The sequence below is a fragment of the Bufo gargarizans genome, chromosome 1 (assembly GCF_014858855.1).
Source record: "Bufo gargarizans isolate SCDJY-AF-19 chromosome 1, ASM1485885v1, whole genome shotgun sequence".
Lineage (NCBI taxonomy): Eukaryota > Metazoa > Chordata > Amphibia > Anura > Bufonidae > Bufo > Bufo gargarizans.
The window spans coordinates 523,840,634-523,912,722 of NC_058080.1; positions in this window are offsets into that span (position 1 = coordinate 523,840,634).

Sequence of the window (72,089 nt, forward strand, 5' to 3'; positions counted from 1 at the left end):
CCATCAGTGCCCCCAGTTAGATCCACAGCATCTGTGACTATTCAGGAGTCAGTACAGGCTTCACATAGAAGTCTGTACGATACAGAGAGCGGCCGGCGGTCCTGGAGATGTGCACTAGCATTCAGCCTAGTGCGCTGTGAAGACTGCCTGCCGCGGCTTTCTCCAGCAGGAGGCGGTGACGTCACTAGTGACCTTCCGTCTCCTACTGGAGAAAGCAAGCAAAGACAGGAAGCCAAGAAAAGCCATCTAGAGGGACCACGTGACCGGGAGCAGATCTCAGGGACGGCTGCACTGTGGAAGGTAAGTATGTGATCATTAATCTTTCCTCCACAGGTTAGATTTTTAAAGGAAGAAAAAGGTTAAGCCCGAGAACCCCTTTATTTTAATTTTTTTACACCCAAAGAAAACCTTTAAGGATAGGGAATGTGAAAAGTTGAAACAGATATGACACGACAGGTGATAAGGGTCTGACTGCTGGGACCCCCATGATCAAGGGAACGTGGTCTTAAAGGGGTTGTCTCACTTCAGTAAGTCGGATTTATCATGTAGAGAAAGTTAATACATGCCGCTTACTAATATATTGTTATTATCCATATTGCTTCCTTTGCTGGCTGGATTCATTTTTTTCTATCACATTATACACTGCTTGTTTCCATGGTTATGACCACCATGCAATCCATCAGTGGTGGTTGTGCTTGCACACTATAGGATAAAGCACCAGCCTATTTGTGCTCCCATGGCCCCGGCCACTAGAGAGGCTGACACTTTTGCCTATAGTGTGCAAGCACATCCACCACTGCTGGATTGCAGAGTGGTCAAAACCATGGATATAAGCAGTGTATAATGTGATGAAAAAGAGCCAATATGAAGAATCAGAATACATTAGTAAGTGTCTTGTATTATCTTTCTCTACATAATAAATGCCGTTTGTTGAATTGAGGCAGCCCCTTTAAGTGTGCTACACTTAATATGGTTAGACAAAAAATGGCTTGGTGCGTGCATTGCATGTTTTCTATGTGTGATAGAAACCGCATGTGTCTTGTTTCTGACTGACTTAAGAGCAGGATATCCTTATATGTGCAAGGCTACTTTCACACTTGCGGCAGCAGGGTCCGTCAGGCTATTCCAGTGGGGGAGCAGCCTGCCAGATCAGTACTTACGCTAGCCCACCGTGTCCCCTTAGGTCCGCTCCAGCCCCAAACATGCCGACAGGTCGGCCGGACAAAAACTATAGTGGACTTCCTGCGACACGGTGGGCTAGCGTTAGCAGGGAGGTGGCAGGCTGTTCCCCCACCAAGACATCCTGCCGGACTCTGCTACTGCAAGTGTGAAAGTAGCCTAAATTCTGCCACATGTATGTTTGTGCAGTTTGCTGTGAGTGTCTGCCATCATACTACATCTTTAATATTTCTGTTATCATTGTAAGGGCTCATGAACACGATTGTTGGATGTTTTGCAGTCCGCAAATTGTGTATCTGCAAAACATTGATTCTGGGTGTGTGCATTCCACATTATGCGGAACAGAACAGCTGGCCTCTAATAGAACAGTCCTATCCTTGTCTGTAATGCTGACAATAATAAGACATGTTCTATAATTTTGCATAACGGCCATGAGGACATACAGACAGGGAATCCACATGAAGTCATTTCCGTTTTTTGCGGCCCCATTGAAGTGAATGGATTGACATACAGGCCACACAAAAAAAAAATATGGTACAGACACGGAAAAATAAGTTAGTGTGCAGGAGCCCTAGGGTGGGTCCCCAGAATCAGTTACACTGGTGTGCCCTATGGACCCCAGCCTGACACTGAACACATGTGTAATGATGGTTCATATCTTCTTGAAATAAAGTTGTCTGGTACCAAAGACTGGGTGTGGAATAACCAACAGAACCAAAATCCTCTTTTCTAGGGATGAGCGGACCCGTAGATATTCAGGTTTGATGGCTTCGGCCGAAGTTTAGTAAAAAGTTCTGTTCGGGTACCTGAACTTGACACAAACTTGACCCCGAACCCAAACCCCATAGAAGTCAATGTGCTGTAAAATGGCTGTAAAATAGTCGTAGTAAGGGATAGAGGGCTGCAAGAGTAAGCAAAATGGGGGTAAGAGCAGGACATTGCAAAAATATTCAGATAGGGAAATTACTTAAAATAATATAGGATAGGAAAAAAAAATGAAAAATAATAATCTTGAACCTGGAGGCAGAAGTCCAAGTGAAGTAGGAGGTTGCGGAGGCAGTGTAGGTGGAAGAGGTGGAGGAGTAAGACAACAGTTTTTGTGTTTATTTCTTTTATTCTTTATTTGGGGTGGCACCAATATATTGGTAAATGGCAAACAGAATAAACAAACTGTGCTGGAGTATAACAATTGCTGGGTGCAGCCGGTATACTTAGACAAAAAATTCACAGAAAAAACAAAGGTAAAAACATCTTGTACAGTATGATATCTAAATTTGGGAATGTCACTGGACATATTATTGAAGAAAATCACAGCAATAAGATAATAATAATGCACTTAGTAAAGTAGATGCAAGCATTATATATGGACAAAGTCCTCACTCTGATACAGTCCTGATCAAAAGTTTAAGACCACTTGAAAAATGGCAAAAAATCATATTTAGCATGGCTGGATCTTAACAAGGTTCCAAGTAGAGCTTCAACATGCAACAGGAAGAAATGGGAGTGAGACAAAACATTTTTTGAGCATTCAATTTAATGAAAACGAATAAACTGAAACAGGCTTGTTAACCTTGTTAAGATCCAACAATGTAAAATATGATTTTTTGCCATTTTTCAAGTGGTCTTAAACTTTTGATCAGGACTGTATGATAAAATCTGAGACACTTAGCCAATATAGTAGGAAATATAATATATAAAATATTGTGATGCACAGAGATCAAATGAGGTGCTCTCAGTAAAGTAGATTCACCCTATCTACTAAATAAAGTAGCAATACACTACGTGCAGAATTATTAGGCAAATGAGTATTTTGACCACATCATCCTCTTTATGCATGTTGTCTTACTCCAAGCTTTATAGGCTCGAAAGTCTACTACCAATTAAGCATATTAGGTGATGTGCATCTCTGTAATGAGAAGGGGTGTGGTCTAATGACATCAACACCCTATATCAGGTGTGCATAATTATTAGGCAACTTCCTTTCCTTTGGCAAAATGGGTCAAAAGAAGGACTTGACAGGCTCAGAAAAGTCAAAAATAGTGAGATATTTTGCAGAGGGATGCAGCACTCTTAAAATTGCAAAGCTTCTGAAGCGTGATCATCGAACAATCAAGCGTTTCATTCAAAATAGTCAACAGGGTCGCAAGAAGCGTGTGGAAAAACCAAGGCGCAAAATAACTGCCCATGAACTGAGAAAAGTCAAGCGTGCAGCTGCCAAGATGCCACTTGCCACCAATTTGGCCATATTTCAGAGCTGCAACATCACTGGAGTGCCCAAAAGCACAAGGTGTGCAATACTCAGAGACATGGCCAAGGTAAGAAAGGCTGAAAGACGACCACCACTAAACAAGACACACAAGCTGAAACGTCAAGACTGGGCCAAGAAATATCTCAAGACTGATTTTTCTAAGGTTTTATGGACTGATGAAATGAGAGTGAGTCTTGATGGGCCAGATGGCTGGATTGGTAAAGGGCAGAGAGCTCCAGTCCGACTCAGACGCCAGCAAGGTGGAGGTGGAGTACTGGTTTGGGCTGGTATCATCAAAGATGAGCTTGTGGGGCCTTTTTGGGTTGAGGATGGAGTCAAGCTCAACTCCCAGTCCTACTGCCAGTTTCTGGAAGACACCTTCTTCAAGCAGTGGTACAGGAAGAAGTCTGCAAGGTAAGAAAAACATGATTTTCATGCAGGACAATGCTCCATCACACGCGTCCAAGTACTCCACAGCGTGGCTGGCAAGAAAGGGTATAAAAGAAGAAAATCTAATGACATGGCCTCCTTGTTCACCTGATCTGAACCCCATTGAGAACCTGTGGTCCATCATCAAATGTGAGATTTACAAGGAGGGAAAACAGTACACCTCTCTGAACAGTGTCTGGGAGGCTGTGGTTGCTGCTGCACGCAATGTTGATGGTGAACAGATCAAAACACTGACAGAATCCATGGATGGCAGGCTTTTGAGTGTCCTTGCAAAGAAAGGTGGCTATATTGGTCACTGATTTGTTTTTGTTTTGTTTTTGAATGTCAGAAATGTATATTTGTGAATGTTGAGATGTTATATTGGTTTCACTGGTAAAAATAAATAATTGAAATGGGTATATATTAGTTTTTTGTTAAGTTGCCTAATAATTATGTACAGTAATAGTCACCTGCACACACAGATATCCCCCTAAAATAGCTAAAACTAAAAACAAACTAAAAACTACTTCCAAAAATATTCAGCTTTGATATTAATGAGTTTTTTGGGTTCATTGAGAACATGGTTATTGTTCAATAATAAAATTAATCCTCAAAAATACAACTTGCCTAATAATTCTGCATTCCCTGTATAAACAAAAAAGCACTGGGCACTCTCTGATATCTCGACCAATACTGAATTTATTAAATATACTAAGTGCTACCCTATAGTGAAGGGTTCTGGGCACAATAAAATATCGAATAGAACATAAAAATCGAGGACATCAACTATATAACATCATAATAAAATCGATAACATAATCGATATTAAAATTGCTGAATAAAACAAAATGCCTATGCTGATTTTCTAACCATAAATGCAACAGCATACATCATTGCCGCATCGGTACCACATGGGATCCGATGCGTTTTCTCAACCAATTGAAAGTACAACTAAGTTTGTGTAATTGCATGGTGGGATTTTGAACTACAACACTGCTAGGATATTATTTTTGATTGATTTTATTATTATTATTTTTTTTTCTTTTGATTTTACGATTAATTAGATGGTCAGATATATTTATATTTATAAACTGATGTTGAAAGTATTATTCACACATAGCAGCATTCACTATATTTGAATAAAGGATTAATATCTAATTATCATCTGGTTCCATGAACAAGAAGATCCAGACCTGATTTTGTATGACATCATAACCCCTATAAAAGAGGGGCATTCTGGGGGGATTAGTAACCACTGAGGAAGGGGGTTATTTAATACCCTGAAACGCATCTGGTTCAAACCCCCAAAGGATGAAGTAATATTATATGAAATTGCCCGTCTAATACCGTCTGCTGCGCAATAGGTGACTCAAAGCTTGTCGAATTAAAAACCATGCACAACTATCGAGGTTCACGTGCAAACAAGCCGCCAGCGTGGGGATTCAGACGGAAGAAATTCGTAAAACTTGTGAGACTACGGTCAATTTTACTGAAAGACCAACGTCAAGAGCAACTTATGGGCATTCGCTTCATCGAATGGTAAGACTTTTTTATGCCGGCTTATGTGTGTTGGGAACACACAGCTAATTGTTTCAGCGGGACGCCGCTGAGATTTTAACATAGCGGGACGCCGCTAGGACGTTTTGTTGGGGAATAGCTTACCACAAGCTGTATATGAAATTGAGTTCCCAGTGACTAACCTTGTTCTTCTAAAGCGATTCATATGGGATTAAGACTTTTATCTTTATGCTATAAATCTTGATCGAACAAACATCGATTCTTCAGATTCAAAGGTTTAACATTCCACACCTGTAAGTGCTGCTAATGTGTATGCTGTTGCATTTATGGTTCGAAAATCAGCACAGGCATTTTGTTTTATTCGGCAATTTTAATATCTTTTGCGCTGTGGCATTAGAAGAATTTTGGTATCTCAGACTTTTAGGCTCCATTCACATGTCCGCAATGTGTTTTGCGGATACACGGAGCCACGGATCCGCATAACACGGAAAGCGGCAATGTGCGTACTGCACATTGCTGGCACTAATAGAATATGCCTGTTCTTGTCCGCAATTGCGGACAAGAATAGGACATGTTCTATTTTTTTGCGGAAACGGAAGCACGGATGCGGAAGCGCGGATCCGCAAATGTGGATGCGGACAGCACATTCCGGCCCCATTGAAAATGAATGGGTCTGCACCCGTTCCGCAAAATTGCGGAACGGATGCGGATCCATTTTGCGGACGTGTGAATGGACCCTTAGTCTAACCAGACTGTCTATTACTCTGTAATTCCTCTAGTGCCGTTCTATGGAAACAGTAGTTTTAAAGAACACACCAAATGCTTCAAATAACTTCTTTATTAACTTTTCTTCATATATAACAATGCCGCCTCCGCAGCAGATAGTCCATGTGCAAAACACGTGTTAAAAAGATATCACAAAATGGTGGTATGCATAAAATGGTGGTTCAACTGTTCAATCTTGTCATTCAACATAAAATGGTGGATATATTTCTCTCTTGAGTATCTGTACTCTTACTTTAAGTTATTTAAGCACTTTATGATCTCTCTGAGAGGTATATCTAAGATAACCAATAGTCTTACTTGCTCAACTTGGTTTGCAGTTTGTATGCAATTTTTATGGAATCTGGTTTGTATGCTTGCAATTTGGTGGAACTATTTTGGCCTCTCCTGCTTCCATAAAAACACAGCTCCTGTCTCTGGTGAATAATGATTCTAGAAGCTCCTGCTAGGGGAATTCCAAGACAGGCTGTGTGTGAGGCTGGCTGTGATTGGTGAAAACTCTTGCTGTGTGAGAAGCTGGCTGTGATTGGTCTAGACTTATGCCCAGCAACAACAGATTGACACTGTGCTTTTTGTTGTTTCTGCTGTGTCACTAAGCTTACCTTACATTACAAAATGAATCTTAAAGGCATATTATCTTTTTCTGCTTCTGTGAACACAAAATATAACAGTTATATGAAATCCAAAACATGATGTCACAGTAAATAACTCTGCTTTTGTCTTTAACACATAAACATAAGAATTGCATTAAGGCTATTGGCAAATCTAGCTGTATACACACTAAAGCTATACTAGCAACCTAGGACAGGTCTTAGCTGGCCAGCTACACTCCCACCAAAATTACCAATAATTCTATGTTCTTAGTGGTAGGACTTGAACATGAATTTGAGGAATTTTCCATAAGGTTCTCAACTTCCAAGTGTCTTTTATCACTCTCAAGTAGAACAACTAACTTCTGTATAGGACGTTCCAACTTGAGTGGATTAGTGAGACGTCCTTTTTTGTCAAGTTTTGAATCTCCTATTTGTAACAACACTCTTCTTACTAGTCTGTCTTCATCCTTTTGAACTTCTAGAACTTTGGCCAATTTTCATTGACTTCTAGGTAAATCTTCTCCTTTCACTAACACTATGTCACCAACTTGGACATTTCTTCTGGGTGTTTGCCATTTACTTCTTAGCCTAAGATTGGCTAAGTACTCTTTCCTCCATCTATTCCAAAACTGATCTGATAGATATTGAACTGTTAGCATCTCCTTTTAGCATATAAATCTTCTTTGGTGAACTTGCCAGGTTGTGGCTGTATGTAATTAGATTTAAGGTGAAGTAGATGGTTGGTAGTTAAAGGGTCCAAACTTGTTGGGTCATTGATAGTGTTGATCACGAATATTCGAATTGCGAATTTAAATCGCGAATATCAGCACTTCGAGAATTCACGAATATTTAGAATATCGCAAAATATATTCGTAATCGCGAATATATATATATTTTTTTATTCCAGTTCATGCAAATTTTTATGCGAAAATGTTTATGCAAATGTTATGCGAATCCAGAAAATAATGTCTGGAGATCACAAATTCTCAAATTCTCAAATATATGGCGAATATTCGCCCAAATATTCGTGAAATATCGCAAATTCGAATATTGCCCCTGCTGCTCATCACTAGTCATTGATGTTATCAGCTGTAAGTGGACCACTGTTAACAATAGACATTACTTCATAAAATAGGGTCCTAAGTGAAGCATCATCTATTCTTCCGGCGTTCTTTTTCAACACTGAACTTAACACATTTCTCACAGTTCTGATTTGTCTTTCCCAAACTCCTCCTGTATGGGTTGCATGTGGAGCATTCCTATGAAAATCACACTGTTTCTCTAACAAATACTCAGTTACTTTTTCTTTATCTTTATCTCTTTTAGAGTTTTCTTCAATTGATTCTTTGCTCCGGCAAAATTAGATCCTTGGTCAGATCTCAGTTCTCTGACGGTACCTTTAATTGCTATGAAACATCTTAAGGCATTGATGAATGCGTCAGTTGACATATCCTCTAACATTTCCAGGTAAATTGCTCTGGAGCTCAGACAGGTAAATATTAGTCCATATATCTCTTGTACTCCTTGCGGTTCTGTTTGGTGATGAATGGGCCAAAACAATCCATTCCGCTATAAAGAAATGGTGGTGATGAGTTTACACGATCTGCCCGTAAATCTGCCATTATTCGTTCTTCTGTAGGTCTACGTGCATTTCTGCAGACTACACATTTACTTATATAGTTTGCTATAACTTTGCTTCCTTTCAGTATGTGTAGGCGTGTGCACACATACTTCTCCACCATGTTGCACATCCCCGTGATGTGCACGATCCAATTGAATATCTGCTCTATCAACTTTTGATATTCTTTTCTGCACCTATCATGTTGATCACGGTTAGTGGCAAATCAGGGTTCCACGCCGGAGAGGGATCGTGACAAAGGGATACCACATCCAAGGGAGGTCAATGGATGAAATTAAATGTGATCGAGCGGAAATGTGGGACAAATTATTGAAGCCAAAGCTTCCAAAGTAAAGGAGGGAGTGAGCGGCAATTACCCACTCCCGAATAGGGGAGGTAGTGATGATAAATACAGGACTCTTAAGATGCCCTGTTATTGGAATGATTAGTAAAAAATTATAGGGAATGTCACTGGGGTATTTTGGATTTGGAAACTTTAGGCAGGAGAGGCCCTGCTGCCACTTTGTTGACTCTAGATAACTTCTGCCTAATCAAACGTCACAGTGACGTCCACAATCTAATTGGATATCTTCTCTATCAACTTTCGATGTTATTTTCTGCGCCAACCATGTTGATCATGGTTAGTGGCGAATCAGGGTTCCACGCTGGAGAGGAAGCGTGAGAAAGGGATACCACATCCAAGGGAGGTCAATGGCTGCAATGTGATCAAACTGGAATGTGGGACAAGTTATTAAAGCGGAAGGATCAAATGAAAGGGCCAATTAAAGACAATTTTTATAAATTTAAGTCCCTGTCACCTATGCAGAGCAGGGGTCTTTCATCGGCAAAATTGGGTTAATGTCACCCACCAATGGAACCGACGATTTTACAAAAAATAAGGTCCCAGTCACCTATGCAGAGCAGGGGATTGTATATGGCAAAATTAGTAAAATGTCACCTGACAATGAAACAGATGATTTTTGGCAATTTGTGAAATGTATTAACCTGTCTACTAGGTAGAGCAGGGGTATATCACCGGCAAAAATTGGTGAATGTCACCCGACAATGTAACAGACAAATTAGTGAAATGTATTGACCTGTCCACTAGGTAGAGCAGGGGTATATCACAGCCCAAAATTTGGGATATGTAACCCAACAATGTATCAGACAAATGAGTGAAATGACTTAAAATAAAAATAAAATAAGTAAAAATTAACAAAAAATAATCTTGATGTATGAGGTGGAGGTCAATATGGAGTAGAAGGTTGAGGAGGCGGTGGACGTAGCTGTGTAGTTGGAAGCGGTGGTGGAGGAGGACGAGGTAGCCAGCACTGATTTTTGGTTTTAATTTTAAATTTTTATTAGGGTACACCCCAAAAGAGTGGGAAATATAAAAAATATAACAATGAGCAATTGCGCTGTAGTATAACAATGGCTGGGTAAGGCCATGTCTATTCTGCACAAGGTTCGGACAAGTCCTGTGGGATCCATGCCTGGTTCATTTTAATGAATGTGAGCTTGTCCACATTGGCTGTAAACAGGCGGCTGCGCTTGTCTGTGATAACGCCCCCTGCCATGCTAAAGACACGTTCAGGCAATACACTGGCTGCAGGGCAGACTTTTGGAGACCCAGAAGTTGAAGGGGGCAGACCCATCATCCAGTACGTTGCTGAAATGCTGCCTCCTGCTAAGACGTTCCATATCAGCTGGTGGTGCTGGTTGTTGTGGCGTGCTGACAAAGCTTTTCCACATTTCGGCCATACTAACCCTGCCTTCTGAGGTGCTGGTGGTGCCCCAGCTGTGTTGGCGACCTCTTCCTCCTCCTCTGCCTTCGCCTTGTGCTTCCACTGTGCCCCTGCTGTCAGGTGGGAATGTCACCAGCAGCACATCTACCAGCGTGCGTTTGTACTCGCGCATCTTACGATCACGCTCCAGTGATGGAATTAAGGATGGTACGTAGTCCTTGCAATGGGGATCCAGCAGCGTGGCCACCCAGTAATCAGCACAAGTTAGAATGTGGGCAACTCGGCGGTCGTTGCGGAGACACTGCAGCATGTAATCGCTCATGTGTGCCAGGCTGCCCAGAGGCAACGAAAAGCTGTCCTCTGTGGGAGGTGTATCGTCTGTGTCCTCTGTATCCCCCCACGCACCAGTGATGACCATGAGCTGGTTTGGGTGCCACCCTGCTGTGAAAATGGTCCCTCCTCCATCTCCAACTTCTTTATCCTCCACCTCGTCATCCTCCAGAACTGTGCCCTGGCTGGACAATTGTGTACCTGGCGTTTGTGGGTGCAGGAACCCACCCTCGGAGCCACTTGTGAATTACTGGCCTGAAACCCTATGAAATGATCCCTCTTCCTCCTCCTGTGCCACATCCTTTTCCATCATCGCCCAAAGCGTTTTTTTCAAGGAGACATAGAAGTGGGATAGTAAGGCTGAGAACGGCGTCATCGACACTAGCCTTGTTGGTGAACTACCCGAAACAGCACAACAAGGCACACAGGTCTCACATGGAGGCCCAGTTATTGGTGATGAAGTGGTGCTGTTCCGCAGAGCGACTCACCCGTGCGTGCTGCAGCTGAAACTCCACTATCGGCTGCTGCTGCTCGCACAGTCTGGCCAGCATGTGTAAGGTGGAGTTCCACATTGTTGGCACTTCACATATGAAGCGGTGAGCAGGAAGGCCGAAGTTACGCTGCAGCGCTCCTCTCTTTCAGCAGGAGACTGGGTGGGAGACAATGTGAAGGAACTGGAGGCACTGTCAGACACCCAATCTACTATCGCCTGTACTTTTTCTGGCCTCACCATTTGTAGAGCCGCATTCGGCCCTACCAAATAACGCTGAAGGTTCTGTCGCCTACTCACACCTGAGGAAGGTGTTTCACTTGTGAGTGTAGCTGGGACCACGTCCTCTCCCTGCAACAGGATACTGCAATTATTGCTCTATCTAACGCTTGTATTTCACAGTGACAAATGCAGCAAAGGCCCTGTAGGGTATTGCAAAAAAATTTGTGTTTTTTTTTATACCCAGAATATAATTGCAATATTTCAAGCTTGTATTTTACTGTGACAAATGCAGCAAAGGCACCAGATGTAGGGTATTGCAAAAAATGGGTGTTTTTTAAACCCAGAATATAATTGTAGTATTTCAAGCTTGTATTTCACGGTGACTAGAGTTGAGCGAACACCTGGATGTTCGGGTTCGAGAAGTTCGGCCGAACATCCCGGAAATGTTCGGGTTCGGGATCCGAACCCGATCCGAACTTCGTCCCGAACCCGAACCCCATTGAAGTCAATGGGGACCCGAACTTTTCGGCACTAAAAAGGCTGTAAAACAGCCCAGGAAAGAGCTAGAGGGCTGCAAAAGGCAGCAACAAGTAGGTAAATCCCCTGCAAACAAATGTGGATAGGGAAATGAATTAAAATAAAAATTAAATAAATAAAAATTAACCAAAATCAATTGGAGAGAGGTCCCATAGCAGAGAATCTGGCTTCACGTCACCCACCACTGTAAGAGTCCATTTTCATAAATTTAGGCCCAGCACCCAGGCAGAGGAGAGAGGTCCCGTAACAGAGAATCTGGCTTCATGTCAGCAGAGAATTAGTCTGCATGTCATAGCAGAGAATGAGGCTTCACGTCAGCCACCACTGCAACAGTCCATTGGCATATATTTAGGCCCAGCACCCAGGCAGAGGAGGGAGGTCCCGTAACAGAGAATCTGGCTTCATGTCAGCAGAGAATCAGTCTGCATGTCATAGCAGAGAATGAGGCTTCACGTCAGCCACCACTGCAACAGTCCATTGGCATATATTTAGGCCCAGCACCCAGGCAGAGGAGGGAGGTCCCGTAACAGAGAATCTGTCTTCATGTCAGCAGAGAATCAGTATGCATGTCATAGCAGAGAACGAGGCTTCACGTCAGCCACCACTGCAACAGTCCATTGGCATATATTTAGGCCCAGCACACACACAGGCAGAGGAGAGAGGTCCCGTAACAGAGAATCTGTCTTCATGTCAGCAGAGAATTAGTCTGCATGTCATAGCAGAGAATGAGGCTTCACGTCAGCCACCACTGCAACAGTCCATTGGCATATATTTAGGCCCAGCACCCAGGCAGAGGAGGGAGGTCCCGTAACAGAGAATCTGGCTTCAAGTCAGCAGAGAATCAGTCTGCATGTCATAGCAGAGAATGAGGCTTCACGTCAGCCACCACTGCAACAGTCCATTGGCATATATTTAGGCCCAGCACACAGGCAGAGGAGAGAGGTCCCGTAACAGAGAATCTGTCTTCATGTCAGCAGAGAATTAGTCTGCATGTCATAGCAGAGAATGAGGCTTCACGTCAGCCACCACTGCAACAGTCCATTGGCATATATTTAGGCCCAGCACACACACAGGCAGAGGAGAGAGGTCCCGTAACAGAGAATCTGTCTTCATGTCAGCAGAGAATTAGTCTGCATGTCATAGCAGAGAATGAGGCTTCACGTCAGCCACCACTGCAACAGTCCATTGGCATATATTTAGGCCCAGCACCCAGGCAGAGGAGGGAGGTCCCGTAACAGAGAATCTGGCTTCATGTCAGCAGAGAATCAGTCTGCATGTCATAGCAGAGAATGAGGCTTCACGTCAGCCACCACTGCAACAGTCCATTGGCATATATTTAGGCCCAGCACTCAGGCAGAGGAGGGAGGTCCCGTAACAGAGAATCTGGCTTCATGTCAGCAGAGAATCAGTCTGCATGTCATAGCAGAGAATGAGGCTTCACGTCAGCCACCACTGCAACAGTCCATTGGCATATACAGGGAGTGCAGAATTATTAGGCAAGTTGTATTTTTGAGGATTAATTTTATTATTGAACAACAACCATGTTCTCAATGAACCCAAAAAACTCATTAATATCAAAGCTGAATATTTTTGGAAGTAGTTTTTAGTTTGTTTTTAGTTTTAGCTATTTTAGGGGGATATCTGTGTGTGCAGGTGACTATTACTGTACATAATTATTAGGCAACTTAACAAAAAACTAATATATACCCATTTCAATTATTTATTTTTACCAGTGAAACCAATATAACATCTCAACATTCACAAATATACATTTCTGACATTCAAAAACAAAACAAAAACAAATCAGTGACCAATATAGCCACCTTTCTTTGCAAGGACACTCAAAAGCCTGCCATCCATGGATTCTGTCAGTGTTTTGATCTGTTCACCATCAACATTGCATGCAGCAGCAACCACAGCCTCCCAGACACTGTTCAGAGAGGTGTACTGTTTTCCCTCCTTGTAAATCTCACATTTGATGATGGACCACAGGTTCTCAATGGGGTTCAGATCAGGTGAACAAGGAGGCCATGTCATTAGATTTTCTTCTTTTATACCCTTTCTTGCCAGCCACGTTGTGGAGTACTTGGACGCGTGTGATGGAGCATTGTCCTGCATGAAAATCATGTTTTTCTTACCTTGCAGACTTCTTCCTGTACCACTGCTTGAAGAAGGTGTCTTCCAGAAACTGGCAGTAGGACTGGGAGTTGAGCTTGACTCCATCCTCAACCCAAAAAGGCCCCACAAGCTCATCTTTGATGATACCAGCCCAAACCAGTACTCCACCTCCACCTTGCTGGCGTCTGAGTCGGACTGGAGTTCTCTGTCCTTTACCAATCCAGCCATCTGGCCCATCAAGACTCACTCTCATTTCATCAGTCCATAAAACCTTAGAAAAATCAGTCTTGAGATATTTCTTGGCCCAGTATTGACTTTTTAGCTTGTTTGTCTTGTTCAGTGGTGGTCGTCTTTCAGCCTTTCTTACCTTGGCCATGTCTCTGAGTATTGCACACCTTGTGCTTTTGGGCACTCCAGTGATGTTGCAGCTCTGAAATATGGCCAAACTGGTGGCAAGTGGCATCTTGGCAGCTGCACGCTTGACTTTTCTCAGTTCATGGGCAGTTATTTTGCGCCTTGGTTTTTCCACACGCTTCTTGCGACCCTGTTGACTATTTTGAATGAAACGCTTGATTGTTTGATGATCACGCTTCAGAAGCTTTGCAATTTTAAGAGTGCTGCATCCCTCTGCAAGATATCTCACTATTTTTGACTTTTCTGAGCCTGTCAAGTCCTTCTTTTGACCCATTTTGCCAAAGGAAAGGAAGTTGCCTAATAATTATGCACACGTGATATAGGGTGTTGATGTCATTAGACCACACCCCTTCCCATTACAGAGATGCACATCACCTAATATGCTTAATTGGTAGTAGGCTTTCAAGCCTATACAGCTTGGAGTAAGACAACATGCATAAAGAGGATGATGTGGTCAAAATACTCATTTGCCTAATAATTCTGCACGTAGTGTATTTAGGCCCAGCACACACACAGGCAGAGGAGAGAGGTCCCGTAACAGACAATCTGGCTTCATGTCAGCAGAGAATCATTCTGCATGTCATAGCAGAGAATCAGGCTTCACGTCACCCAACATTGGAACAGTCCATTGGCATATATTTAGGCCCCGGCACACAGACACAGGAGAGGTTCATTCAACTTTGGGTAGCCTCGCAATATAATGGTAAAATGAAAATAAAAATAGGATTGAATGAGGAAGTGCCCTGGAGTCCAATAATATATGGTTAAGGGGAGGTAGTTAATGTCTAATCTGGACAAGGGACGGGCAGATCCTGTGGGATCCATGCCTGGTTCATTTTTATGAACGTCAGCTTGTCCACATTGGCTGTAGACAGGCGGCTGCGTTTGTCTGTAATGACGCCCCCTGCCGTGCTGAATACACGTTCAGACAAAACGCTGGCCGCCGGGCAGGCCAGCACCTCCAAGGCATAAAAGGCTAGCTCTGGCCACGTGGACAATTTAGAGACCCAGAAGTTGAATGGGGCCGAACCATCAGTCAGTACGTGGAGGGGTGTGCACACGTACTGTTCCACCATGTTAGTGAAATGTTGCCTCCTGCTAACACGTTGCGTATCAGGTGGTGGTGCAGTTAGCTGTGGCGTGTTGACAAAAGTTTTCCACATCTCTGCCATGCTAACCCTGCCCTCAAAGGAGCTGGCATTGACACAGCTGCCTTGGCGACCTCTTGCTCCTCCTCTGCCTTGGCCTTGGGCTTCCACTTGTTCCCCTGTGACATTTGGGAATGCTCTCAGTAGCGCGTCTACCAACGTGCGCTTGTACTCGCGCATCTTCCTATCACGCTCCAGTGCAGGAAGTAAGGTGGGCACATTGTCTTTGTAGCGTGGATCCAGCAGGGTGGCAACCCAGTAGTCCGCACAGGTTAAAATGTGGGCAACTCTGCTGTCGTTGCGCAGGCACTGCAGCATGTAGTCGCTCATGTGTGCCAGGCTGCCCAGGGGTAAGGACAAGCTGTCCTCTGTGGGAGGCGTATCGTCATCGTCCTGCCTTTCCCCCCAGCCACGCACCAGTGATGGACCCGAGCTGCGTTGGGTGCCACCCCGCTGTGACCATGCTTCATCCTCATCCTCCTCCACCTCCTCCTCATCCTCGTCCTCCTCGTCCTCCAGTAGTGGGCCCTGGCTGGCCACATTTGTACCTGGCCTCTGCTGTTGCCAAAAACCTCCCTCTGAGTCACTTCGAAGAGACTGGCCTGAAAGTGCTAAAAATGACCCCTCTTCCTCCTCCTCCTCCTCCTCCTCCTGGGCCACCTCCTCTTGCATCATCGCCCTAAGTGTTTTCTCAAGGAGACATAGAAGTGGTATTGTAACGCTGATAACGGCGTCATCGCCACTGGCCATGTTGGTGGAGTACTCGAAACAGCGCAACAGGGCACACAGGTCTCGCATGGAGGCCCAGTCATTGGTGGTGAAGTGGTGCTGTTCTGTAGTGCGACTGACCCGTGCGTGCTGCAGCTGAAACTCCACTATGGCCTGCTGCTGCTCGCACAGTCTGTCCAGCATGTGCAAGGTGGAGTTCCACCTGGTGGGCACGTCGCATATGAGGCGGTGAGCGGGAAGGCCGAAGTTACGCTGTAGCGCAGACAGGCGAGCAGCAGCAGGATGTGAACGCCGGAAGCGCGAACAGACGGCCCGCACTTTATGCAGCAGCTCTGACATGTCGGGGTAGTTGTGAATGAACTTCTGCACCACCAAATTCAGCACATGCGCCAAGCAAGGGATGTGCGTCAAATTGGCTAGTCCCAGAGCTGCAACGAGATTTCGCCCATTATCGCACACCACCAGGCCGGGCTTGAGGCTCACCGGCAGCAACCACTCGTCGGTCTGTTGTTCTATACCCCGCCACAACTCCTGTGCGGTGTGGGGCCTGTCCCCCAAACATATGAGTTTCAGAATGGCCTGCTGACGTTTACCCCGGGCTGTGCTGAAGTTGGTGGTGAAGGTGTGTGGCTGACTGGATGAGCAGGTGGAAGAAGAGGAGGAGGAAGCCGAGAAGGAGGAGGTGGCAACAGGAGGCAAAGAATGTTGCCCTGCGATCCTTGGCGGCGGAAGGACGTGCGCCAAACAGCTCTCCGCCTGGGGCCCAGCTGCCACTACATTTACCAAGTGTGCAGTTAGGGAGATATAGCGTCCCTGGCCGTGCTTACTGGTCCACGTATCTGTGGTTAGGTGGACCTTGCCACAGATGGCGTTGCGCAGTGCACACTTGATTTTATCGGATACTTGGTTGTGCAGGGAAGGCACGGCTCTCTTGGAGAAGTAGTGGCGGCTGGGAACAACATACTGTGGGACAGCAAGCGACATGAGCTGTTTGAAGCTATCTGTGTCCACCAGCCTAAATGACAGCATTTCATAGGCCAGTAGTTTAGAAATGCTGGCATTCAGGGCCAGGGATCGAGGGTGGCTAGGTGGGAATTTACGCTTTCTCTCAAATGTTTGTGAGATGGAGAGCTGAACGCTGCCGTGTGACATGGTTGAGACGCTTGGTGACGGAGGTGGTGTTGGTGGTGTTGGTGGTACATCCCCTGTTTGCTGGGCGGCAGGTGCCAACGTTCCTCCAGAGGCGGAGGAAGAGGCCGAGGCGGCAGCAGCAGAAGAGGCCGAGGCGGCAGCAGCAGAAGAGGTAGCAGGGGGAGCCTGAGTGACTTCCTTGGTTTTAAGGTGTTTACTCCACTGCAGTTCATGCTTTGCATGCAGGTGCCTGGTCATGCAGGTTGTGCTCAGGTTCAGAACGTTAATGCCTCGCTTAAGGCTCTGATGGCACAGCGTGCAAACCACTCGGGTCTTGTCGTCAGCACATTGTTTGAAGAAGTGCCATGCCAGGGAACTCCTTGAAGCTGCCTTTGGGGTGCTCGGTCCCAGATGGCGGCGGGCAGTAGCAGGCGGAGTCTCTTGGCGGCGGGTGTTCTGCTTTTGCTACGCTGTTGGCTCAGTCTCACCACTGCCTCTTCCTCCGAACTGTGAAAGTCAGTGGCACGACCTTCATTCCATGTGGGGTCTAGGACCTCATCATCCCCTGCATCGTCTTCCACCCAGTCTTGATCCCTGACCTCCTGTTCAGTCTGCACACTGCAGAAAGACGCAGCAGTTGGCACCTGTGTTTCGTCATCATCAGAGACATGCTGAGGTGGTATTCCCATGTCCTCATCATCAGGAAACATAAGTGGTTGTGCGTCAGTGCATTCTATATCTTTCACCGCTGGGGAAGGGCTAGGTGGATGCCCTTGGGAAACCCTGCCAGCGGAGTCTTCAAACAGCATAAGAGACTGCTGCATAACTTGAGGCTGAGACAGTTTCCCTGGTATGCATGGGGGTGATGTGACAGACTGATGGGGTTGGTTTTCAGGCGCCATCTGTGCGCTTTCTGCAGAAGACTGGGTGGGAGATAATGTGAACGAGCTGGATCCACTGTCGGCCACCCAATTGACTAATGCCTGTACCTGCTCAGGCCTTACCATCCTTAGAACGGCATTGGGCCCCACCATATATCGCTGTAAATTCTGACGGCTACTGGGACCTGAGGTAGTTGGTACACTAGGACGTGTGGATGTGGCAGAACGGCCACGTCCTCTCCCAGCACCAGAGGGTCCACTAACACAACCACGACCATGTCCACGTCCGCGTCCCTTACTAGATGTTTTTCTCATTGTTATGGTTCACCACAACAACAAAAATATTATTTGGCCCAATGTATTGTATTCAAATTCAGCGGGATATAAATTTGAGGCCTAGTATTTAGGCGCTGGGTGACCGGTATGGATTTACTAACAGAATTAGACTTGGAAATGCACAGTAGCGTGTGTGTGAAGTTATTCTGAATGACCCTATGTGCACCTTGAATATTATATACCCTTTTAGGGATAGATTTCAAATAGCTCTGATATAGCAGGAACCACTAAATTATGAAATTGCTAAATTGGGAATTGTACTTCAACCCAGAACAAAAAATGTGCTTTGACGGACACTAAATAACTTTCCCAGCCACAACAGTACAGCGGTAACAAGAGATTTAGCGGGATATAAATTTGAGGCCTAGTATTTAGGCGCTGGGTGACCGGTATGGATTTAGCGACAGAATTAGACTTGGAAATGCACAGTAGCGTGTGTGTGAAGTTATTCTGAATGACCCTATGTGCACCTTGAATATTATATACCCTTTTAGGGATAGATTTCAAATAGCTCTGATATAGCAGGAACCACTAAATTATGAAATTGCTAAATTGGGAATTGTACTTCAACCCAGAACAAAAAATGTGCTTTGACGGACACTAACTAACTTTCCCAGCCACAACAGGACAGCGGTAACGAGAGATTTAGCGGGATATAAATTTGAGGCCTAGTATTTAGGCGCTGGGTGACCGGTATGGATTTAGCGACAGAATTAGACTTGGAAATGCACAGTAGCGTGTGTGTGAAGTTATTCTGAATGACCCTATGTGCACCTTGAATATTATATACCCTTTTAGGGATAGATTTCAAATAGCTCTGATATAGCAGGAACCACTAAATTATGAAATTGCTAAATTGGGAATTGTACTTCAACCCAGAACAAAAAATGTGCTTTGACGGACACTAAATAACTTTCCTAGCCACAACAGTACAGCGGTAACGAGAGATTTAGCGGGATATAAATTTGAGGCCTAGTATTTAGGCGCTGGGTGACCGGTATGGATTTAGCGACAGAATTAGACTTGGAAATGCACAGTAGCGTGTGTGTGAAGTTATTCTGAATGACCCTATGTGCACCTTGAATATTATATACCCTTTTAGGGATAGATTTCAAATAGCTCTGATATAGCAGGAACCACTAAATTATGAAATTGCTAAATTGGGAATTGTACTTCAACCCAGAACAAAAAATGTGCTTTGACGGACACTAAATAACTTTCCCAGCCACAACAGGACAGCGGTAACGAGAGATTTAGCGGGATATAAATTTGAGGCCTAGTATTTAGGCGCTGGGTGACCGGTATGGATTTAGCGACAGAATTAGACTTGGAAATGCACAGTAGCGTGTGTGTGAAGTTATTCTGAATGACCCTATGTGCACCTTGAATATTATATACCCTTTTAGGGATAGATTTCAAATAGCTCTGATATAGCAGGAACCACTAAATTATGAAATTGCTAAATTGGGAATTGTACTTCAACCCAGAACAAAAAATGTGCTTTGACGGACACTAAATAACTTTCCCAGCCACAACAGTACAGCGGTAACAAGAGATTTAGCGGGATATAAATTTGAGGCCTAGTATTTAGGCGCTGGGTGACCGGTATGGATTTAGCGACAGAATTAGACTTGGAAATGCACAGTAGCGTGTGTGTGAAGTTATTCTGAATGACCCTATGTGCACCTTGAATATTATATACCCTTTTAGGGATAGATTTCAAATAGCTCTGATATAGCAGGAACCACTAAATTATGAAATTGCTAAATTGGGAATTGTACTTCAACCCAGAACAAAAAATGTGCTTTGACGGACACTAAATAACTTTCCCAGCCACAACAGGACAGCGGTAACGAGAGATTTAGCGGGATATAAATTTGAGGCCTAGTATTTAGGCGCTGGGTGACCGGTATGGATTTAGTGACAGAATTAGACTGGGATATGGCCAAAAAATAACCACACTATTGCTGGTTAAATGCACTTGGTGACGGGCGCAGCTTGCCCCTGATTTAGTATATGGCCAAAAAATGAACAGACTATTGCTGGTTAAATGCACTTGGTGTGATAGCTTGACCAACCACACTACTGAGGGTTAAATGCACTTGGTGACGGGCGCAGCTTGCCCCTGATGTAGTTTATGGCCAAAAAATGAACAGACTATTGCTGGTTAAATGCACTTGGTGACGGGCGCAGCTTGCCCCTGATTTAGTATATGGCCAAAAAATGAACAGACTATTGCTGGTTAAATGCACTTGGTGTGATAGCTTGACCAACCACACTACTGAGGGTTAAATGCACTTGGTGACGGGCGCAGCTTGCCCCTGATGTAGTATATGGCCAAAAAATGAACAGACTATTGCTGGTTAAATGCACTTGGTGACGGGCGCAGCTTGCCCCTGATTTAGTATATGGCCAAAAAATGAACAGACTATTGCTGGTTAAATGCACTTGGTGTGATAGCTTGACCAACCACACTACTGAGGGTTAAATGCACTTGGTGACGGGCGCAGCTTGCCCCTGATGTAGTATATGGCCAAAAAATGAACAGACTATTGCTGGTTAAATGCACTTGGTGTCACAGCTTGACGAACCACACTACTGAGGGTTAAATGCACTTGGTGACGGGCGCAGCTTGCCCCTGATGTAGTATATGGCCAAAAAATAAACAGACTATTGCTGGTTAAATGCACTTGGTGTGACAGCTTCACCCTGATGTAGGCTTTAGCCAAAAAACAACCACACCATTGAGGGTTAAATGCACTTGGTGACAGGCGCAGCTTGCCCCTGATGTAGTATATGGCCAAAAAATGAACAGACTATTGCTGGTTAAATGCACTTGGTGTGACAGCTTCACCCTGATGTAGGATTTAGCCAAAAAACAACCACACCATTGAGGGTTAAATGCACTTGGTGACGGGCGCAGCTTGCCCCTGATTTAGTATATGGCCAAAAAATGAACAGACTATTGCTGGTTAAATGCACTTGGTGTGACAGCTTCACCCTGATGTAGGCTTTAGCCAAAAAACAACCACACCATTGAGGGTTAAATGCACTTGGTCGCAGCTTGGATGCACTTGGTCGCAGCACCGCACAAGACACAAAATGGCCGCCGATCACCCCAGAAAAAAGTGACTGACAAACGGTCTGGGCAGCCTAAAAACAGTGAGTGAGCATTTGAATTTCAGCAGCTCAATGATGCACAGCTGCAGATCGATCGATTAATCAAGTGAAGTCCTTTGGAGGAGTTAATCTGCCTAATCTCGCCCTACTGTCGCATCCGCAACCTCTCCCTACGCTAATCAGAGCAGAGTGACGGGCGGCGCTATGTGACTCCAGCTTAAATAGAGGCTGGGTCACATGGTGCTCTGGCCAATCACAGCCATGCCAATAGTAGGCATGGCTGTGACGGCCTCTTGGGGCAAGTAGTATGACGCTTGTTGATTGGCTGCTTTGCAGCCTTTCAAAAAGCGCCAAGAAAGCGTCACAAAAGCGCCAAGAAAGCGACGAACACCGAACCCGAACCCGGACTTTTACGAAAATGTCCGGGTTCGGGTCCGTGTCACGGACACCCCAAAATTCGGTACGAACCCGAACTATACAGTTCGAGTTCGCTCATCCCTAACGGTGACAAATGCAGCAAAGGCACCAGATGTAGGGTATTGCAAAAAATGGGTGTTTTTTTAAAACCAGAATATAATTTCAGTATTTCAAGCTTGTATTTCACTGTGACAAATGCAACAAAGAGCACAAATTTATTATCTTGCCCAAAATGAGTGTTTTTTTTTTTATAACAGAATATAACAGCAGTATCTAACGCTTGTATTTCACTGTAATAAATAGAGCAAAGGCCGCAAATTTATATTCTTGCCCAAAAATGGGTGTATTTTTAAAACCCTATGTCTACACTAATCAGAGCAGAGTGGCATGCAGAGCTACGTGACTCCAGCTTATATAGAGGCTGGTTCACATGCTGCACTGGCCAATAACAGCCATGCCAATAGTAGGCATGGCTGTGATGGCCTCTAAGGGTACATGAGTTAAACTCTCGTTGTTTGGCTGCTTTGCAGCCTTTCAAAACGAGCCATTAACTCGCCGAACAACGAACCTGAACCGGTTAGGGTCCAGGGTCCAAAAATCCTAAAGTTCGGTACGAACCCGAACTTTACAGTTCGGGTTCGCTCAACCCTAATAGTAATGCCTCATAATATAATCATCAGTCATCATTCCCCATATGTCTACTTTATGTTGGCATTATTTTGTAATTGTCATTTTATTTTTTTAGGATGTTAGAAGGCCTAGAATTTTAGATCATTTTTTATCACAAATTCAGTTGTAAAGTGATTTTGAGGGGCTTACTTAATGGAAACCACCATAAATGACCCCATTTTAGAAACTACACCCCCTACTTTATTCTAAACTGATGTTACAAGCTTTGTTAACCCTTTAGGTGTTCCTCAAGAATGAATGGAAAATGGAGGTATAATTTCAAATTAATTTTTTCTTGCAACACAGCAAAGGATAACAGCAAAATAAACCTCAATATGCATAAGGCCAAATGCTCATAGATCATACGAGTGTATAACTGTAGTGCAGCGGCGGCATGAAGCGCACAGCGTCATAGCAACCAATGACGCCGTGCGCTTCTGCTCTCAGCAGGATAACAGGCCGAGATACCACGGACCGTTCAGGGCTGTGGAACACGGACCGTTCCCTGCCGTGGAACACGGCCGTGTGCATTCGGCCTTACTCTGATTCTGCTGTTTACAGAAATACCCAGTATGTGGTAGTGAACTGCTGCAGGGGCACACGACAGTGGTCAGAATTAATAGAGCTAGGATTTGCTAGAATGTTTTTTGGGCACCATTTTGTATTTGAAGCACCCAGTGGAAACCCTCAAAATGAACCCCATTTTGGAAACTACACCATCAAAAATTTTTGTTAAGGGTTGTACTGAGCACTTCGACCCCATAAAGATTATATGGAATTTAGAAACACTTGAATGTGAAAGTGAAAAGTTTACTTTTGTCCAATAAAATGTTGCTTTAGCTCCAAATTTTCACAAGGGGTATCTGGAGAAAAAATACCCCATAATTTGTTGCCTATTGTCTCCTGAATACATCAACACCCCATATGTAATGGTAAACTGCTGTAGGGGGACATGGCAGGACTCAAAAGGGAAGGAGCGTAATAAGGCTTTTGCAGCACAGATTTTGGTAGAATGGCTTGCAGCGCTATTGGTTTATATTTTTTGAGTTATTGTCTTAGGCTACTTTCACACTTGCATTCGGGGTTCCGCTTGTGAGTTCCGTTTGAAGGCTCTCACAAGCGGCCCCGAACAGATCCGTACAGCCCCAATGCATTCTGAGTGGATGCGGATCCGCTCAGAATGCATCAGAATGGCTCAGTTTGGCCTCCGTTCCGCTCAGCAGGCGGACACTCGAACGCAGCTTGCAGCATTTTCGTGTCCGCCTGGCCATGCGGAGCCAAACAGATCCACCCAGACTTACAATGCAAGTCAATGGGGACGGATCCGTTTGACGTTGGCACAATATGGTGCAATTGCAAACAGATCCGTCCCCCATTGACTTTCAATGTAAAGTCAGGAGTCCCTATTAATATACCATCGGATCAGAGTTTTCTCCAATCCGATGGTATATTTTAACTTGAAGCGTCCCCATCACCATGGGAACACCTCTATGTTAGAATATACCATCGGATTTCAGTTAGATCGTGAAAACTCAGATCCGACAGTATATTCTAACACAGAGGCGTTCCCATGGTGATGGGGACGCTTCAAGTTAGAATGTACTGATAACTGTGTACATAACTGCCCCCTGCTGCCTGGCAGCACCCGATCAGGGGGCTGTGATCCGCACAATTAACCCCTCAGGTGCCGCACCTGAGGGGTTAATTGTGCGGATCTCAGCCCCCTGATCGGGTGCTGCCAGGCAGCAGGGGTCAGACCCCCCTCCCTCCCCAGTTTTAAATTCATTGGTGGTCAGTGTGGCCCCCCTCCCTCCCAGTATTAAATTCATTGGTGGCCAGTGCGGCCCCCCCCCCTCCCTCCCCAGTATTAAATTCATTGGTGGCGAGTGCGGCCCCCCCCCTCCCTCCCTCCCCAGTATTAAATTCATTGGTGGCGAGTGCGGCCCCCCTCCCTCCCTCCCCAGTATTACATTCATTGGAGGCCAGTGCTGCCCCCCCTCCCTCCCTCCCCAGTATTAAATTCATTGGTGGCCAGTGCGGCCCGCCCTCTCCCCCCTAATTAAAATCACCCCCCTAATCATTGGTGGCAGCGGAGAGTTCCGAATTTTAGAAGCATTATACTTACCTGCGCTGTCTGTGGCCGGCCGGGCACTCCTCCTACTGGTAAGTGACCGGTCTGTGCTATAAGCAATACGCCGTACAGACCTTTCACTTACCAGTAGGAGGAGCGCCGGCCGGCCACAGACAGCGCAGGTAAGCAGAATTCTTCTAAAATTGTTACATAACCATGGCAGGCAGAACTGCAGTAGCTTTCTGGCTGCCATGGTAACCGATTGGAGCACCAGCAATTTAACTGGGACTCCAATCGGAACTCTCCGCTGCCATCAATGATGGAGGTGTGATTTTAATTAGGGGGGGAGAGGGGGGGCCGCACTGGCCACCAATGAATTTAATACTGGGGAGGGAGGGAGGGGGGCTGCACTGGCCACCAATGAATTTAATACTGGGGAGGAAGGAAGGGGGGGGCCGCACTGGCCACCAATGAATTTAATACTGGGGAGGGAAGGAGGGGGGCCGCACTGGCCACCAATTAATTTAAAACTGGGGAGGGAGGGGGTCTGGCCCCCTGCTGCCTGGCAGCACCTGATCTCTTACAGGGGGCTATGATACACACAATTAACCCCTCAGGTGCGGCACCTGAGGGGTTAATTGTGCGGATCACAGCCCCCTGTAAGAGATCTGGTGCTGCCAGGCAGCAGGGGGCAGTCATGTACACAGTTCTTAGTATATTCTAACTTGAAGCGTCCCTATCACCATGGGAACGCCTTTGTGTTAGAATATACTGTCGGATCTGAGTTTTCACGATCTAACTCAGATCTAACTCTGAAAACTCAGATCTGAAAAAGCTGCCTAATGCAGACGGATCTGTTCTGAACGGATGCAAGCGTTTGCATTATAGGTGCGGATCCGTCTGTTCAGATACCAGACGGATCCACACCGAATGCAAGTGTGAAAGTAGCCTTATGTGGGGGTTCATTTTTTGCAGGAAGACGTGACTTTTTCATTGATACCATTTTGGAGTACATATGACATTTTGATAACTCGATATTACGCATTTTGTTAGGTGACACAAAATGACTGTTCTGGCACAGTTTTTTTTTTTTTTTTTTTTCATATCATGTGATATTTTTATAGAGCCGGTTGGTTGTTATTGATGTGGTGATACCTAATATGTCTATTATTTATATTTTTGTTAAGTTTTACACAGTAAAAGCATTTTTTACAAGAAAAATATCTTGTTTTTGTGTTGCCATTTTCTGAGAGCCATGTTTATTTACATTTTTGTGGCGATTGTCTTAGGTAGGATCTCATTTATTGTGGGATGATATGGAGAATCCATGAGAATGGGATAATATAAATGCTTTATCTGAATCATTTATTGTGATATTCAGTTCTCTCTCCTATTCCCTCAGATAAGCCGGAATCTGTTGGTCTCTCCCATACAATAATTGCCTATAAATGAATGAAAGGCACCTTGCGGGAATGGAAGGGAGAAGGATATAGTTCTCCAGCCAGGTTGGATCTGGAAGAGGAAGATGTGCAGACCTCGAGAACTTGGCACATGTACTCTCGAAATCCCATTTCTGGATCATATTCGCTTCCACATCGGAATTCCCAATGAGGATAGAATAATAATCAGGGTTTGGGGAAGTTCTAGATAGATCACCCAGTCTGTAATTCTGGACATACCTCCAGACATTTGATCTTTTGATGGGATTGGCAGAAAGTACATGTGGAAGTAGATGGAGGGCCATTATGGGTGAAAGACGTTTGCCACTCATGTTAAGTGCCCGAAATGTATTGCAGTGCATATTGGTACACCTCGTGATACATATGACGTTTTACTCACTTTTTATGAGGCAAGGTGACCATAAAATAGCTATTTTGCCACTGTTTTTATTTATCTAGCGTGAATCATGTTATGTTTTTATAGAGCTGTTCGATACAGATGCAGCAATACCTAATATGTAGGAAAAGGGTACTTTTTTATTATGCAAAACACTTTTTTTAACCTTTTTTTTTACTTTTTTTGTCACACTGTGGGACTTCAACTTTTGGGGGTCTGATCCCCTCTACAATACATCTGTATAGTAATGCATTGGCTGTAACTGTATTACACAGTGTAATACAGTTACAGCCTGCTTGCCTGTGGGACCCAAGGGGCTGGGTCTCACAGGCTTCCATGGAAGGCAGCCACAATGCCTATGGAAGGCATTGGGCTGCCTTCCCAACCATCAGGTCCCCGTCACCGCAGCGTGGGGATCTGATGGGGACGGGGAGGGCGCTACACTGCGGCATAGCAAGGGTTAATGCTGCTGTATCTGTGTTTTCACCAATGCTGGTGCATACATCACAGGCACGGCTGTCAGGAACAGCTGGACCACTGCTGCTGATCAGGTGGGCACAGCTTCTGCACTTGCCTGATCAGCACACTGTACCTGGGTACTATTACGGCGCTGGTTGGGAAGGGGTTAATAGTACAAGCATTTTGGGATGCACTGATGCCTATTGTCTTATTTTAATTAAATGGGAAGTGTATGATTAAAATTTTTATACATTATAGAAACATAGAAACATAGAATGTGTCGGCAGATAAGAACCATTTGGGCCATCTAGTCTGCCCAATATACTGAATACTATGAATAGCCCTTGGCCCTATTTTATATGAAGGATGGCCTTATGCCTATCCCATGCATGCTTAAACTCCTTCACTGTATTTGCAGCTACCACTTCTGCAGGAAGGCTATTCCATGCATCCACTGTTCTCTCAGTAAAGTAATACTTCCTGATATTACTTTTAAACCTTTATTTTTTTTATGTTTTATTTATTTATTTTTTTACACTTTTTAAAAGTTCCCCTGGGGAATTTGAACATGCAATAATAAGATGTCTTCTTTTATAGATTGCAAAAGGCAGGGTCTGCATAGGAACATAGCTGTAGCCTCAAATCCTTCAGAGAGACCAAGGCAGCCATAGGGAATGTGGAAAGCACTCCCACTTGACCTTGGCTTCTGAGGGGTTAAATGCCTGCAGTTATCAGATTCCATCATTCACAGATTGCAAAAGAAAGGGTCTGCACAGGAACATAACTGTAGCAGCCTCAGATCCTTCAGAGGGGCCGAGATAGGAGAGTATCTATGTAAAAGTGCTGAAATATCTGTTAAGAATCATAGTAATCCCAGAAAACCCCTGTAATGGTTTCAATTGCAATAAAAGGCACTGTGCAAACATGAATACTTTTCTGGTCACTTGTTATTCTTCTTTTTATCATGTATTACAGTTATTTACTATTATTTCAATAGCTTGGAGGCCATGGAGACTTCAGTGCTAAAAGTATATATTCATTTTAAGATTTCTCTAAGTATTTTTACAACATTTAACCTCATTTCCAGATAATGAATCCAATACTTATATGAAAAAGATGGTTTTCTTTTAAAAATAAATCGAATCATGGATCATATTATGGAAAATGGAACCCGCATTTCTGGATTTATCTTACTAGGATTTCAAGTAACTCGAAATGTGGAGATCATGGTCTTTGTTTTACTCCTTGTGGTTTATATTATCATTCTGCTTGGAAATATTCTAATTCTATTGGTGATCTTCAATAATTCTAGTCTTCATACCCCTATGTATCTGTTTATTGCACATTTTTCCACAATTGAGACTCTTAATGTAACTACTATAGTTCCAAAACTTTTAGACAATTTACTACTGAAATGTAAAGCCATCTCCTATTTTTCATGTATGCTGCAGTCTTGGTTATATTTTTCATTGGGAGCTACAGAGCTGATTCTCCTGGCTATAATGTCAATAGATCGTTATATAGCCATATGCAAGCCTCTGCACTATTCTACCATGATGAGTGGGATTATATCAAAGAATTTGGCCATCGGCTGTTGGTGTGCTGGATTTCTTGCAATCTCAGGCCCTTCTATATTAATGCTCCGAAAGACCTTTTGCAATAACATCATCAACCATTTCTTTTGTGATAGCAGTCCATTAATACGACTCTCCTGTACAAAATCATTAATAATTAAGTTTCTGAATGTCATCAATTCTACTGTGATTGTGTTCAGTTCCCTCTCAGTTATAATAATCACGTACAGTTATATAATTATTGTGATATGTAAAATATCAACTGTTAGTGCAAGAAAGAAAGCTTTTTCAACGTGTGCTTCCCACTTGACCTTGGTAACATTGAGCTATGGAGGAACAATATTTATTTACGTGATTGCCACTAATAGTCGCTCATTGGAAACAAACAAAGCAGTCTCTGTCATCAATATAATAATTGCACCATTACTCAGTCCTTTCATTTTTAGCCTTCGTAATGAGAGTGTAAAAGAAGCAATAAAAGCTACTATTTCTAGAAATGTGAAAATTCCATTGTCAAGGAAATAGAAAGGATACATCCTTGCCTTTTTCTCCAGAATGAAGCAAGATTGATATTGTTTTGCTAAAGGTGAGCTTTGAATTGGAAGGGAGAGCTGAAGAAAATATCTGCCCAGAAATATATCTGGTTTTGCAAGGGCTGACAAAGAAATAATGATTCAGAAACATTATTCTCAATTCCAACAAGATTCGGAGGACGAAATGTGTGCGTTAGATCAGTAGTTATCATTTCTGTATATCTTGACATGGATACTACTTAGAAAATTATCCTTTGATAATCTGTAGAGTGTAACCATAAATTTTGCGGCACATACTCATAACATTTACAGACTACATACGGGAAACTATAAGGTGGATACAAGTGGAGTTTCCATATCAGTATTCATGCTTTTCTTCAATTGGAGTTATGTGTATGGAAACCAGGCACAATCCCATATGCTGCACTACAAGAATAATCCTTTGTCTGTTTTTGCAAAGGTCCATGATGCAAATTACATTTAACATAACCTTCCAGCTGGATGTAATTGTACTTTAAGAATTTTAGTTTGTTCTTTAAATGTATCACATACTTAACAGTCTGATTCTCTGATGGACCTACCATCTTAAGTCTGCACATACATTTTCTTGATTTATTCCTATTGGAGTTTCAGTGTCACATAACACAGCTGCGGACCAAAAGGAAGGGGATAACTCACAAATACAGCCAACTGAAAGAAGATTACCTTCAATACACTGTATACATCATGTGTATTAATGCACTAGAGAATTAAAATTGTAGGGGTGATGCTTCTGTAAGGTCCATCGCTATGTCCCAGCAATATGACTCGCATAATGATACTTCATATTTTGTATCAATTCAATCACATGAGAATATCCAGTTGTATATGATAAAAATTGGAAGTTGATGACTCTCCATACATAATCAAAAGCTCTAATTATGGAAGCGTCATAATGTTGTACTCTAGACACAGATAAGGACAAAAATAAAATGTTTAACTCATGTAAAACATGTAACTATGGGATGTCAACAGTATCATTCAGCTTTGTTAAAGCATTTTGTTGTTTTTCATTAAGTGACTATACAAAGCAATATTTTCAAACAATAGTATAGATTTAGTATTGTCCTATTATTATTGACATTGTCATTTTCTTGCTTGACTTTTAACGGTCATCATCTACCTGAATAACTGACATTTTAAAGTAAAATAAATAAACACATTGTTATTGACAGTACCAAATTTGTGTTTTATTGTTTCTCAATAAATTTAGAAACTGTACATTATCTTCATTACAATTTATATCATGTTAGTTTTAAATAGGCCAGACAAAAAATCTATAGACAGTATCTTATTAATCCATTGTATATCCATTGTATATTTGTGTTTGAATAAATTATGTATTCCAAATTTTCTGGACACAATAACGCATTTATAATACACACACAATTGTTTTTGTCTAGACAATTTTAAAGCAAGAAGATTATTTTTATATTGTTGAGTGTATTTGAGAGTTATCCCCTCTCTTGGTCCTCAATCGTGTGCTTTGAATGACACTACAATTATCCAACCAACAATGTGTCCTATGTGTGCATAGGAAGTTAGTTCCTTTGAGAAGGAAATAGAGGTTGTCAGAAAAACGTATAAAGCAGATGTCAGAACTAACCTAAGATGTTTGGTTAGATGGACAAACACAATGTCATTGACATGACACAACTGAAAAAGGCAATGGAGTGGATAAGTACCAGGTACAGCTACCAGGACGATTCACATGGAAAAAATATATTTGTACAGTACTTCTTTAAATGTCCATTGCCATGTTCATAGCCAGGTTGTCTTAGATACGAAAGAAACTGATATACGATCCATCAGGGTTAGAAATGTGTAGCATGTTACATTAACATTGCAGACAGGAACAGTAACCATAACCATGTATCATCCTTGTTTAGACATGATAATAACCATGTTTCTTTGGTTAAACTTAATTAAAAATGAATAAATACATCATTTATGCTGTGCCAAAATGTGAAATATACAAAAGGAGGATCACTGAATATATATCAACTTAACTTGACTTCACTTAAAATAAGGAGGTCAAGGAGGAGAATAAGTCAAAGATGGAGACCAAATTGGGGCATAACAAGCACAGGACATGTGGAGAGGCCTGAATGACATCACTGGTATTAATCTAAGAATCTCCACAATGAACCTCCTCCAGCCCCATTATTTTCTGCTTCATATCAAGGGGTTTCACCTTCTAACACCTCTGGACAACAACAGGTACCACCATTTACATCAAAAGGGGCCTTACCTTTTACTGTAACACATCTGCATGACAACAGCCACCACAATCTATATCCCATACCTATGAACCTCCCTCAGCCCCACGGTCTGCTGCTCCATCTAATGGGATCTTGCCTTTTATCACCTCAGGATGACAACAGTATCCACCATTTAGAACATGATGGCATTGGAGTGGAGGATGTGGTCATCTACCTGCTGGAGAAAGTGTATTCCTACTTGGAAACTACAGGCAGCACAGTGAGGATCATGTACTTTGATTTCTCCAGTGCATTTAAAACATCATGGCCTGTGTTACTGGGGCAGTAGATGAAACCACCTTCTCATAGATAATATGCGCAAAGACGTCACCGCGCTCTCCCATGTGGTGACGTCATCTAACATATTACAGGTCCTGTTCAGTGAAGATAGAAGAAGCTGCTGCAGAGCGATCAAGTGGATGAGGTGATTTTTTTAACCCATAAATGGCCATATTGTTTTGCATTCTGTCTTAAGAATGATATTATTTTCCAATATAACCTTGTTATAACATACAATAATAAAGTGAATTCAATAGGGTTCTGGTTCAGGGTCAAGTTCAAGTCGCGAACCGGAACTTTGACCCGAAGTTTGGCTGAACCTGGCAAACCAGAACTTCCACGGGTTCGCTCATCCCTAATAACTAGTATAAGTATCTTGGTAATGGAAGGAAGGGGGTTCTGTCTACATACTTATAACACCAAACCTATAAGCTCCGCATAGATACATCATTCTTTAATTGCTCTAATTCAACAATGCATTTTTCTCCTTGACATAGCAATCTGTTGACATTAACATTTTCAAATTCTTTGTAACACAAATTCTCTATGATGGTTGTCAAAACATTGCAATTGTCACATGTACACTAGTTGACATTGCCAACTCGTTCCTTCGCAGTATGTTCAGCTTTATCAATGGATGCCTCTGGATTGTTTTGAAAGCATTGAGCATGAGGTTATGCTACCGTTTCCTATATCCTTTGTAAAAATGGTGTAACTCCTGTAAATTGCATCCCAATATACAATTAGCTTCAACATATGAATTATGACTAGAGATGATCGAATTTTTCAAAAACTCAATTCGATCTGAATTTTTTGGTGGCGAATCACGTTAAAAAAAGGCTATTACCTGGCTGCAGAGAGCATTTATAGTTGTGTAGAACACTGTGTCTTGCAGTAACACGCATAGGAAGTCTTCTGTGGTAGTGAAATAATACTTTGAGTCAGTATGACATGCAGATGACAGGCGTTGCTCTTAGAATCACTGCACACTTTACTTATTTGGGCAGTCACGGGGCCAAAACTGGCAATAATCTAGGCCTCAAAAGCTAAGGAAGAGGGATTGTGACCTCCTAGTAATCCCTAGGCCTTTCCCTAACTCCTGCCAGTATGAGCAGATGCTGATGGTGGAAATACTCATACACTGGATACCTACAGTAAAGCCCTGCAAAAACTGATGGGCAGTAGGATAGGTAGCAGGCGATGAAACAACTGGTTCCTTCCAGAATGAAGGACCCTGCATTTCCCCGATGCCTAGAAACAGCACACTCCAGATAATAAGAAACAGCAAAGGCAACAAGTACTTAGCTTAGAGATGTATGGAGAAGCAGGAGATACAAGACAAACCAGCACTAGAAACTCCAAGCAGAAACTATCAACTGCATGGTCAGCAGCTTGAGGTGGATCTAAATAGAGCCTCATCATACAAACATAGAAACATAGAATGTGTCGGCAGATAAGAACCATTTGGCCCATCTAGTTTGCCCAATATACTGAATACTATGAATAGCCCTTGGCCCTATCTTATATGAAGGATGGCCTTATGCCTATTCCATGCATGCTTAAACTCCTTCATTGTATTTGCAGCTAGTACTTCTGCAGGAAGGCTATTCCATGCATCCACTACTCTCTCAGTAAAGTAATACTTCCTAATATTGCTTTTAAACCTTTGCCCCTCTAATTTAAAACAATGTCCTCTTGTAGCAGTTTTTATTCTTTTAAATATTCTCTCCTCTTTTACCGTGTTGATTCCCTTTATGTATTGAATTATTTTTTTCCTATCCCCTCTGTCTCGTCTTTCTATCAAGTTATACATGTTAAGGTCCTTTAACCTTTCCTGGTAAGTTTTATCCTGCAATCCATGTACTAGTTTAGTAGCTCTTCTCTGAACTCTCTCCAAAGTATCAATATCCTTCTGGATATATGGTCTCCAGTACTGAGCACAATGCTCCAAATGAGGTCTCACTAGTGCTCTGTAGAGCGGCATGAGCACCTCCCTCTTTCTACTGGTAACGCCTCTCCCTATACACCCAAGCATTCTGCTAGCATTTCCTGCTGCTCTATGACATTGTCTGCCTACCTTTAAGTCTTCTGAAATAATGACCCCTAAATCCCTTTCCTCAGATACTGAGGTTAGGACTGTATCACTGATTTTATATTCTGCTCTTGGGTTTTTACTCCCCAGGTGCATTATCTTGCACTTATCAACATTACATTTTTGTTGCCAGATTTTTGACCATTCCTCTAGTTTTCCTAAATCATTTGGCATTTGGTGTATCCCTCCAGGAACATCAACCCTGTTACAAATCTTTGCATCATCAGCAAAAAGACACACCTTACCATCGAGGCCTTCTGCAATTTCGCTGAATTTTCCCTGAGGTACCCCACTGGTAACAAGACAATGGTCTGAATATACTCCATTGACTACAACCCTCTGTTTTCTGTCCCTCAGCCACTGCCTAATCCATTCAACAATATGGGAGTTCAAGCTCAAAGACTGCAATTAATTGATAAGCCTTGTATGTGGGACAGTATCAAAAGCCTTACTAAAGTCTAGCTAAGCAATGTCTACTGTACCTCCGCCATCTATTATTTTAGTCACCCAATCAAAAAAATCAATAAGATTAGTTTGACATGATCTCCCTGAAGTAAACCCATGCTGTTTTCATCGTTCAATCCCTGGGATTTTCAATGTTCCTCAATCCTCTCCTTAAGTATGGTTTCCATTAATTTCCCCACTATTGATGTGAGGCTTCACCATGGTGAAAGGAACTTGAGGGCTATACAAGTTAAGATTACTGGAGTACTACCGCTGACATTTTTCAAAATTTATGTTTTTACCGCTTTCTGCAAGACCAAAGAGCTAAACGGCAATCACAATCCGACACTCCAAAAGTGAACTTCTGCCCTGGAACTAAGAAGGAATCACAACCACCTCCGGTAGTGTTGTGTTGCCCCACCCTTGTCACGTGGGACGCCACGACATACGCACAACGGACCATGTGGGACGCCGCATAGGTTATTTCAGGGCAAAAAGAGATTGCGGACGAAACGGACAAGCAGAGCGGCACACAGCGGAGTGGTAAACTACCAAAAACCAAACATTTTAATTGATTCAAAGTGGAACTATTTTTATTGCCCATATAACTTTTTGCCTATAGGATTTTTATGTGACTTTTTATGATTTCTACCTAACACTTCAAAAAGAAAAAGTGAATCACTAACCTGAATAAACAACACTATACGATTGATGACATTCATTGTGTTGTCACCCATGAACTAACATCATATCTACCACTCAAACATCTCAAATATCTTTGGGAAATTTTTGATGCGTACTGTCCCAAGAAGCCAAAGCCTATATTTTTACTGAGGTTTTAGTTAATACTCAGCATTTATATAGTCAGTCAAGATCTGGCACTCCATGTATCTGGTATAAGTTTATATATACATGTACCCGGCGTATCTATCTACTCAGCACTATATTGAGCACTTGGCACTTTATTCAGCGTTTATATATATTTTGTACTCAGCCAAAACCTGGCACTCTATGTATCCAGCATACCGTAAGTTTATCTTTATATCTATGTACTTAGCATATCTATGTAACCAGCACTATATTGAGCACTTTAGGCATTTTATGTATTTGATGTAGTCAGCAAAAGTGGATATGATATACAATTGTAACAAAACACATTGCAATTCCATACATCCTAGCCGAATATCCGTCACTATCCAGTATACTTAGCCAGCAATAGACATCATAATAAATCCAAGAGTAAATATTAGAGAGGGCTCACCTACAAATCAATGATGGTATGGGTGCTCCTACAGAGAGGATTCACCCAATCCTCTAAAAAATTATTAAGAGCAACATTGAAAAGTAGTAGGGCACCACCATTTGGTTCCACACGGGGAGTTAATATAACAATATATTTATTTGTCGTGATATACAATTTTTAATCAAACATGCTAAAATTTAACTAAAACTATTACTCTAAAATTCATAAAACACCTAAATACAGTTGTATATTGTAATGGTTTATAATAGTTCTCTGTATTTTAACCAGAGCTTCAGGGTCTTTTATATGGTAGAATATCGTCTCTCCAAGGGGTTAATTAATCCAATCAATATCCCAATAGGTAGTACTTCAATAGTGAAGATTGATCTGGTATTTAGATACAGTCCTTTTAAATAGTCAGTTGTATCTTTACGGCTTGATCGCCACTTCACATATAATATCGCTACAATGTCACTGCCTGTTTGCAAGAATAAGCCGGAGCTGTTTTACTCACTGTTTTGGATGGAGTAGTGCTGGTTTTTATTGCATCACTCGTGGCGTCCCACGTGTTCACGAGTTCTTTACAGGCTGTGATGTATTGCGATTTAATTTCCACAGGACTTATAAAGGATTCGGGATCCTTGGTGATCGTATGTAACTGTACTGTATTGGAGATCAGCTGGTAGTATATTCTTTCTGCGATTTCAGTTGGTATCTCGCAGGGTTAAACCTCACCAGGAAAGACTCTCCAGAAAAGCAGGTATCCAGCTTTTCTTTACTTTAAAGACAAAAATTCACAGATCCCTCTCCTCTTTCTTTTCTTTAAGCGCTTTTGATTCTCCGGTTCTGTACTTTATTTCATGGGATTAATTACCATACGCGTTTCGGAGTGGGCTACGACTAAGGATGAGCGAACCCGAACTGTATAGTTCGGGTTCGTACCGAATTTTGGGGTGTCCGTGACACGGACCCAAACCCGGACATTTTCGTAAAAGTCCGGGTTCGGGTTCGGTGTTCGTCGCTTTCTTGGCGCTTTTTGAAAGGCTGCAAAGCAGCCAATCAACAAGCGTCATACTACTTGCCCCAAGAGGCCGTCACAGCCATGCCTACTATTGGCATGGCTGTGATTGGCCAGAGCACCATGTAACCCAGCCTCCAGGGGCGTACATACAGGGGTCGCAGGGGTCGCAGTTGCGACCGGGCCCGGCACTCCCGGGGGCCCGGCCGCCTGTGGACCCCTGGCCCCGCCCTGCAATAGTACTGTGTTTGCTGCACTGCTGCGCCAGTCTTGCCTGTATAATAACCAGGGTGGGCGGGCCGTGGGCGGGCCGTGGGCGGGCCCCCCGCCCAGTGTTGTGCATCTGTGCGGCAGTGCCTGCTCTCCCTTGAGTCTCCTCCTCCCCCTGACTCTCCTCTCGGTGCGGCGTGCCTCCTCATTTCCTGTTGGGCGGCCGCACCGGACATAACACAGGTTCCCCTAGGCTGCGCCCCAAAAACTGACGCTGAGATGCAGCAGAAAGAAGGGAGCGTGCGAAGAAGCCGGTGCCAAGTGCCGACCGCCGACCGTCCAGATTGACTGAAGATAAGATTTGTTAAAAAAGTTCAGACTCAGAGTGGGGTCTGATGGGGGCTGAGAATTGGGCAATGTTACTGTGTCTATATGTATTGCCTTCATAATATGGTATAGTAAATACTTTATTGGCCTATCAATGGCTTTTAACACTGCTATATTTCTGTAGCCTGCAACCTCTGACTGCCCAGTTGGACTGAAACTACTGCACCCAACATGTTCTGGCAGTAATAGTAAATGGATATTGGTGCAATTCTGAGCTACGAGTCTATATAGTACATAATGTAGGCAGCCTACATTATGTACTATATAGACTCGTAGCTCAGAATTGCACCAATATCCATTTACTATTACTGCCAGAACATGTTGGGTGTAGTAGTTTCAGTCCAACTGGGCAGTCAGAGGTTGCAGGCTACAGAAATATAGCAGAGTCAGGCTACTTTCACACCTGCGTTAGGTGCGGATCCGTCTGGTATCTGCACAGATGGATCCGCACCTATAATGCAAACGCTTGTATCCGTTCAGAACGGATCCGTTTGTATTATTCTTTAAAAAATCTTTAAAAACTGATCCGTTTTGACTTACATTGAAAGTCAATGGGGGACGGATCTGTTTTCAATTGCACCATATTGTCAGTGAAAACGGATCCGTCCCCATTGACTTACATTGTAAGTCAGGACGGATCCGTTTGGCTCCGCATCGCCAGGAGCAAGCAGCGTTTTGGTATCCGCCTCCAGAGCGGAATGGAGGCTAACTGATGCATTCTGAATGGATCCTTATCCATTCAGAATGCATTGGGGCTGAACTGAATCATTTTGAACCGTTTGTGAGAGCCCTGAAACAGATCTCACAAGCGGACCCAGAAACGCCAGTGTGAAAGTAGCATAAGGCTACTTTCACACTGGCGTTTTGAATTCAGTTTGTGAGATCCGTTCAGGGCATCAGATAAGGATCCGTTCAGAATGCATCAGTTTGGCTCAGCCGTTACTTTCAATGTAAGTCATCCACACATGCCCTAATATACCATAGCTAAACCTGTGGGAGGGAGAGGGTGGAGGGGCCGGTGTCATGCAAATGCAGCGGGGCCGGTGTGGTCACTGTACTCCGGCCCCGCCGCTCACTCACTGCTTTATTGCTTAAACCTTTTCTAATAACTTTAATTAACGTTCCTATTCCTAGCCCCATCTGTACTACCGTACTTACTAAATGTCCTGTAGCAGGCAGAGCAAGGCGGGCGGCCGGCCGGTCGAGGGAGGTTGGGTGGGTGGCGACGGGGAGGGGGCCCCATGGATCAGTTTTGCACCGGGGCCCCATGGATTGTGTGTACGCCACTGCCAGCCTCTATTTAAGCTGGAGTCACATAGCGCCGCCAGTCACTCTGCTGTGATCAGCATAGGGAGAGGTTGCAGCTGCCACGTTAGGGCGAGATTAGGCAGTGATTAACTCCTCCAAAGGACTTCATTCAGAGATCGATCTGCAGCTGTGGATGATTGAACTGCTGCTATTGATTTGCTCACTGTTTTTAGGCTGCCCAGAGCGTTTTTCAGTCACTTTTTTCTGGGGTGATCGGCGGCCATTTTGTGTCTTGTGGTGTGCCAGCACAAGCTGCCACCAAGTGCATTTAACCCTCAATGGTGTGGTTGTTTTTTGGCTAAATCCTACATCAGGGTGAAGCTGTCACACCAAGTGCATTTAACCAGCAAAAGTCTGGTTATTTTTTGGCCATATACTACATCAGGGGCAAGCTGAGCCTGTCACCAAGTGCATTTAACCCTCAATGGTGTGGTTGTTTTTTGGCTAAATCCTACATCAGGGTGAAGCTGTTACACCAAGCGCATTTAACCATCAATAGTCTGTTTATTTTTTGGCCATATACTACATCAGGGGCAAGCTGTCACCAAGTGCATTTAACCCTCAATGGTGTGGTTGTTTTTTGGCTAAATCCTACATCAGGGTGAAGCTGTCACACCAAGTGCATTTAACCAGCAATAGTCTGTTTATTTTTTGGCCATGTACTACATCAGGGGCAAGCTGTCACCAAGTGCATTTAACCCTCAATGGTGTGGTTGTTTTTTGGCTAAATCCTACATCAGGGTGAAGCTGTCACACCAAGTGCATTTAACCAGCAATAGTCTGTTTATTTTTTGGCCATATACTACATCAGGGGCAAGCTGTCACCAAGTGCATTTAACCCTCAATGGTGTGGTTGTTTTTTGGCTAAATCCTACATCAGGGTCAAGCTGTCACACCAAGTGCATTTAACCAGCAATAGTCTGGTTATTTTTTTGCCATATACTACATCAGGGGCAAGCTGCGCCTGTCACCAAGTGCATTTAACCCTCAATAGTGTGGTTGGTCAAGCTGTCACACCAAGTGCATTTAACCATCAATAGTGTGGTTATTTTTAGGCCATATCCCAGTCTAATTCTGTCAGTAAACGTATACCTGTCACCCAGCGCCTAAATACTAGGCCTCAAATTTATATCCAGCTAAATCTGTTGTTACTGCTGTGGCTGGTCAAGTTATTTAGTGTCCGTCAAAGCACATTTTTTGTTCTGGGTTGAAATACAATTCCCAATTTAGCAATTTCCTAATTTAGTGGTTTGTGCTGTATCAGGCCTACTTTAAATTTATCCCTAAAAGGGTATATCAGATTCAAGGTGCACATAGGGTCATTCTAAATAACTTCACACACACGCTACTGTACATTTCCAAGTCTAATTCTGTCAGTAAACCTATACCTGTCACCCAGTGCATAAATACTAGGCCTCAAATTTATATCCAGCTAAATCTGTCATTACTGGTGTGGCTGGTCAAGTTATTTAGTGTCCGTCAAAGCACAGTTTTTGTTCTAGGTTGAAATACAATTCCCAATTTAGCAATTTCCTAATTTAGTGGTTTCTGCTGTATCAGGCCTACTTTAAATTTATCCCTAAAAGGGTATATCAGATTCAAGGTGCACATAGGGTCATTCTGAATAACTTCACACACACGCTACTGTGCATTTCCAAGTCTAATTCTGTCATTAAACCTATACCTGTCACCCAGCGCCTAAATACTAGGCCTCAAATTTATATCCAGCTAAATCTGTCGTTACTGGTGTGGCTGGTCAAGTTATTTAGTGTCCGTCAAAGCACAGTTTTTGTTCTGGGTTGAAATACAATTCCCAATTTAGCAATTTCATAATTTAGTGGTTTCTGCTGTATCAGGCCTACTTTAAATTTATCCCAAAAAAGGGTATATCAGATTCAAGGTGCACATAGGGTCATTCTGAATAACTTCACACACACGCTACTGTGCATTTCCAAGTTTAATTCTGTCAGTAAACCTATAATTGTCACCCAGCGCCTAAATAATAGGCCTCAAATTTAAAGTCAGCTAAATCTGTCGTTACTGGTGTGGCTGGTCATGTTATTTAGTGTCCGTCAAAGCACAGTTTTTGTTCTGGGTTGAAATACAATTCCCAATTTAGCAATTTCCTAATTTAGTGGTTTCTGTTGTATCAGGCCTACTTTAAATTTATCCCTAAAAGGGTATATCAGATTCAAGGTGCACATAGGGTGATTCTGAATAACTTCACACACACGCTACTGTGCATTTCCAAGTCTAATTCTGTCCGTAAAACGTATACCTGTCACCCAGCGCCTAAATACTAGGCCTCAAATTTATATCCTGCTAAATCTGTCGTTACTGCTGTACTGTTGTGGCTGGGCAAGTTATTTAGTGTCCGTCAAAGCACATTTTTTGTTCTGGGTTGAAATTCTATTCCCAATTTAGCAATTTCCTAATTTATTGGTTTCTGCTGTATCAGAGCTATTTGAAATCTATCCCTAAAAGGGTATATCAGATTCAAGGTGCACATAGGGTCATTCTGAATAACTTCACACACACGCTACTGTGCATTTCCAAGTCTAATTCTGTCAGTAAACCTATACCTGTCACCCAGCGCCTAAATAATAGGCCTCAAATTTATATCCAGCTAAATCTGTGGTTACTGCTGTGCCTGTATTAGTGTAATACGGTACCTAAATAGATAGCCAGATAGTGTTAGTTGTCTTTAAAAAAAGGCCTGAATTTGAATTCAATACATTGGGTCAAATAATATTTTTGTTGTTGTGGTGAACGATAACAATGAGGAAAACATGTAGTAAATGACGCGGACATGGTTGTGGTGGTATTAGTGGACCCTCTGGTGCTGGGAGAGGACGTGGCCGTTCTGCCACAGCCACACGTCCTAGTGTACCAACTACCTCAGGTCCCAGTAGCCGCCATAATTTACAGCGATATTTGGTGGGGCCCAATGCCGTTCTAAGGATGTAGATAATGGCCAAGGAGAGAAAAAGGCGCTCATAGGGTAAATAAGTTAAGAATCGAGCCTCCGGAGCAACAGGAAGAGTGGTATTGCTCACCTGTTGTTGATGCACCTATTGTTTGGTGCAACTGGACTGGAGGTGGATAAGACTGATTACTGATTGTCTCACTGGTTGATGCTGCCGATTCCGTCCGCGTTCCCCTTTGGCGGGGGCCAAGCCGTCGTCTGGGTCGATTAATAGGATATATTTCCACTGGACCGGGGGTCGAGTGGAGGGGTGGACCGTAGGCGCAAAAACGCAACCAGAGTATTTTTAGAAACCAATGGTTTTTTTATTATTGTTATAGTGACAACGCGTTTCGGGGTTCTGCGGACCCCTTTTTCAAGTCTAAAAAAACACATATACACAAAGTTACACACATTGAAGTGATCACATGATTCATGAGGACGTGACTGGATAAGAGAATACATGAATACGTAAATGCAGGGCAGTTAATGCTGTAAGGAGTTGGTAAATAGAGGTTGAGAGCTAGGTATGACTTGTAAAAACAGGACATTAATAAAAAAATATATATACGTATAAAACAAAATAAAATGTATATGTGTATATAAAAATATATATACGCACACATGCACACACATATACAAGTATATAAGTATAAAAATCTGCACCCACACATATAATTCTAGGCTGGTAGTATTAGTAATTAGTGGTGGTTTTAGTGTTTTTGATGAGAGCTGAGGACTAGGTGGCATGAAAGGGTTAAAGTAAAAAGCATGAACTGTGGTGTGGTGTATTTACTGGGAGCTGAGGGCCAGTAGTATGAAGGGGTTAAGGTACTAGGCAAGAACTAGGGGTGTGGTGGTCATGATGAGAGCTGAGGGCAAATGGCATGAAGGGGTTAACGTCCAGGGGGATGCGAGCGGAGGGGGGGTAGGTGCTGGTGGTCTTACCGGTGGGTGGAAGCCGCTGGTGGAGAGAGCGCTGCTTCTAGCTCCTGGCACGTGTGGCGTCTGGAGGCTGAATGTTATGGTGCGAACGCTGGGCCGGCTATAAGGGGGCGGAATGGGCAGGGCTAATGCCGGTTTTGGCGGGAAGCGATGGCGGGACCGCCCTAAGGGGGCGGAGCTAGTAGAGTGGGGAAAAAAAAAAAAAAAAAAAAAAAAAAGGGGGGTGGAAGTGATGGTGGATGGGGAAGGTGTCTAGGGTCTAGGGATGGGGTTGAGATGATGCTGGGGATGGGGGGGGGGGGGGGCCTGAGGCTATCGCTGGCTGGGGTATAAGCTTGGAATGAGGGGTGAAGAGGGGGGGGGGAGGCTGGGGCTATCGGATGCTGGGATAGAGGTTGGGAACGAGAAGTGCGAGCAACGGGAAGGAATGAGAATGAAATTTTGGTGGGCGTGATGTGATTGGATGACGGGATATGGTGAATATGGATACAAGGGTGAAAAGGTGTAATAGGACAGTGGTCCAGTAGTATGTAGAATTAGAAGCATTTGTTTTCCAGGCTTTCGTTGAGGCCGTAAGGTTCCAATGTTTGGAGTTTGTATATCCAAAACATTTCTCTCCGTTGTAAAGTTCTGAACCTATCAGAACAACCGTCGGAGATGTGTTCAATGGGCGTGATGGTTAGCTTGGTGGGGTCCTTGTCGTGGGTGGCCATGAAGTGTCTGGACACACTGTGTTGGAGATATCCTTGCTTAATCTTCCATCTGTGGTTGTTTAGGCGTTCTCTGAGGGTTTGGGTGGTGCGACCTACGTATTGCTGTCCGCAGGCGCATTCTAGGAGGTAGATCACAAAACTTGAGGCGCAATTCATGAGGCTTTTGATAGTGAATTCTTCTCCTGTGGTGTTACTCCTGAAGATAGTCACACGATTATCGCAACACTTACATAGTTTATGGCTGCATTTGAAGCTCCCTTTAGGGTTAGGGAACCATTCGGATGTGGTCAAGGTAGCGCGTTTTATTCTTTTTAATTTACTTGGGGCTAGTGCATTCTTTAGTGTGCGGGCCCTCCTGAAAGTGAAGTGGGGCTTGGGGGGAATGGCTTCTTTTAGATAGGGGTCGGCCTTCAGGATATGCCAGTGTTTGGTTATGATGTTCCTCAGTGTTCCATGGTTGGGATTGAAGGTGGTGATAAAAGAGGATTTGCAGTTTGTACGGTCTAACATTTTCCTTCTTTTTTGTTGTGAGGCACTCCTCTTGGCTCTGTTCGTATGCTCGCCTGAAGGCCCCTTCGATTATGCCTCTTGGGTAATTTTTGTTCTGGAACCTAGAACGTATAGTCTGGCTTTGCGTGATAAAATCATTAGTGGAGGAGCAATTCCTCCTAATCCGTTTGAATTGACTAAAAGGAATGTTCTGTTTCCATTTTTTTTAGTGTGCGCTCTTGTAATCTAGGTAGCTGTTACCATCCACTTTCTTGAAAAAGGTTTTTGTCAGTATTCTATTGCTTTCGGAATACAAAACCAGGTCCAGGTATTCGATTGAGGTCTTTGAGCTTGTGAAAGTAAAACTGAGGTTCCAAGTGTTATTATTTAGATAGGACACAAATGTCTGGGCTTCTTCTTCGCTCCCCTTCCAAATAAAGATCAGGTCATCGATGTACCTTTTGTAGAGCACAATCGATTCCGTCCAGGTGTGATTGTCGCTGAGAAATACCTCTTCGAATCGACCCATGTAGAGATTGGCGAAGCTTGGCGCGAATCGCGTCCCCATCGCGGTCCCTTTTCGTTGTTTGTAGATTTTACCCTCAAACTCAAAGACATTGTGTGTCAGGATAAATCGGATTGCATCAAGGATGAATTGTTTGTGTCTTGGAGTCAGTTGGTCATCCGTTTGCAAAAAGTGGTCCGTTGCACTGATGTCCGCTTCATGTGGTATATTTGAATAAAGTGCCGCCACATCCAGAGTAAGCCACCTATATGATGGGTCCCAGTTTATTTCTTTCAGGAGTGCGATCAGCTGTGTTGAATCTCTCAGATGGGAGCTGAGGCCGGTGACGTGTTTTTGTAAAAAAATATCTACATAATGTGAGAGGTTGCTAGTTAGTGAGTTGATTCCGGAAATTATGGGCCTGCCTGGTGGGTTTTTTTCATTTTTATGTACCTTTGGTAGGTGGTAAAAAATTGCTGTGTTCGGGTGGTCGATGGTGATATATTCTTTTTCTTTTTTGGTCAAAATCTTGTCGATCTCTGCTTCCTTTAGGAGTATCAAGAGGTTTCTCCTATCCTCATTCAGTGGATTGGTGTGGAGGGGCTCGTAGTAAGCGGGGTCATCAAGGATCCTCTTAGCCTCTGTAATATAGTCAACCCTCTTTTGGAGGACGATTCCTCCCCCTTTATCGGCACTTCTGATCACTAAGGTGTCGTCCTTAGCGAGTTCCGAAAGGGCTTCTTTCTCCTTTCGGGTGAGGTTATCCTTATTCTTCAGGTTCTTGTTGATGTTTCTTATTTCTTTTGACACTAGGGAAAAAAATGTGTTTATGTGGTTCCCTTTGTGATGAGTGGGGTAGAATGTCGATCTTGGTTTCAGATTGGTGTGGGCCAGTGGGGTGGCTCCAGGGTCTTCTGGTGGGGTGGCTTTCTGGTCTTCCGAGGGGGCTTCCACCCACCGGTAAGACCACCAGCACCTACCCCCCCTCCGCTCGCATCCCCCTGGACGTTAACCCCTTCATGCCATTTGCCCTCAGCTCTCATCATGACCACCACACCCCTAGTTCTTGCCTAGTACCTTAACCCCTTCATACTACTGGCCCTCAGCTCCCAGTAAATACACCACACCACAGTTCATGCTTTTTACTTTAACCCTTTCATGCCACCTAGTCCTCAGCTCTCATCAAAAACACTAAAACCACCACTAATTACTAATACTACCAGCCTAGAATTATATGTGTGGGTGCAGATTTTTATACTTATATACTTGTATATGTGTGTGCATGTGTGCGTATATATATTTTTATATACACATATACATTTTATTTTGTTTTATACGTATATATATTTTTTTATTAATGTCCTGTTTTTACAAGTCATACCTAGCTCTCAACCTCTATTTACCAACTCCTTACAGCATTAACTGCCCTGCATTTACGTATTCATGTATTCTCTTATCCAGTCACGTCCTCATGAATCATGTGATCACTTCAATGTGTGTAACTTTGTGTATATGTGTTTTTTTAGACTTGAAAAAGGGGTCCGCAGAACCCCGAAACGCGTTGTCACTATAACAATAATAAAAAAACCATTGGTTTCTAAAAATACTCTGGTTGCGTTTTTGCGCCTACGGTCCACCCCTCCACTCGACCCCCGGTCCAGTGGAAATATATCCGTTCTAAGGATGGTAAGGCCTGAGCAGGTACAGGCATTAGTCAATTGGGTGGCCGACAGTGGATCCAGCACGTTCACATTATCTCCCACTGTCATGGTCTTACCTTCTCACTGTTCTCCTTCGTTTGACATGTGCTGGCGGCCATCTTGGTTTCTGGGTTTCTTGTAGCCTCCCACCCTGCGGCTTCTCCTTCCCACTGGGAGGAGCTGGATGCCTAGCTCATATATATAGGAGGTCTGTGGCTTCAGTTCCTTGCTTGGTCCTCCTGTGTTCACATGCTTCTAAGACTGCTGCTGCTTCTGGTTCCTGATCCTGGCCTCGTCTGACTACCCCGTTGGTTCCTGATCCTGGCTTCGTCTGACTACCCTGCTGGTTCCTGATCCAGGCTTCGTCTGACTACCCTCCTGGTTCCTGACCTCTGTCTACGCAAGACCCTGCCTCGGTTTAGCCATCCGTATTGGACTTTTGCTTACAGCTTGTTTTTCAATAAAGCCTTCTTATTTCCACTTATCTCTTGTTGTACGTCTGGTTCATGGTTCCTTGACATTAGGACCAAGCCATGAATTCTGACGGTACAGGGCCATCCTCGCTACCTACGCTGGTTGCCAGACTTGATCAGCAGGATCACCTGTTGGGTCGGTTCGCTGTGGCGTTGCAAACCCTGCTTAAACGCACGGCTCATTTCGCTTCCGTTGCCGATGGGTCGGTTGTCGCTCCTGGGCCCGCTCCTACTGCCGCTCCGGTTGTTGCGCCAGAGTCTACCCCGACACCTGTTGCTGCGCCTGCGGTGTCTCGGGGTATGACCGGTTCTGCCCCCCTTCCACAGCGCTTTGGGGGAGAGCCAACTCAGTGCCGAGGTTTCCTTAACCAGGTGGGCATTTATTTCGAGTTGCTGCCACATGCCTTTCCTACTGAGAGATCAAAGGTGGGCTTCTTGATCTCGCTGCTCTCGGACAAGGCCTTGGCCTGGGCCAGCCCTTTATGGGAGAACAACAATCCGGTGGTTGCCGAGTTTTCCGGTTTTGTTGCTTCTCTTCGGAAGGTATTCGATGTGCCGGCTCGTGCTGCCTCTGCTGCGAAGCTCCTTATGTCCATCAGACAGGGTTCACGATCCGTAGCTGAATACGCCATTGAGTTTCGTACCCTGGCAGCAGAGGTGGGCTGGAATAATGAGGCTCTGGTCGCTGCTTTCTCTCATGGTCTCTCGGATGCCTTGAAGGATGAGGTTGCAGCTAAGGACCTACCAGTGGAGCTCGAGTCTCTTATTTCTTTCCTGATTTTGATTGACACCAGACTCAGGGAGAGACCTTCCTTTAAGGAGAGCCTGCGGAGGCCTTCTAACAGATTGGCGCCTACGTTTGCTGTCCCACCCGTGCCTCCCTCTCCTCCCACGCCTCCTGGGGATGACTTGTCTGGGGGTGAACCCATGCAGCTGGAGTTTGCTCGCCCGTCCGAGGGGGAGAGGGTACTCCGGAGACGCGAGGGCCGATGCATGTACTGTGGTCTCGGTGGTCATTTTCGGTTGGCATGTCCGAACCGTCCGGGAAACGCTCGCACCTGAGATCCTGTCGGGGGCAGATCTTGGGTGGAGTCTCCTCGTCCCCGGTTTCCCGTGTTGACAAACCACTGATCACTGTTGTCCTCTCCTGGGTCGGGGGCTCGGTGACGACCCAGGCGTTGGTGGACTCTGGTGCTGGTGGTTTGTTCATTGATAGTGTGTTCGCTGCCGCCAATTCCATTCCTCTGCAGCCTCGAGGTTCCCCACTGGCTCTTGAGGCGATAGACGGCAGACCCCTTCTGCCGCCACACGTGACTCATGAGACCCTTCCAGTGGGGATAGCCATTGGTGCCGTTCACAGAGAGTCAGTCTGTTTCCAGGTGATTTCGTCTCCACACTACTCGGTGGTCTTGGGGTACCCCTGGCTCCAGAAGCATAATCCGACTTTCGATTGGAGATCGGCCGAGATCCTCTCGTGGTCACCGCAGTGTGGGGCTAGTTGCATTTATGGGCCTGTCAAGTTGCTGTGTACTTCCTCGGACTCTCTGTTGCCTCCTGAATACGAAGAGTACCGGGATGTATTCGATAAGGTGCGCGCGGTTGCCCTACCTCCGCACCGTCCATACGATTGTGCCATAGAGTTACAATCTGGTGCCGTTCCTCCTCGTGGCAAGGTCTATCCACTGTTGGTAGCGGAGAATGAGGCCATGGAGGAGTACGTGAGGGAGGCGCTTTCACGCGGACACATTCGCAAATCCTCGTCCCCGGCAGGGGCTGGATTTTTCTTTGTGAAAAAGAAGGGCGGTGAGTTGAGGCCTTGCATCGATTACAGGGGTCTCAATCGCATCACGATCAAGAACGCTTACCCGATACCCTTGATTTCCGAGCTGTTCGATCGCCTCAAAGGGGCCACGGTCTTTACCAAACTCGACCTGAGGGCGGCATATAACCTGGTAAGGATCAAGGCGGGCGATGAGTGGAAGACCGCGTTTAACACCAGGACCGGTCATTATGAATCCTTGGTTATGCCCTTTGGGTTGTGCAATGCGCCCGCAGTCTTCCAGGAATTCATCAACGATGTTTTCCGTGACCTGTTGCAGCAGTGTGTGGTGGTCTATTTGGATGACATCTTGGTATATTCTGAATCCATGGAGGCCCACATTATGGATGTCAGACGAGTGTTGCAACGGTTACGAGAGAACAGGCTGTTCGGTAAGCTTGAGAAATGCAAATTTCACCGATCCCAGGTAACCTTCTTAGGTTACATCATTTCCGCTGAGGGGTTCTCCATGGATCCTGAGAAGGTTTCGGCTGTCTTACAGTGGCCCCAGCCCAGTGGTCTCCGTGCCCTGCAGCGCTTTTTGGGCTTCGCCAATTATTATCGGAAGTTCATCAGGGACTTTTCTATGCTAGCCAAGCCTCTCACGGATCTGACCAGGAAGGGCAGTAATTTCCAGGTCTGGCCGCTCGAGGCCATCCGAGCTTTTGAGGCTCTAAAGTCCGCCTTTGTGTCGGCTCCGATTCTGTCGCATCCCAACCCTGGGTTGCCCTTTGTCCTCGAGGTGGACGCGTCTGAGACGGGAGTAGGCGCCCTCCTGTCTCAGCGTAGAACACCAGAGGGTCCTCTGCTTCCTTGTGGGTTTTACTCCCGGAAACTGTCTTCCGCGGAGTGCAACTATCAGATTGGTGACAGGGAGTTATTGGCCATCGTGCAGGCCCTTAAAGAATGGAGGCACTTGCTCGAGGGTTCGGTGGTTCCGGTTCTCATCCTGACGGACCACAAGAATCTGACCTACCTTTCTGAGGCCAAGAGATTGACACCACGTCAGGCCAGATGGGCTCTGTTCTTGTCACGTTTTAATTACGTGGTCTCCTACCTACCCGGTTCCAAGAACATCAGAGCGGATGCCTTATCACGGCAGTACTCCGAGCTGTCCGGGGAGGAGTCGATTCCGACTTCGGTCATTCCTCCGAATCAGATCCTGGCCGCCATTCGCACCAGCCTGACCTCTCCCCTGGGTGAGCAGATTTTGGCGGCTCAATCTGGTGCTCCCTCTGGGAGACCCAACGGCAGGTGTTTTGTGCCTGAGGAGTTGCGCACGCGGTTGTTGCGAACCTACCATAACTCCAAGGCCGCGGGGCATCCTGGAAAGAATCAGCTGTCCTGGGCTGTTTCACGTCTGTTCTGGTGGCCTTCTCTACGTTCCGACATCGCCGCATATGTAGCGGCATGCTCCGTTTGTGCCCAGAGTAAGTCCCCTCGGCACCTTCCGATGGGCCTTTTGCAACCCATAGCCACCGGGGAGCGCCCATGGTCACACCTGGGGATGGATTTCATTGTGGACCTCCCTGCATCCCGAGGCCATACGGTCATTCTCATGATTGTGGATCGGTTTTCCAAAATGTGCCACTGTGTTCCTCTCAAGAAGTTACCCTCTGCACAAGAGTTGGCCACGATTTTCGCCAGGGAGGTCTTCCGGTTGCACGGTTTGCCCAAGGAGATTGTGTCGGATCGGGGGAGTCAGTTTGTGTCCAGGTTCTGGCGCGCCTTTTGCTCCCAGTTGGGGATTCATCTCTCTTTCTCCTCGGCCTACCACCCTCAGTCCAATGGGGCCGCAGAACGATCCAATCAGGCCTTGGAGCAATTCCTTCGTTGCTATGTCTCCGATCACCAAGACAATTGGGTTGACCTCCTGCCTTGGGCTGAGTTTGCCAAGAACACGGCGGTGAACTCTTCCTCTGGGACGTCTCCCTTCATGGCCAATTATGGGTTCCAACCTGCCGTGTTACCGGAGGTATTCTCTCCCCAGGATATTCCGGCTGTGGAGGATCACCTTTCCGTCCTACGTGCTTCTTGGGTACAGATCCAGAGGTCCCTTGAGGTCTCTGCGCAGCGCCAGAGACTCCAGGCTGATCGCAGACGAGCGCCCGCTCCTTCCTACCAGGTCGGAGACCGTGTATGGTTGTCCACCCGCAACCTCAACCTTCGAGTGCCCACTCCCAAGCTGGCGCCTCGCTTTGTTGGTCCCTTCCGAGTGCTTCGCAGGGTAAACCCGGTAGCCTATGCCCTTGCGCTTCCTCCTGGCATGCGGATCTCCAACGTGTTTCATGTCTCCCTGTTGAAGTCATTGGTGTGTAATCGTTTCACTTCCTCGGTTCCTCGGCCCCGTCCGGTCCAAGTGGGCAATCATGAGGAATATGAGGTGAGCAATATCCTGGACTCACGCCTGGTCCGCGGTCGGTTGCAGTTTTTGGTCCATTGGCGTGGTTATGGTCCAGAGGAGCGTTCCTGGGTTCCCTCCGCAGATGTCCATGCTCCTGCTTTGCTCCGAGCCTTCCACGCACGCTTCCCTCAGAAACCGTTCCTTACTCCGCGGAGGAGGGGCCCTTGAGGGGGAGGTACTGTCATGGTCTTACCTTCTCACTGTTCTCCTTCGTTTGACATGTGCTGGCGGCCATCTTGGTTTCTGGGTTTCTTGTAGCCTCCCACCCTGCGGCTTCTCCTTCCCACTGGGAGGAGCTGGATGCCTAGCTCATATATATAGGAGGTCTGTGGCTTCAGTTCCTTGCTTGGTCCTCCTGTGTTCACATGCTTCTAAGACTGCTGCTGCTTCTGGTTCCTGATCCTGGCCTCGTCTGACTACCCCGTTGGTTCCTGATCCTGGCTTCGTCTGACTACCCTGCTGGTTCCTGATCCAGGCTTCGTCTGACTACCCTCCTGGTTCCTGACCTCTGTCTACGCAAGACCCTGCCTCGGTTTAGCCATCCGTATTGGACTTTTGCTTACAGCTTGTTTTTCAATAAAGCCTTCTTATTTCCACTTATCTCTTGTTGTACGTCTGGTTCATGGTTCCTTGACACCCACCCAGTCTTCTGCAGAAAGCGCACAGATGGCGCCTGAAAACCAAGCCCATCAGTCTGTCACATCACCCCCATGCATACCAGGGAAACTGTCTGAGCCTCAAGTTATGCAGCAGTCTCTTATGCTGTTTGAAGACTCCGCTGGCAGGGTTTCCCAAGGGCATCCACCCAGCCCTTCCCCAGCGGTGGAAGACATAGAATGCACTGACGCACAACCACTTATGTTTCCTGATGATGAGGACATGGGAATACCACCTCAGCATGTCTCTGATGATGACGAAACACAGGTGCCAACTGCTGCGTCTTTCTGCAGTGTGCAGACTGAACAGGAGGTCATGGATCAAGACTGGGTGGAAGACGATGCAGGGGACGATGAGGTCCTAGACCCCACATGGAATGAAGGTCGTGCCACTGACTTTCACAGTTCGGAGGAAGAGGCAGTGGTGAGACCGAGCCAACAGCGTAGCAAAAGAGGGAGCAGTGGGCAAAAGCAGAACACCCATCACCAAGAGACTCCGCCTGCTACTGACCGCCGCCATCTGGGACCGAGCACCCCAAAGGCAGCTTCAAGGAGTTCCCAGGCAAGGCACTTCTTCAAACAATGTGCTGACGACAAGACCCGAGTGGTTTGCACGCTATGCCATCAGAGCCTGAAGCGAGGCATTAACGTTCTGAACCTTAGCAAAACCTGCATGACCAGGCACCTGCATGCAAAGCATGAACTGCAGTGGAGTAAACACCTTAAAACCAAGGAAGTCACTCAGGCTCCCCCTGCTACCTCTTCTGCTGCTGCCGCCTCGGCCTCTTCTGCTGCTACCGCCTCGGCCTCGTCTGCTGCTGCCGCCTCGGCCTCTTCCTCCGCCTTTGGAGGAACGTTGGCACCTGCCGCCCAGCAAACAGGGGATGTACCACCAACACCACCACCACCTCCGTCAACAAGCATCTCAACCATGTCACACGGCAGCGTTCAGCTCTCCATCTCACAAACATTTGAGAGAAAGCGTAAATTCCCAACTAGCCACCCTCGATCCCTGGCCCTGAATGCCAGCATTTCTAAACTACTGGCCTATGAAATGCTGTCATTTAGGCTGGTGGACACAGACAGCTTCAAACAGCTCATGTCGCTTGCTGTCCCACAGTATGTTGTTCCTAGCCGGCACTACTTCTCCAAGAGAGCCGTGCCTTCCCTGCACAACCAAGTATCTGATAAAATCAAGTGTGCACTGCGCAACGCCATTTGTGGCAAGGTCCACCTAACCACAAATACGTGGACCAGTAAGCACGGCCAGGGACGCTATATCTCCCTAACTGCACACTGGGTAAATGTAGTGGCAGCTGGGCCCCAGGCGGAGAGCTGTTTGGCGCACGTCCTTCCGCCGCCAAGGATCGCAGGGCAACATTCTTTGCCTCCTGTTGCCACCTCCTCCTTCTCGGCTTCCTCTTCTTCCACCTGCTCATCCAGTCAGCCACACACCTTCACCACCAACTTCAGCACAGCCCGGGGTAAACGTCAGCAGGCCATTCTGAAACTCATATGTTTGGGGGACAGGCCCCACACCGCACAGGAGTTGTGGCGGGGTATAGAACAACAGACCGACGAGTGGTTGCTGCCGGTGAGCCTCAAGCCCGGCCTGGTGGTGTGTGATAATGGGCGAAATCTCGTTGCAGCTCTGGGACTAGCTGGTTTGACGCACATCCCTTGCTTGGCGCATGTGCTGAATTTGGTGGTGCAGAACTTCATTCACAACTACCCCGACATGTCAGAGCTGCTGCATAAAGTGCGGGCCGTCTGTTCGCGCTTCCGGAGTTCACATCCTGCCGCTGCTCGCCTGTCTGCGCTACAGCGTAACTTCGGCCTTCCCGCTCACCGCCTCATATGCGACGTGCCCACCAGGTGGAACTCCACCTTGCACATGCTGGACAGACTGTGCGAGCAGCAGCAGGCCATAGTGGAGTTTCAGCTGCAGCACGCACGGGTCAGTCGCACTACAGAACAGCACCACTTCACCACCAATGACTGGGCCTCCATGCGAGACCTGTGTGCCCTGTTGCGCTGTTTCGAGTACTCCACCAACATGGCCAGTGGCGATGACGCCGTTATCAGCGTTACAATACCACTTCTATGTCTCCTTGAGAAAACACTTAGGGCGATGATGTAAGAGGAGGTGGCCCCAGGAGGAGGAGGAGGAGGAAGAGGGGTCATTTTTAGCACTTTCAGGCCAGTCTCTTCGAAGTGACTCAGAGGGAGGTTTTTTGCAACAGCAGAGGCCAGGTACAAATGTGGCCAGCCAGGGCCCACTACTGGAGGACGAGGAGGACGAGGATGAGGAGGAGGTGGAGGAGGATGAGGATGAAGCATGGTCACAGCGGGGTGGCACCCAACGCAGCTCGGGCCCATCACTGGTGCGTGGCTGGGGGGAAAGGCAGGACGATGACGATACGCCTCCCACAGAGGACAGCTTGTCCTTACCTCTGGGCAGCCTGGCACACTTGAGCGACTACATGCTGCAGTGCCTGCGCAACGACAGCAGAGTTGCCCACATTTTAACGTGTGCGGACTACTGGGTTGCCACCCTGCTGGATCCACGCTACAAAGACAATGTGCCCACCTTACTTCCTTCACTGGAGCGTGATAGGAAGATGCGCGAGTACAAGCGCACGTTGGTAGACGCGCTACTGAGAGCATTCCCAAATGTCACAGGGGAACAAGTGGAAGCCCAAGGGCAAGGCAGAGGAGGAGCAAGAGGTCGCCAAGGCAGCTGTGTCACGGCCAGCTCCTCTGAGGGCAGGGTTAGCATGGCAGAGATGTGGAAAAGTTTTGTCAACACGCCACAGCTAACTGCACCACCACCTGATACGCAACGTGTTAGCAGGAGGCAACATTTCACTAACATGGTGGAACAGTACGTGTGCACACCCCTCCACGTACTGACTGATGGTTCGGCCCCATTCAACTTCTGGGTCTCCAAATTGTCCACGTGGCCAGAGCTAGCCTTTTATGCCTTGGAGGTGCTGGCCTGCCCGGCGGCCAGCGTTTTGTCTGAACGTGTATTCAGCACGGCAGGAGGCGTCATTACAGCCAAACGCAGACGCCTGTCTACAGCCAATGTGGACAAGCTGACGTTCATAAAAATGAACCAGGCATGGATCCCACAGGACCTGTCCATCCCTTGTGCAGATTAGACATTAACTACCTCCCCATAACCATATATTATTGTACTCCAGGGCACTTCCTCATTCAATCCTCTTTTTATTTTCATTTTACCATTATATTGCGGGGCAACACAAAGTTGAATGAACATCTCCTCTGTCTGGGTGCCGGGGCCTAAATATATGCCAATGGACTGTTCCAATGTTGGCTGACGTGAAGCCTGATTCTCTGCTATGACATGCAGACTGATTCTCTGCTGACATGAAGCCAGATTCTCTGTTACGGGACCTCTCTCCTCTGGCTGAGTGCCTGGGCCTAAATATATGACAATGGACTGTTGCAGTGGTGGCTGACGTGAAGCCTGATTCTCTGCTATGACATGCAGACTGATTCTTTGCTGACATGAAGCCAGATTCTCTGTTACGGGACTTCTCTCCTCTGGCTAAGTGCCTGGGCCTAAATATATGACAATGGACTGTTGCAGTGGTGGCTGACGTGAAGCCTGATTCTCTGCTATGACATGCAGACTGATTCTCTGCTGACATGAAGCCAGATTCTCTGTTACGGGACCTCTCTCCTCTGCCTGGGTGCTGGGACTAAATATATGACAATGGACTGTTGCAGTGGTGGCTGACGTGAAGCCTGATTCTCTGCTATGACATGCAGACTGATTCTCTGCTGACATGAAGCCAGATTCTCTGTTACGGGACCTCTCTCCTCTGGCTGGGTACCTGGGCCTAAATATATGCCAATGGACTGTTGCAGTGGTGGCTGACGTGAAGCCTGATTCTCTTCTATGACATGCAGACTGATTCTCTGCTGACATGAAGCCAGATTCTCTGTTACGGGACCTCTCTCCTCTGGCTGGGTACCTGGGCCTAAATATATGCCAATGGACTGTTGCAGTGGTGGCTGACGTGAAGCCTGATTCTCTTCTATGACATGCAGACTGATTCTCTGCTGACATGAAGCCAGATTCTCTGTTACGGGACCTCTCTCCTCTGGCTGGGTACCTGGGCCTAAATATATGCCAATGGACTGTTGCAGTGGTGGCTGACGTGAAGCCTGATTCTCTTCTATGACATGCAGACTGATTCTCTGCTGACATGAAGCCAGATTCTCTGTTACGGGACCGCTCTCCTCTGGCTGGGTACCTGGGCCTAAATATATGCCAATGGACTGTTGCAGTGGAGGCTGACGTGAAGCCTGATTCTCTTCTATGACATGCAGACTGATTCTCTGCTGACATGAAGCCAGATTCTCTGTTACGGGACCTCTCTCCTCTGCCTGGGTGCCTGGGCCCAAATATATGACAATGGACTGTTACAGTGGTGGCTGACGTGAAGCCTGATTCTCTGCTATGACATGCAGACTGATTCTCTGCTGACATGAAGCCAGATTCTCTGTTACGGGACCTCTCTCCTCTGCCTGGGTGCTGGGCCTAAATATATGACAATGGACTGTTACAGTGGTGGCTGACGTGAAGCCTGATTTTCTGCTATGACATGCAGACTGATTCTCTGCTGACATGAACCCAGATTCTCTGTTACGGGACCTCTCTCCTCTGGCTGGGTGCCTGGGCCTAAATATATGACAATGGACTGTTGCAGTGGTGGCTGAAGTGAAGCCTGATTCTCTGCTATGACATGCAGACTGATTCTCTGCTGACATGAAGCCAGATTCTCTGTTACGGGACCTCTCTCCTCTGGCTGGGTACCTGGGCCTAAATATATGCCAATGGACTGTTGCAGTGGTGGCTGACGTGAAGCCTGATTCTTTTCTATGACATGCAGACTGATTCTCTGCTGACATGAAGCCAGATTCTCTGTTACAGGACCTCTCTCCTCTGGCTGGGTACCTGGGCCTAAATATATGCCAATGGACTGTTGCAGTGGTGGCTGACGTGAAGCCTGATTCTCTTCTATGACTTTAAATGTTCAATCGTCTTGGGCCTTCTTTGTTGCACCTTCCTCTTTATGATGCGCCAAATGTTCTTTATAGGTGAAAGATCTGGACTGCAGACTGGCCATTTCAGTACCTGGATCCTTCTCCTACGCAGCCATGATGTTGTGATTAATGCAGAATGTGGTCTGGCATTATCCTGTTGAAAAATGCAGGGTCTTCCCTGAAAGAGATGACGTCTGGATGGGAGCATATGTTGTTCTAGAACCTGAATATATTTTTCTGCATTGATGGTGCCTTTCCAGACATGCAAGCTGCCCATGCCACACGCACTCATGCAACCCCATACCATCAGAGATGCAGGCTTCTGAACTGAGCGTTGATAACAACTTGGGTTGTCCTTGTCCTCTTTGGTCCGGATGACATGGTGTCCCAGATTTCCAAAAAGAACTTCAAATCGTGACTCGTCTGACCACAGAACAGTCTTCCATTTTGCCACACTCCATTTTAAATGATCCCTGGCCCAGTGAAAACGCCTGAGCTTGTGGATCTTGCTTAGAAATGCTTCAGCTGGCAACGGCGGATGGCACGGTGGATTGTGTTCACTGACAATGGTTTCTGGAAGTATTCCTGAGCCCATTCTGTGATTTACTTTACAGTAGCTTTCCTGTTTGTGGTGCAGTGTCGTTTAAGGGCCCGGAGATCACGGGCATCCAGTATGGTTTTACGGCCTTGACCCTTACGCACAGAGATTGTTCCAGATTCTCTGAATCTTCGAATGATGTTATGCACAGTTGATGATGATAGATGCAAAGTCTTTGCAATTTTTCGCTGCGTAACACCTTTCTGATATTGCTCCACTATCTTTCTGCGCAACATTGTGGGAATTGGTTATCCTCTACCCATCTTGGCTTCTGAGAGACACTGCCACTCTGGGAAGCTCTTTTTATACCCAATCATGTTGCCAATTGACCTAATTAGTGTTAATTGGTCTTCCAGCTCTTCGTTATGCTCAAATTTACTTTTTCCAGCCTCTTATTGCTACTTGTCCCAACTTTTTGGGGATTTGTTGACACCGTGAAAATTTGAATCAACGTATTTTTCCTTTAAAATTATACATTTACTCGGATTAAACGTTTGATCTGTCATCTACGTTCTATTACAAATAAAATATTGACATTTGCCATCTCCACATCATTGCATTCAGTTTTTATTCACAATTTGTTTAGTGTCCCAACTTTTTGGGAATCCGGTTTGTATATATTATCAGATAGTCACAGTGTCCCGACGCGTTTCCTCAATGATGTCTGATTCATCAGGGGACAAAATTGTATCCAGGAGGTCCCTTAACATGGAGTAACTTCTCTGGGGACAAAATTGTAGGAGGTCCCTTAACATAGGGTAACTTCTCCAGCCAAAGTAAGGAGTCACAGAGAGTATAGTGCTGTACCCTGTCTGATTAGATATCACAGTCTATCTTTCTATAGGCGACTACACAATGGTTGTTAAATCACAGATAGGTTATAATGTGAAATCATCACAGATAGGTTATAATATGGGATCAAACCGACCAAGCATTTCAATGACAAAGATATATGGCCAAGTTAACCTCTTATTCACGTGACCTAGAGTAATTCCTGGTATTTGGTCTCTAATCATGTGGAGATTCAAATGCTATAGTTTAAATTACATTCACGTTTTTGTCCGGGTATAAGTATCACGACCCAGATAATTAACCAAGAGTAACCCTAGTTCACTAGTACCTCAGTGAGACTCCAATCCAAATAAAAGTGAACAAACCTCAGATCAGGTCACAAAATCTTTTTTTCATTGATTCAAGGTGTCTATTTGCTATACATTCTAATAGACCTCCCACTAGTAATGTCACCAGCGAGGGTTAAAGGTCTGTTCAATGCCATATGCTTAACAATGTTAGATCATTGTGATGTGCAGGCATGTAAGCATAGTCTACTTATCCGTCCAGTTCTAGATGACAACTGTTCCCAGATAGAGAAAGGTGGAGGGTGCTCCTCGGCGTCCCGCGTGTAGCTGTGGCAATGGAGCCGCATTCGCGGGTCATTTAAAAAGCCATGTAGCCCCGCCCCCATCAGACGCCCCCTCAGCGTCATGCGGTGTCATTGTCACATGATGCTTCAGCTGTTCAGCCTATGGTCACATGACCAAGCTTCTTCCTATGACGCTTAGTGTAGAGGCGTGTTACTGTTGCCAGGTAACCACCGGCACACTCAGTCTTCACAATGAAGCCGAGGTCCGAGCATTTGAGGTAACCAGGCAAACTGCCATCTTCACTTGATATGTGTTGAACGGCGAACGCTCTCTATTGCGCATGTGTGAGTCGGGTATATTGTGGTGCAAGGGTGAAGTCAGAGGGCAAGTTTGCTCAACCCTTGCTTCCACTTTAATGCAAAGTATTTTCCAATGGTCTGCCTGGTCTTGCAGATCACCTAATGGAATGTCAGAGTTTATAAGGTAGTTTCTCAAATACCTGTTGTTCCTAAACAATCGCTAGAGCGCACCCTAGATTGGTGCTCATCCTCTATAGGTATCCTAACCAGATTTGAAGTGGAGCAGCTTGCTGTGCTGCTCCACAGGTATGTCAATGTTTTACGTCCACCAGGGGTGGTGGCTGGGACCGATCCACAACAGTGGAGAACAGGGTGATGCATTAAGGTTCTATATAGCAACTGAATGACAATTGCTCATTCAGGCCCGTGGGGACCATAGTTTGGCGATGGAAGATCCACCACGTCTCTCTCTGCAAAATCCTCCGGTCCCAGTCACCTCCCCTTTTTGGTTTTGCAACCACTTCAATTCCCATAAATCTCAATTTCGACGCATCACCACCATGTACCGTGTTGACATGTTTTGCCAGGGGCGTGTCTCTATCATTCCTCACGTCACCCAGGTGTTCACCCACCCGTCGTCGCAATTCACGGGTAGTTTTCCTTATGTATTCAAGGCCGCATTTGCAATTGGCCCTGTAAATCACTCCCTTCGTGTGACAGTTAATGAATTGTTTAATTTGGTCGTTTTTACCGGTGACATTGGCACAGAACGACCGTCCCTGTGTGATGTGTCGACACGCCACACAGCCACTGCATTGAAAACAACCGATCGGATGCTGGAGCCATGTCCCTTTTAGATCACGTGTCTCACTGTAGTGGCTGTGCACTAGGCGATCCCTAAGACTCAGACCCCTACGGTAAGTGACCTGTACTGTTTCGGAGACCACCTTTTTAATGTCTGGATCGATAAGGAGAACCTCCCAGTGCCTTCTCAATATCTGTTTGACCTCTTCCGAGGCGTCATCAAAGGTGCCTATAAGGCGTATCAAACCACTCTCAGTTTTTTCAGGTTTGGGGTAGAGCAGGTCATCTCTCTTACTCTCACATGCTCTCTTAAAGGCCAGCTTAAGGACTGCATCTGGGTAGCCCCTTTCCCGAAAGTGACTTCTTAAATCATTAGCCTGTTTGAAAGCCTCCCAAGTGGAGCAGTTTGTCCTAATGCGCAGGTACTGTCCCACTGGTATCCCCTTTTTTTTTTATCAAATCTCTTTTTATTGAGAAAGTATAACATGTTGACAATCACTATATGACACTGTATTAATAGTACAATGTTATTCCATACATATAGTGGAACAATATTGAGATTCTAAGTAGAGCGGGTAGACAATAGAGAAAGGGGGGGGGTGGGAAGGTGAAGGGGATGGGAATAGGGGAAGGAGAGGTAGGGGAGGGGGATGGGAGTTGTGGGGAAGGAAAGGAAGGGAATATACATTGTATTAACAACATCCATTCGTATAAGTCTACTTACAAAAGCATTCCAATCAGCTGGGTACATTGTCGATAGATATAATTAAGGCATGAATAGTCCTGGTACTCACCAGAATGATATCTAATTGGGAGCGCTAGGAGCATAAGCACATATGATAGCACTATACCTGAGATAAATCACATACTATGTCTTTGCATGTAGCATACTTTAGAAGAAGAGACCTATCTGACATGAAGTTTACGGATACATTAACAAATTATTAACTTAAGAAGTGAGGTAGGTGGTTCAAATGTCAGAGACCTATTGCTTGTTCATTACATCTCGGAACAGTTTCCATGGGTTCCACAATTTTTGAAACTTGGAGTGTGATCTGGTTGCCCAACTAGCTAGTTCTTCCATCAGGAAAATTTGATCAATTTTTTTCGTACCAATCTTGCAGCGTAGGAGGAGAGGTGTTGAGCCAATTCGCTGGTATTAGTAATCGTGCTGACTGGACCAACAGGGTAGGTAAGTCAAACATTGAGGGTCGCCATCTCTTAGAGGGTAACCACAGAAGAACTGACTGAGGTGTTAATTCTAATGTAGTGCCACAGATTTCATTTATTTTTTGTTCAATCTGCACCCAAAACGTACGAATCAGGGGGCATAGCCACATGATATGACCCAACGAACCCTTCTGGGACCTGCATCTCCAACAGGTGTCATTCGCAGAACAACCCATTCTGAAGAGCTTGTGAGGGTCATTGTAGCATCTGGTTAGCGTTTTATAGGAGTGTTCCTGTACTTTTATACATCTGGAGAATCCATGCGACCTCAAGAGAATCAGATCAATTTCCTGAGGAGAGAAGGAGCAGTCGAGATCCCCTTCCCACGCTCTGATGAAGGCTGGGACACTACTTCCCTTATCAGGGATTAACCACTTGTATAGGAGTGAAATACTGTGTCTTGGGAGGTTATCATGAGAAGACAGTTGTTCAAACCATGACGGGGTAGGTGTGGTAACATATTTGGTGCAGAGAGATTGACATATATTATTAAATTCTAACTTCGCTAGAAAATCTCCTTTATTAATGTATTTGGAACACAAGGCCGGGATATTTTCCCCTTGTTTTATATCAGATAACAGGTCAATTAACTCTGCTTCCCCTGTATTGTCCCAAAATTGTGGAATATTGGGAACTTCAGGTTTGAGTAGGTAGGGGATCAATTTTGTTGGTAACCTTACAGGGGGATCCGAGAAAAGACGTGCCTCAGTTTGAAGGTTTCGCGTGTTCAGATAAATGCCTTTAGAATAGATAAACCAATGGGGCCGTGTTCGGGAGTAGTGATTCCCCATAACCCTGCCTGCTGTTTACTGGACATGAGGTCTAGCTCAATGTCAGCCCCTAATACTCTGTATTTGGGAATACATACTTGCAGCCAACGTTTCAACTGTATAGCTTTATAATAATAGTGTATGTCCGGTAGACCCATTCCTCCATTTACACGTGTTCTAATTAGCTTGTCATATGCTATCCTAGGTTTTTTGTCCTTCCACAGGAATGAGGCAAATACCTGTCTGACTCTCTTAAAATACGTGTTAGGGATGTGGATGGGGACCATCTGAAGGAGATACATTAATTTAGGGACAATATAAGTTTGGAGAAGGTTCCTGCGACCAATCCAGGAAACCCAAGGTAATGTAAGTGATTGGAGTTGTTTCTGTATTTTTGTCAGTAAGGGCAGATAGTTCAATCTGAACAAATTAGAGGGATCTTTTGCAAGTTCAATTCCTAGATAATGGAGGGAGCTGTCGTTCCACTTAAAGGGAAAGGAAGACTTAAGATAGTGTGTTGTCTGCGGGGATAAGTCTATTCCCATTACTACCGATTTCGATTAGTTAATCTTGAAGTTAGATAATGTGCCGAAGGCGGAGAAGAGTTCCATAATATGAGGGAATGCTTGCTTGGGGTTCGTTATTAGCAACATTAAGTCGTCCGCAAAAGCTGCACATTTGTGCACACATTTATTTAACGTCAGACCCTGAATGTTTGGGTTATTACGAAATCCTTGAAGTAACGTCTCCATCACCATTATGAACAAGGTAGGTGACAAGGGGCAACCTTGCCTTGTGCCGTTGGTGATGGCAAAAGATTTAGATAGAGTGCCATTCACCCTAACTTTGACACTAGGGTTCTGATATAAAGACATCACTGCTTTAATGAATAAGTCAGGAATTCTAAATCTGTGTAGGGTGCGCTGAGTATACAGCCAGTCAACTCGGTCGAACGCTTTTTCTGCGTCTGTGCTTATCAATACCAACGGCTTAGAGTTTTTCCTGGCCCAATATATAGCATTGATAAGTCGACAAGACTGGGAATTCCATTCTCTCCCCTTCACAAAGCCTGCTTGTTCTTCATTAATAATTCGGGGTATCAAGGAGCTAAGTCTAAACGCAAGGATTTTGGCCCAGATTTTCACATCTATGTTGAGCAGGGATATGGGTCTATAACTACCACAATCGCGAGTATCCTTGCCTTCCTTTGGGATAATTGTGATTGTGGCTTCTAGTGATTGCCTCGGGAGTGTTTCGCCTACTGATAGTGCTTGGCACCAATTAGTTAGTTGCGGGGACAAGATGTTTAAAAAAAAAAATATAATAGCCTATTGGCAGGCCGTCAGGTCCTGGGGCTTTACCCAAAGGCTTACTCCTAATAATTTTCTGTATCTCAGATTCTGTAATCGGCTGAAGCAATAAGGAGCTATCCTCCTGGCTAATTTTGGGAAGATTTAAAGTTTCTAGAAAGTTGTCTATCTGTTTCACTCTCACTGAATCAGGTAGCTTATTTGCTGTGTTATTGCCCCCATTATCTAGGTTATAAAGGGCTCCATAAAAGGAACAAAACTCTTCTGCAATAGCTTCTGTAGACGAGACTAGCTTTCCTTCCCTGGTTTTGATCGAGGAGACAAATTGGGTAGCCTTTTTTTGATTAATTAGGTGTGACATAAACTTGTTTCTAGGGATGAGCGAACTCGAACTGTATAGTTCGGGTTCGTACCGAATTTTGGGGTGTCCGTGACACGGACCCGAACCCGGACATTTTCGTAAAAAAGTCCGGGTTCGGGTTCGGTGTTCGTCGCTTTCTTGGCGCTTTTTGAAAGGCTGCAAAGCAGCCAATCAACAAGCGTCATACTACTTGCCCCAAGAGGCCGTCACAGCCATGCCTACTATTGGCATGGCTGTGATTGGCCAGAGCACCATGTGACCCAGCCTCTATTTAAGCTGGAGTCACGTAGCGAAGCACGTCACTCTGCTCTGATCAGCATAGGGAGAGGTTGCAGCCGCGACGTTAGGGCGAGATTAGGCAGTGATTAACTCCTCCAAAGGACTTCATTCAGAGATCGATCTGCAGCTGTGGATGATTGAACTGCTGCTATTGAATTGCTCACTGTTTTTAGGCTGCCCAGAGCGTTTTTCAGTCACTTTTTTCTGGGGTGATCGGCGGCCATTTTGTGTCTTGTGGTGTGCCAGCACAAGCTGCCACCAAGTGCATTTAACCCTCAATGGTGTGGTTGTTTTTTGGCTAAATCCTACATCAGGGTGAAGCTGTCACACCAAGTGCATTTAACCAGCAATAGTCTGTTTATTTTTTGGCCATATACTACATCAGGGGCAAGCTGTCACCAAGTGCATTTAACCCTGAATGGTGTGGTTGTTTTTTGGCTAAATCCTACATCAGGGCGAAGCTGTCACACCAAGTGCATTTAACCAGCAATAGTCTGTTTATTTTTTGGCCATATACTACATCAGGGGCAAGCTGCGCCTGTCACCAAGTGCATTTAACCCTCAGTAGTGTGGTTGGTCAAGCTGTCACACCAAGTGCATTTAACCATCAATAGTGTGGTTATTTTTTGGCCATATCCCAGTCTAATTCTGTCAGTAAACGTATACCTGTCACCCAGCGCCTAAATACTAGGCCTCAAGTTTATATCCAGCTAAATCTGTCGTTACTGGTGTGGCTGGTCAAGTTATTTAGTGTCCGTCAAAGCACAGTTTTTGTTCTGGGTTGAAATACAATTCCCAATTTAGCAATTTCCTAATTTAGTGGTTTCTGCTGTATCAGGCCTACTTTAAATTTATCTCTAAAAGGGTATATCAGATTCAAGGTGCACAAAGGGTCATTCTGAATAACTTCACACACACGCTACTGTGCATTTCCAAGTCTAATTCTGTCAGTAAACGTATACCTGTCACCCAGCGCCTAAATACTAGGCCTCAAGTTTATATCCAGCTAAATCTGTCGTTACTGGTGTGGCTGGTCAAGTTATTTAGTGTCCGTCAAAGCACAGTTTTTGTTCTGGGTTGAAATACAATTCCCAATTTAGCAATTTCTTAATTTAGTGGTTTCTGCTGTATCAGAGCTATTTTAAATCTATACCTAAAAGGGTATATAAGATTCAAGGTGCACATAGGGTCATTCTGAATAACTTCACACACACGCTACTGTGCATTTCCAAGTCTAATTCTGTCAGTAAACCTATACCTGTCACCCAGCGCCTAAATACTAGGCCTCAAATTTATATCCAGCTAAATCTGTCGTTACTGCTGTACTGTTGTGGCTGGTCAAGTTATTTAGTGTCCGTCAAAGCACAGTTTTTGTTCTGGGTTGAAATACAATTCCCAATTTAGCAATTTCCTAATTTAGTGGTTTGTGCTGTATCAGAGCTATTTTAAATCTATCCCTAAAAGGGTATATAAGATTCAAGGTGCACATAGGGTCATTCTGAATAACTTCACACACACGCTACTGTGCATTTCCACGTCTAATTCTGTCAGTAAACCTATAACTGTCACCCAGCGCCTAAATACTAGGCCTCAAATTTATATCCAGCTAAATCTGTCGTTACTGCTGTACTGTTGTGGCTGATCAAGTTATTTAGTGTCCGTCAAAGCACAGTTTTTGTTCTGGGTTGAAATACAATTCCTAATTTAGCAATTTCCTAATTTAGTGGTTTCTGCTGTATCAGAGCTATTTTAAATCTATCCCTAAAAGGGTATATAAGATTCAAGGTGCACATAGGGTCATTCTGAATAACTTCACACACACGCTACTGTGCATTTCCAAGTCTAATTCTGTCAGTAAACCTATACCTGTCACCCAGCGCCTAAATACTAGGCCTCAAAATTATATCCAGCTAAATTTGTCGTTACTGCTGTACTGTTGTGGCTGGTCAATTTATTTAGTGTCCGTCAAAGCACAGTTTTTGTTCTGGGTTGAAATACAATTCCCAATTTAGCAATTTCCTAATTTAGTGGTTTTTGCTGTATCAGGCCTACTTTAAATGTATCCCTAAAAGGGTATATCAGATTCAAGGTGCACATAGGGTCATTCTGAATAACTTCACACACACGCTACTGTGCATTTCCAAGTATAATTCTGTCAGTAAACCTATACCTGTCACCCAGCGCCTAAATACTAGGCCTCAAATTTATATCCAGCTAAATCTGTCGTTACTGGTGTGGCTGGTCAAGTTATTTAGTGTCCGTCAAAGCACAGTTTTTGTTCTGGGTTGAAATACAATTCCCAATTTAGCAATTTCCTAATTTAGTGGTTTCTGCTGTATCAGGCCTACTTTAAATTTATCCCTAAAAGGGTATATCAGATTCAAGGTGCACATAGGGTCATTCTGAATAACTTCACACACACGCTACTGTGCATTTCCAAGTCTAATTCTGTCATTAAACCTAAACCTGTCACCCAGCGCCTAAATAATAGGCCTCAAATTTATAGTCAGCTAAATCTGTGGTTACTGCTGTGCCTGTATTAGTGTAATACGGTACCTAAGTAGATAGCCAGATAGTGTTAGTTGTCTTTAAAAAAAGGCCTGAATTTGAATTCAATACATTGGGTCAAATAATAATTTTGTTGTTGTGGTGAATGATAACAATTAGGAAAACATCTAGTAAAGGACGCGGACGCGGACATGGTCGTGGTGGTGTTAGTGGACCCTCTGGTGCTGGGAGAGGACGTGGCCGTTCTGCCACAGCCACACGTCCTAGTGTACCAACTGTCTCAGGTCCCAGTAGCCGCCATAATTTACAGCGATATTTGGTGGGGCCCAATGCCGTTCTAAGGATGGTAAGGCCTGAGCAGGTACAGGCATTAGTCAATTGGGTGGCCGACAGTGCATCCAGCACGTTCACATTATCTCCCACCCAGTCTTCTGCAGAAAGCGCACAGATGGCGCCTGAAAACCAAGCCCATCAGTCTGTCACATCACCCCCATGCATACCAGGGAAACTGTCTGAGCCTCAAGTTATGCAGCAGTCTCTTATGCTGTTTGAAGACTCCGCTGGCAGGGTTTCCCAAGGGCATCCACCCAGCCCTTCCCCAGCGGTGGAAGACATAGAATGCACTGATGCACAACCACTTATGTTTCCTGATGATGAGGACATGGGAATACCACCTCAGCATGTCTCTGATGATGACGAAACACAGGTGCCAACTGCTGCGTCTTTCTGCAGTGTGCAGACTGAACAGGAGGTCATGGATCAAGACTGGGTGGAAGACGATGCAGGGGACGATGAGGTCCTAGACCCCACATGGAATGAAGGTCGTGCCACTGACTTTCACAGTTCGGAGGAAGAGGCAGTGGTGAGACCGAGCCAACAGCGTAGCAAAAGAGGGAGCAGTGGGCAAAAGCAGAACACCCGCAGCCAAGAGATTCCGCCTGCTACTGACCGCCGCAATCTGGGACCGAGCACCCCAAAGGCAGCTTCAAGGAGTTCCCTGGCATGGCACTTCTTCAAACAATGTGCTGACGACAAGACCCGAGTGGTTTGCACGCTGTGCCATCAGAGCCTGAAGCGAGGAATTAACGTTCTGAACCTTAGCACAACCTGCATGACCAGGCACCTGCATGCAAAGCATGAACTGCAGTGGAGTAAACACCTTAAAAACAAGGAAGTCACTCAGGCTCCCCCTGCTACCTCTTCTGCTGCTGCCGCCGCCTTGGCCTCTTCTGCTGCTGCCGCCTCGGCCTCTTCCTCCGCCTCTGGAGGAACGTTGGCACCTGCCGCCCAGAAAACAGGGGATGTACCACCAACACCACCACCTCCGTCACCAAGCATCTCAACCATGTCACACGGCAGCGTTCAGCTCTCCATCTCACAAACATTTGAGAGAAAGCGTAAATTCCCACCTAGCCACCCTCGATCCCTGGCCCTGAATGCCAGCATTTCTATACTACTGGCCTATGAAATGCTGTCATTTAGGCTGGTGGACACAGACAGCTTCAAACAGCTCATGTCGCTTGCTGTCCCACAGTATGTTGTTCCTAGCCGGCACTACTTCTCCAAGAGAGCCGTGTCTTCCCTGCACAACCAAGTATCCGATAAAAATAAGTGCAACGCCATCTGTGGCAAGGTCCACCTAACCACAGATACGTGGACCAGTAAGCACGGCCAGGGACGCTATATCTCCCTAACTGCACACTGGGTAAATGTAGTGGCAGCTGGGCCCCAGGCGGAGAGCTGTTTGGTGCACGTCCTTCCGCCGCCAAGGATCGCAGGGCAACATTCTTTGCCTCCTGTTGCCTCCTCCTCCTACTCGGCTTCCTCCTCCTCTTCTTCCACCTGCTCATCCAGTCAGCCACACACCTTCACCACCAACTTCAGCACAGCCCGGGGTAAACGTCAGCAGGCCATTCTGAAACTCATATGTTTGGGGGACAGGCCCTACACCGCACAGGAGTCTGCGCTACAGAGTAACTTCGGCCTTCCCGCTCACCGCTTCATATGCGACGTGCCCACCAGGTGGAACTCCACCTTGCACATGCTGGACAGACTGTGCGAGCAGCAGCAGGCCATAGTGGAGTTTCAGCTGCAGCACGCACGGGTCAGTCGCACTACGGAACAGCACCACTTCACCACCAATGACTGGGCTTCCATGCGAGACCTGTGTGCCCTGTTGCGCTGTTTCGAGTACTTTACCAACATGGCCAGTGGCGATTACGCCGTTATCAGCGTTACAATGCCACTTCTATGTCTCCTTGAGAAAACACTTAGGGCGATGATGGAAGAGGAGGTGGCCCAGGAGGAGGAGGAGGAGGAGGAGGAGGAAGGGTCATTTTTAGCACTTTCAGGCCAGTCTCTTCGAAGTGACTCAGAGGGAGGTTTTTTGCAACAGCAGAGGCCAGGTACAAATGTGGCCAGCCAGGGCCCACTACTGGAGGACGAGGAGGACGAGGATGAGGTGGAGGAGGATGAGGATGACGCATGGTCACAGCGGGGTGGCACCCAACGCAGCTCGGGCCCATCACTGGTGCGTGGCTGGGGGGAAAGGCAGGACAATGACGATACGCCTCCCACAGAGGACAGCTTGTCCTTACCCCTGGGCAGCCTGGCACACACGAGCGACTACATGCTGCAGTGCCTGCGCAACAACAGCAGAGTTGCCCACATTTTAACGTGTGCGGACTACTGGGTTGCCACCCTGCTGGATCCACGGTACAAAGACAATGTGCCCACCTTACTTCCTGCACTGGAGCGTGATAGGAAGATGCGCGAGAACAAGCGCACGTTGGTAGACGCGCTACTGAGAGCATTCCCAAATGTCACAGGGGAACAAGTGGAAGCCCAAGGCCAAGGCAGAGGAGGAGCAAGAGGTCGCCAAGGCAGCTGTGTCACGGCCAGCTCCTCTGAGGGCAGGGTTAGCATGGCAGAGATGTGGAAAAGTTTTGTCAACACGCCACAGCTAACTGCACCACCACCTGATACTCAACGTGTTAGCAGGAGGCAACATTTCACTAACATGGTGGAACAGTACGTGTGCACACCCCTCCACGTACTGACTGATGGTTCGGCCCCATTCAACTTCTGGGTCTCTAAATTGTCCACGTGGCCAGAGCTAGCCGTTTTTTTTGCCTTGGAGGTGCTGGCCTGCCCGGCGGCCAGCGTTTTGTCTGAACGTGTATTCAGCACGGCAGGGGGCGTCATTACAGACAAACGCAGCCGCCTGTCTACAGCCAATGTGGACAAGCTGACGTTCATAAAAATGAACCAGGCATGGATCCCACAGGACCTGTCCATCCCTTGTGCAGATTAGACATTAACTACCTCCCCTTAACCATATATTATTGTACTCCAGGGCACTTCCTCATTCAATCCTCTTTTTATTTTCATTTTACCATTATATTGCGAGGCTACCCAAAGTTGAATAAACCTCTCCTCTGTCTGGGTGCCGGGGCCTAAATATATGCCAATGGACTGTTCCAATGTTGTGTGATGTGAAGCCTGATTCTCTGCTATGACATGCAGACTGATTCTCTGCTGACATGAACCCAGATTCTCTGTTACGGGACCTCTCTCCTCTGCCTGGGTGCTGGGCCTAAATATATGACAATGGACTGTTGCAGGGGTGGCTGACGTGAAGCCTGATTCTCTGCTATGACATGCAGACTGATTCTCTGCTGACATGAAGACAGATTCTCTGTTACGGGACCTCTCTCCTCTGCCTGGGTGCTGGGCCTAAATATATGCCAATGGACTGTTGCAGTGGTGGCTGACGTGAAGCCTGATTCTCTGCTATGACATGCAGACTAATTCTCTGCTGACATGAAGACAGATTCTCTGTTACGGGACCTCTCTTCTCTGCCTGGGTGCTGGGCCTAAATATATGCCAATGGACTGTTGCAGTGGTGGCTGACGTGAAGCCTGATTCTCTGCTATGACATGCAGACTAATTCTCTGCTGACATGAAGACAGGTTCTCTGTTACGGGACCTCTCTCCTCTGCCTGGGTGCCTGGGCCTAAATATATGCCAATGGACTGTTCCAATGTTGGGTGACGTGAAGCCTGATTCTCTGCTATGACATGCAGACTGATTCTCTGCTGACATGAAGCCAGATTCTCTGTTACGGGACCTCTCTCCTCTGCCTGGGTGCTGGAACTAAATATATGACAATGGACTGTTGCAGTGGTGGCTGACGTGAAGCCTGATTCTCTGCTATGACATGCAGACTGATTCTCTGCTGACATGAAGCCAGATTTTCTGTTACGGGACCTCTCTCCTCTGCCTGGGTGCTGGGCCTAAATATATGACAATTGACTGTTGCAGTGGTGGCTGACGTGAAGCCTGATTCTCTGCTATGACATGCAGTCTGATTCTCTGCTGACATGAAGACAGATTTTCTGTTACGGGACCTCTCTCCTCTGCCTGGGTGCTGGGCCTAAATATATGACAATGGACTGTTTCAGTGGTGGCTGACGTGAAGCCTGATTCTCTGCTATGACATGCAGACTGATTCTCTGCTGACATGAAGACAGATTATCTGTTACGGGACCTCTCTCCTCTGCCTGGGTGCTGGGCCTAAATATCTGACAATGGACTGTTGCAGTGGTGGCTGACGTGAAGCCTGATTCTCTGCTATGACATGCAGACTGATTCTCTGCTGACATGAAGCCAGATTCTCTGTTACGGGACCTCTCTCCTCTGCCTGGGTGCTGGGCCTAAATATCTGACAATGGACTGTTGCAGTGGTGGCTGACGTGAAGCCTGATTCTCTGCTATGACATGCAGACTGATTCTCTGCTGACATGAAGCCAGATTCTCTGTTACGGGACCTTTCTCCTCTGCCTGGGTGCTGGGCCTAAATATCTGACAATGGACTGTTACAGTGGTGGCTGACGTGAAGCCTGATTCTCTGCTATGACATGCAGACTGATTCTCTGCTGACATGAAGCCAGATTTTCTGTTACGGGACCTCTCTCCTCTGCCTGGGTGCTGGGCCTAAATATATGACAATGGACTGTTGCAGTGGTGGCTGACGTGAAGCCTGATTCTATGCTATGACATGCAGACTGATTCTCTGCTGACATGAAGACAGATTCTCTGTTACGGGACCTCTCTCCTCTGCCTGGGTGCTGGGCCTAAATATATGACAATGGACTGTTTCAGTGGTGGCTGACGTGAAGCCTGATTCTCTGCTATGACATGCAGACTGATTCTCTGCTGACATGAAGACAGATTATCTGTTACGGGACCTCTCTCCTCTGCCTGGGTGCTGGGCCTAAATATCTGACAATGGACTGTTGCAGTGGTGGCTGACGTGAAGCCTGATTCTCTGCTATGACATGCAGACTGATTCTCTGCTGACATGAAGCCAGATTCTCTGTTACGGGACCTCTCTCCTCTGCCTGGGTGCTGGGCCTAAATATCTGACAATGGACTGTTGCAGTGGTGGCTGACGTGAAGCCTGATTCTCTGCTATGACATGCAGACTGATTCTCTGCTGACATGAAGCCAGATTCTCTGTTACGGGACCTCTCTCCTCTGCCTGGGTGCTGGGCCTAAATATCTGACAATGGACTGTTACAGTGGTGGCTGACGTGAAGCCTGATTCTCTGCTATGACATGCAGACTGATTCTCTGCTGACATGAAGCCAGATTCTCTGTTACGGGACCTCTCTCCTCTGCCTGGGCGCTGGGCCTAAATATATGACAATGGACTGTTGCAGTGGTGGGTGACGTGAAGCCAGTTTCTCTGCTATGGGACCTCTCTCCAATTGATATTGGTTAATTTTTATTTATTTTATTTTTATTTTAATTCATTTCCCTATCCACATTTGTTTGCAGGGGATTTACCTACATGTTGCTGCCTTTTGCAGCCCTCTAGCCCTTTCCTGGGCTGTTTTACAGCTTTTTTAGTGCCGAAAAGTTCGGGTCCCTATTGACTTCAATGGGGTTCGGGTTCGGGACAAAGTTCGGATCGGGTTCGGATCCTGAACATTTCCGGGAAGTTCGGCCGAACTTCTCGAACCCGAACATCCAGGTGTCCGCTCAACTCTACTTGTTTCCCTTATCTACATGAATATATTGTCTAAATTTTATATATTGGTAAGCTTTTGCGCACTTAACATTGAGTAGTTCCCTTAACTGCCTCCTCAAAGATGCCAGTTCTTCAAATGCAGTGTCTCTCTTGGAGTGTTTCTGGATAGTCTCAATCGCTGATATTTGGCTTCTAAGGAATCAAGTTTTTTCTGTCTCTCCTTTTTAATCATGGAGCCTAGTGCTATGAATTCTCCCCGGATAAAGGCTTTGTGGTCCTCCCAGATAATGGAATGAGTCGTGTCTTGTGGTTTATTCTCCTGAAAATAATAAGATAGTTTAAGGGTAATGTTCTCAATATGCTTATCAGAATCC